The sequence below is a fragment of the Papaver somniferum genome, chromosome 1, assembly GCF_003573695.1.
Source record: "Papaver somniferum cultivar HN1 chromosome 1, ASM357369v1, whole genome shotgun sequence".
Lineage (NCBI taxonomy): Eukaryota > Viridiplantae > Streptophyta > Magnoliopsida > Ranunculales > Papaveraceae > Papaver > Papaver somniferum.
Window position 1 is genome coordinate 135,890,042 of NC_039358.1, and position 72,089 is coordinate 135,962,130.

The 72,089-nt window shown below is 37.8% G+C and overlaps 2 protein-coding genes across 2 annotated transcripts; both read left to right on the forward strand.

Moving 5' to 3' along the window:
* Positions 1 to 16,215: 16,215 nt before the first annotated feature.
* On the forward strand, positions 16,216 to 39,920 carry LOC113351117 (ABC transporter G family member 26-like). Its single transcript, XM_026595171.1, has 10 exons — positions 16,216 to 16,682; positions 37,095 to 37,344; positions 37,412 to 37,701; positions 37,784 to 37,939; positions 38,024 to 38,207; positions 38,299 to 38,577; positions 38,686 to 38,967; positions 39,066 to 39,350; positions 39,452 to 39,559; positions 39,651 to 39,920. The coding sequence occupies exons 1-10, from the start codon at positions 16,216 to 16,218 to the stop codon at positions 39,918 to 39,920; spliced, it is 2,571 nt and encodes an 856-aa protein (XP_026450956.1).
* Positions 39,921 to 40,959: 1,039 nt separating this feature from the next.
* On the forward strand, positions 40,960 to 43,835 carry LOC113301822 (transmembrane protein 245-like). The gene is made up of 2 exons (XM_026550654.1): positions 40,960 to 42,968; positions 43,306 to 43,835. The coding sequence occupies exons 1-2, from the start codon at positions 41,061 to 41,063 to the stop codon at positions 43,402 to 43,404; spliced, it is 2,007 nt and encodes a 668-aa protein (XP_026406439.1). The 5' UTR covers positions 40,960 to 41,060; the 3' UTR covers positions 43,405 to 43,835.
* The last annotated feature ends 28,254 nt before the right edge of the window (positions 43,836 to 72,089 follow it).

Sequence of the window (72,089 nt, forward strand, 5' to 3'; positions counted from 1 at the left end):
GCAAATAAGAATTTGCGAGTCTTTATCAAATACAAGGATAATATACTTGGATGGTACCAAAGACCAATATCCAAGGATCAATCAATTTCCAATCAACAACCAAAGATTGGATTTCACAATTGATCGATACAACGCACAACCTGTGATATTTCAATTATATAACAAAATATAATGCAGAATAGAAATAACACATACACCAGAAATTTTGTTAACGAGGAAACCGCAAATGCAGAAAAACCCCGGGACCTAGTCCAGATTGAACACCACACTGTATTAAGCCGCTACAGACACTAGCCTACTACAAACTAACTTCGGTCTGAACTGTAGTTGAACCCTAATCAATATCACACTGATTCAAGGTACAATTATGCTCCTTACGTCTCTGATCCCAGCAGGATACTACGCACTTGATTCCCTTAGTTGATCTCACCCAAGACCAAGAGTTGCTACGATCCAAATTCGAAGACTTCAATAAACAAATATGTATCACACAGAAAAGTCTACGATGATAGATAAATCTGTTACCCACAAATAAACCTACAAGTTTGGTTCCGTGTTTTGATAAATCAAGGTGAACAAGAACCAATTGATAAACTGGACTTATATTCTCGAAGAACAACCTAGTATTACCAATCACCTCACAATAATATGAATCGTATGGTAGAAAAAATAGATATTGTAGAATCACAAACGATGAGACGAAGATGTTTGTGATTTTTTTTATCTTGCCCTATCGGAGATATAATCTCAAGTCAATTATTTCAATTGAACTCATACGATAGAAAATGGAAAGATCAGATCGCTCAACTACAAGATAAGTAGTTTCGTCTGGCTTCACAATCCCAATGAAGTCTTTAAGTCGTTAACCGACAGGGTCTCGAGAAGAAACCTACGGTTAAAGGAGAATCAACTCTAGCAAAACCAACTAGTATCACACATGAGGTTTGGGGATTAGTTTTTCCAGTTGCTAGACGTCTCCCTTATATATTTTTCAAATCAGGGTTTGCAATCTAAGTTACCTTGGTAACAAAGAATTCAATATTCACCGTTAGATGAAAAACCTGACTTATCCAAGCTAATATCTTTCAACCGTTAGATTGAAACTTAGCTTGTCTCACACACAAATAAAATGTATTCAATTAGGTTTGAGTAACCGTACCTAAACGTGTACATTGGGTTGGTTCACAAATAGTTAACCAATGGTTAGCCATATGAGCACTTTCACATTAACCGTATTTATCTTTCTCATAACTAGTTCAAATGACTCATAAGAACTAGTTCAAGAGTTGTTCAATTGCTTAGATCTTTATACATAGACACAATTGAAACAAAATCGGTTTGATTCACTTGAATCAATTCATGAAAAATATAGCCACGGTTTGCAAAGATTGCATTCCTTATTGATTTATTGTTTAAGTTCATGAAACTACCGATTTGAGAAATAACCAGTTTGGGTACGCGTACGGGTATGCGTACCTTCGCTACCGGATTTGAGTTTACAAACTCATCAGAAATTTTTGGTTCGAAAACTTCCATGGGTACGCGTACGGGTATGGGTACCTAAGGTGACTGGTTTTCAGTTTGCAAACTTCACAAACTACATCAGAAATTTTTGGTATGAAAACTTCCGCCAGTACGCGTACGGGTAAGCGTACCTAACCTGTCTCCTTCACCAACATGCACACATATGCACATACTTGGTTTCCGGCACATGGATTTATACACTAATGTGCGAACACACTATATGCTTATATCCATAGTTGGTAATCTCAACTTTACATTTCAATCATTGAAACATTCTTCTATAATGTTATAATGGTCGTTATACAAAAAGAATCGACTATCGTCATCAAAGCTATTTTAAAGATTGAAACTTCATCATGACTTTAGTCACGGGTAAAGATGAAAATGGTTAACGCAAAAGCTTACCAACACATATTTCGAGAAAAAGATAGGCGAGTAAACTCGGCTAGAAATAGCAAATGTGTATGTGTGAAAACTATCATACTTATCCGACTTTTGTCTCAAGAGTAGGAGATAGAGTAGATAGACTTTTAAGTGATAGATGAGTTCAAGTCTCCACATACGTTTTGGTAGGATGAAGTTCCACTGGTCCCTTGAGTAGTTCTTCGTCTTCGTAAGATAATCACCATGGAGTCTGGAGCTCAACTATACCTAACTATCCTAGACCGAGACTTAGTCATAAGTAAACTAGAAATCAAGACATATAGTTTTGATCACTAACATTGACAAACATGCTTGAGATAGCAACGCATGCGAGTTCGACCGAGCAATGCTCTAACAATCTCTCCCTTTGTCAATTTTAGTGATAAAACTATCAATATATATGGATTACAAAATAGATAAAACCTTTGTAGCTTCTCGTCCACATGCTTGATCTTCTTGGTGCTTCAACATTACTCGAAAACTTCGTCTTTTCCAAGTACTCCATGATTCCATAGATGTTCAATTCAGCATCATAGTTTTTGAAGTTCCGTAGCCATAACAATGAGAAAACAAAAGCTCTCGATCATTTTTATACAATGTCATAGTATTATTACACAACATCAAAGTTCTTATATCACAACTTCGACAACAATACTATGGTGATATGAATCACTCCCCCTTAGTCAATACTTTCGTCTCAACATGAAAACCGCTCCCCCTTACATAATGACCCGTAAAACACGTAAATCATATGTATCTGTAGTGTGAACTACATATTAATTCTCCCCCTTTTTGTCAATAAAATTGGCAAAGGTACGAAAACGGAATCCTAATGAAAATTTTCATGGAGACACTTCAAGACCAAAGAAAAGTACATATCAACTTATTTAGATGCAATCATAAAGCCGAAGCTAAATGCATTCACCAAGGAGTTTATAAAGATACAAGATAACCCCTAAATAATTCCACAGCCGCACTCCCCACAAAGATATGGAAATTAAGCGCAAGTTCAAAACAACTCTCCCCCATTTGATGTCATTCCCGAAAGAACAACAAGAGCAACTTTACTTTTACAAGAAAAGAAGGATTTTATTAGACACCAAAAACCATAATGAAATGATTTTCTATATCCAAAATTCTCAATTAAACTAACCACAAGTAAACCCATGATTAATTTAATCGGAATACTCAATCAAATTAAACACAAATGTGATAAATTTAATTGAACATGCTCGACATAAGATAAATTACGGAGCTAAGACTATGTTAACCATAAAAGAATGATTAATTCAATCATTTTATGCTCAACACAAGAAAACCTTATAGAGCATTGCAATATACACATAAAATATGGATCAGGGAAAGATCAATACTGCGACATATACAGAGATTCATTCTATTTTCATCACTATTTGCATAACGACTTATAATAGACATAATCTTTGTTCACAAAATATTTTAACCTATCTTCCATCAAAATTTGACATAATAGGCTTAACTTTTGTTTGTCAAAAGTTCATCGATCTTGTATCAATACTTGCATATCGACATATAAAAGAAATAACTTTTGACATCGTATGGGACAATAATAGTTCACGGACGGAAACACACATATCCCATAACACATTGCAATATATAAAATCTTAAAGATTAATACTGCAAAAATCATCTTCCAAACCAAACTTTAGAATTTAAACAAATAAATCTATAAACATGAAGATGAAAAACGTTGGACACAACTATGTGTACTCACAATAATGGATATTCCAAACTCTAGTTATTCTTCTAAACAAAACACGAAAATAGAAGATTTACTAGACGTTAAGATCTTTGAAAAATTCCTTGTCGTCCCCTAACTCCTTGTCGTCAACAGCCATTGGAACATATGGTTCATGGAGGAAGGAGTCAATACCAATAAACCTTCTTGGATGACGATGTCGAACTAGGTCCTTCTGAATTTCCAATGATCTTAAAACACAAGCCTTTATTTGTTGAATCTCTTTTCTTGCCAGCTTCAACTCTTCAAGAACATCAGAAAACTTCTGAGAATTTGAAGGATCAACTCTTGGCTTCCTCACATTCCTTCTTTTTTCTTTTTAAAGTTGGAGGCAATTGAGATTTCTCTTTTTCCTTAGTGATTGATGGCTTAACAATCATATTGACATCTTTTCCATCAAAAGACATGATGCTTGGAGTTTCCATGAAAGCACGGTTTTGTGAGAGGAATTCACAATCAAAACTCAACAAGCAGTCTTAAGATATAAAGTATCAGAGAAGGAAAAAGGAATGTAGGGTTTCGAAACCTTTAAATAGGTTCGTACACGTTCAACTCACAACCATATAAAGAGTAGAATTGTCGATAATAACCCTCTTTTTTTGTCAAACAGGTCCTTTTCAATATAAACAGTGATATGAAGGAATTCCAAAAACCAAGCAACACAAAGCTAGAAAACAAAACAAAAACTATATAATAATTTTTTCTTATTTTATTTTAAAGCCTGAGGTGTGCAAGATCTTGTCTCTTTTGAACAGGCGCATGAGACAAGATGCACATTACAACACAATCAAGTTTTGCTGTGGTGAACAAAAATTTGTCCACCATGACCCTTTTGGTTGGAATTCATGGAACCCTGCCTTTCCGTATGTTTAGACTATGTTTTCTTCTCTAATGGCCTAGTTCTATCTTTGGAAACTAATCTCTTCGAGGAAGATAAGATCTTACATACCTCAGCTGTTTTCTCCGCGAGTTTAAGCTTGGTGGCTAGACGATCTGCTCTTCGTTGAAGCATGTTGACATATCTCATCTTGTGTTTGTACTTGAAACACTTTGAAAACTCATGTCCCTTGAGAGAACAATAGGAGCATGTCAACGCAAAAGATGATTCAGGCGCCTTTGAAACGCAAGCTGCTAGGCACAAGGTAGATCCTGAAACATTAAACGAAGGGTTTCCAACATAGGGTTCAATTGATTCTTCCATCTTGATTGGGCTCTATTCTAAAAGATTATCAAGATTGATGTATGTATTGCTACAATTATCAAAATCAATATTTTCACATAGAAGAGCAGCACTTGATTTTTTATCTTCATCAGAATCATAATTGTCAGACATCTCATCAAGTGTCGCAGCAAGACCTTTGTTCCCAGTGTATTTTCTACGATTTGGGCACTCGTTTGCAAAATGACCAAATCCTTTACACTTAAAGCACTGAGGCATATCCTCGTCATCAGTTTCGTCTGTGTCCCTGTTTTTAATAGGAATACGATTATGAGGTTTGACCGATGCTTTAGGCTTATCTCTGGAGAACCGTTTACTTCTCTTCAACAGAAGATCTCTAAACTGTTTTGTGATCATCGAGACTGATTTGTCAAGATCTTCATCTGATGAATCCGTATCAGAGTGATCATCTTCAGAGATATACACATTTTTACTTTTATCAAGTAATTTTATGTCTTTCAGTGCTTTGAACGCAACATCCTTTGATTTGAACGAATGTTCATGATCAAAGATCTTGAGCTTCCCAACCAGTGTATTTATGGAGAGGTTATCAAGGTTATTTCCCTCAATGATGGCACGCTTCTTAGAATCGTATCTAGATGGCAACGATCTGAGAATTTTCATTACAATGTCCTTTTCAGGAATAGTCTTACCCAATGCAAAAGATGCATTAACAATTTCAGACACTTTGTGATAAAACTCATCAAATGAATCTTCATCTGCCATACGAAGGTTTTCCCAATGAGAATTAATGTTTTGAAGCCTAGCTTCCTTTTCACTGGTATTTCCTTCGAATACGGTTTCTAAGATATCCCACGCATCTTTAGACCTAGTGCAATTTGACACATGGTGTTGAAGATTTGGGGTAATGGCATGTATTATGGCATTCAAACCGTCAGAATTTTGCTTTGCAGCAAGTATCTCAGCAGCATCGTATTCGCCAATATTTTTTGGGACATTAACGTTACCTACGCAACAACGGGAGCATCATAGCCATTAACAACATATACCCATGATTTAAAATCACGCGCTTGAAGAAAAGCTCGCATAGCAATTTTCCACCATAAGTAATTGGAGCCATCGAAGACTGGTGGTACGTTAATAGAGATAGCACCTCTGTCCATAGAGTCAGATCGCTACAAACACAGACTTTTGAGGTCTTAAACGTGTTTGCCTGCTCTGATACCAATTGAAGCGGGGGTCTAACAACCACACCCAATATTTAGATTAACAATCTGTATGGACTAACTCCAATATACTTTCTAGAGAATCAACTAGACAGTCAGACTCAACCTAGAGAAAAGTATATCAAGGAGTTAATATCTCTCTCACTTGATTTGATCTTTCCTCAAGCAAATAAGAATTTGCGAGTTTTTATCAAATACAAGGATAATATACTTGGATGGTACCAAAGACCAATATCCAAGGATCAATCAATTTCCAATCAACAACCAAAGATTGGATTTCACAATTGATCGATACAACGCACAACCTGTGATATTTCAATTATATAACAAAATATAATGCGGAATAGAAATAACACATACACCAGAAATTTTGTTAACGAGGAAACCGCAAATGCAGAAAAACCCCGGGACCTAGTCCAGATTGAACACCACACTGTATTAAGCCGCTACAGACACTAGCCTACTACAAACTAACTTCGGTCTGAACTGTAGTTGAACCCTAATCAATATCACACTGATTCAAGGTACAATTACGCTTCTTACGTCTCTGATCCCAACAAGATACTACGCACTTGATTCCCTTAGCTGATCTCACCCACAACCAAGAGTTGCTACGAGCCAAAGTCGAAGACTTCAATAAAAAAATATGTATCACACAGAAAAATCTACGATGATAGATAAATCTGTTACCCACAGATAAACCTACAAGTTTTGTTCCGTGTTTTGATAAATCAAGGTGAACAAGAACCAATTGATAAACTGGACTTATATTCTCGAAGAACAACCTAGTATTACCAATCACCTCACAATAATATGAATCGTATGGTTGCAAAAATAGATATTGTAGAATCACAAACGATGAGACGAAGATGTTTGTGATTTCTTTTTATCTTGCCCTATCGGAGATATAATCTCAAGTCAATTATTTCAATTGAACTCGTACGATAGAAAATGGCAAGATCAGATCACTCAACTACAAGATAAGTAGTTTCGTCTGGCTTCACAATCCCAATGAAGTCTTTAAGTCGTTAACCGACAGGGTCTCGAGAAGAAACCTACGGTTAAAGGAGAATCAACTCTAGCAAAACCAACTAGTATCACACAGGAGGTGTGGGGATTAGTTTTTCCAGTTGTTAGACGTCTCCCTTATATATTTTTCAAATCAGGGTTTGCAATCTAAGTTACCTTGGTAACAAAGAATTCAATATTCACCGTTAGATGAAAAACCTGACTTATCCAAGCTAATATCTTTCAACCGTTAGATTGAAACTTAGCTTGTCTCACACACAAATAAAATGTATTCATTTAGGTTTGAGTAACCGTACCTAAACGTGTACATTGGGTTGGTTCACAAATAGTTAACCAATGGTTAGCCATATGAGCACTTTCACATTAACCGTATTCATCTTTCTCATAACTAGTTCAAATGACTCATAAGAACTAGTTCAAGAGTTGTTCAATTGCTTATATCTTTATACATAGACACAATTGAAACAAAATCGGTTTGATTCACTTGAATCAATTCATAAAAAATATAGCCACGGTTTGCAAAGATTGCATTCCTTATTGATTTATTGTTTAAGTTCATGAAACTACCGATTTGAGAAATAACCAGCTTGGGTACGCGTACGAGTAGGCGTACCTTCGCTACCGGATTTGAGTTTACAAACTCATCAGAAATTTTCGGTTCGAAAAATTCCGTGGGTACGCGTACGGGTATGGGTACCTAAGGTGACGGTTTTCAGTTTGCAAACTTCACAAACTACATCAGAAATTTTTGGTATGAAAACTTCCGCCAGTACGCGTACGGGTAAGCGTACCTAACCTGTCTCCTTCACCAATACCGCATGCACACATATGCACGTACTTGGTTTCCGGCACATGGATTTATACACTAATGTGCGAACACACTATATGCTTATATCCATAGTTGGTAATCTCAACTTTACATTTCAATCATTGAAACATTCTTCTATAATGTTATAATGGTCGTTATACAAAAAGAATCGACTATCGTCATCAAAGCTATTTCCAAGATTGAAACGTCATCACGACTTTCGTCACGGGTAAAGATGAAAATGGTTAAAGCAAAAGCTTACCAACACATATTTCGAGAAAAAGATAGGCGAGTAAACTCGGCTCGAAATAGCAAATGTGTATGTGTGAAAACTATCATACTTATACGACTTTTGTCTCAAGAGTAGGAGATAGAGTAGATAGACTTTTAAGTGACAGATGAGTTCAAGTCTCCACATACATTTTGGTAGGATGAAGTTCCACTGGTTCCTTGAGTAGTTCTTCGTCTTCGTAAGATAATCGCCATGGAGTCTGGAGCTCAACTATACCTAACTATCCTAGACCGAGACTTAGTCATAAGTAAACTAGAAATCAAGACATATAGTTTTGATCACTAACATTGACAAACATGCTTGAGATATCAACGCATGCGAGTTCGACCAAGCAATGCTCTAACAAAGACATTATTCACTCCAACACAACTTGATTGTGTTGAAAGTGCATCCTCACCAAAAAATTCCCTATTATGAATACGGTGAGGTAAGCAACAAAATAGGGGCACACATATTATGCTAGGTAAGATATTGAATATTTGGTAAAGCCGTAGGATTTATGAGTGGATTCATCTAAAAGTTATGTCTATAAACTTGAGCAAGTTTTATGATTTAACTATTATATGCTCGATGCCATGATCTTAATTTTGATATCAAAAACATTTTTGTTTTTATACTCTTATTTTTTCATCATTAGTTAAGAGTTAATAGTTCGTAGGTGAAGTATTATACAAACTAATTTATATATTTATTATCGTTCATGTTTACCTAACTTGATTTTTGTTTAAGATTCTTTAATGTTCATGTTTGAAGAAACAAACAATACCGGTGACTTGATGTTTTTGTTGAATTGCAAAGAAGAAATTTCGAGTTCAATCTTTTCTTGTTTAAAATATCGAAATACAAGCAATTGTTATTCATATTCTTGACAAATATAGTGAAGAACAATTTATTCTTTATAAACTAAGTTTTTAAGTCAAGATTAATCATTTGAAAATAACCCGAGCGATGATATTCATCATGGATGTCATTTGGGAATGTTTCAAATCGATTAAAGAGAGTCTATAAAAATACTACTGAAATCCGGATACAAGGACAATACATGTACCCGGTATGCATACCATCCCTGCCGAAAATTTTCAGATGCATTCAAACTATTTTTTTTCAATATGTTTAGCATTAGAAAAACACTCTCAAACACTTTTAAGACAACTTTGATCATTAAATCACTTGTGAACATAGTTCAAGTCTTGAATACGTTCAAGTATTGAGTGTTATTGAATACGTTATTGCTTGAATGTTATTGAATACATTATCACTTGTGAACATAGTTCAAGTCTTGAGTGTTATTGAATACATTATTGCTTGAATGTTCACGACCTTCTTGGATTATATGTGAACATATGATGCAGGATTCTTAATGAGTTATATATATATATATATATATGTGCATCTTCTTCTTTGTCAAGGAAATATTTTTATACGCTTTTGGTAGCCACTATTGGTGTAAATCCCGGCAAAAAAGATTGATTCCTTCCTCTAGAAGGAAATCAACTTGTGTGTTCTTTACAAGTTTATATCTTATAGAAGATGAACTTGCAGTATGTAATCATTATTGGTGTAATTATTGCAAAAGTCTTATGAAATATATGTGCCTTTACGTTTTTCATGAATCGAGTTGATATTTCATATATGCTCAGAAGTTAAATCTATTATGTTTTTTATAAACTGAAAATAGAACAAACTCTTCGAGAAATTTTCTCACAGTATCGATCTACTTGTGATCACACTTTTGTATTATTACTTCATCGTTCACTCCGTAATATTTTCTTATGTTGAGTCACACCGATTAAAATTATCTCTTTGTTAGTAATTGGTGTTGAGATTAATTTAAGTCGATGATTCAGGATACAAATCCCTGTGATTTGTTAATTTCTGACAAAATCCTTATTTTTCATAAAGTAAGGTCACTCATATTGTTCTCTTGGGAATGTCATCAAATGGGAGAGAGTTCTTAAATGAACTGGTGCTTAATTGCTATATCTTTATGGGGTGTGTGGCTGTGGAATTTACAGGGGATGCTTGTATCTTAAATATCCTAGATGAGCGCTAAGTATTTTCTTGCTATGTGATATCATCTAAATAAAGTTGATAGTACCTACCTTTAAATCCTGAAGTATCTTTTGGTTGTATTCATTACGATCCATGATATTCGTACCTTTGACAAATTTTATGACAAAAAAGGGGAGAATTTAATTAGTAGTTTCACACTACATACATATGGTTTACAGATCGTTATGTAAATGAGAGTGAATCTATAGGTTTCACATATTATGCAAAAGATGTAAGTATTGACTAAGGGGGAGAAACATGTCACTATAGTATTACTTCAAAGTTTTGATACAATTGAGCTTTGGAGAAGATAAAAATACTATGTTTTTGTATAACGACGATTAAGAATATTCTTTTTCAAAGTGGTTATCTCTACGGATCTTCAACAACAACGATGCTGAGTTGAACACGTTCAAAATCATTTCAACTTGAAGTAACGAAGAATTCAAGGAGTTGAAGAAACCAAGCAAATCAAGGCATGATGGATTCAAGGAGTTTTTGAAAGATTTATTTTTTACTCATATGTATTGATAAGCTTTGTCACTAAAACTGACAAAGGGGGAGATTGTTAGAGTATTGCTTGGTCGAACTCACAAGTGTTGCTATCTCAAGCTTGTTTTCAAAACTATATATTGATTTCTAGTATAAAATTAGTTAAGTCTCGGATTAGGATAAAAGTGTAGTTGGGAAACAGACATCACGACAGTCATCATTGCGTCCTACCGTTTGAAGGCAAAGATCAACCGAAGCTTTTGGAGAACATCTTCAACAAAAGGTAAGTGGAGACTGAACCACCTATTTCTCAAGTTATATTCATTTTTCTATATATGAGACGATGTCGCATAACTAATTAGACCATCATAAGCATATCAAGAATTTCGAGTCAAGATTCATCTTGTAATTAGTTCTCGAAATATGACTAAGCTTAATGAACATTTGTTCATACTTGATGAATTTCGATTAAGGACAATTTATTGTTCGCAATCAAAATCATGATTCAAGAATTATCATTAGAAAATAGCCTGGAACAACGATAAGTGTCATTGAAGTTATTCGGGAATGTTTCGAATCGATTTAGAGAGAAATAAAGAACTAATTTAAATTCAGATATATGATAGTGTGCATACCAGTCTTACAAACTGGGAAAACTGTTATAAGTCTGAAGCCGTAATACATGTACTTAGTAATGTAATGGAGTAGCTATATGTCGACTAACAGATTTTTGGTACGCATATTAGTATGCACACCTTTAAAAGTATGTGAACCCGTGAATCCAGATCGGTACGCAAAACAATATGCGTACTAGAAAAGAACTGTTGGTTACGAAACCGGTTTGGTATCCATACCGGTATGTATACCATAAAAGTTCCGTGGACTCCAGAATTCAATTATGTTTAAATGGTATCCATACCAGTACGCATACCAAAATAGTTCTGTGAACTCCAGAACTCGGTTATGTCTTAAGGTTTACATACTAGTACATGTACCATGACATAACTGTTCACGAACATGTTAAGTATTTGTACCTTGTACGCTTACTTACCATGTCGGTTAAATTTATATGCACATAAAATTATTTCTTCGAGATAATTAACATTTGAATAATCTCTAAAAAACACCATAAACATATTTGATCACGTGATTGTGTTTCGAGTTAAGTTTTAAGTGTTATATGAAAATGCTCAAGATTATAGTTCAGTTGGCTAGCTTCAGCTAACCATTCATGAGTGTGGTCTATATACACGGTTCGGTTACGGTTCATCCTAACCAGAGTGTATATCTTGATTATGTTAATCAGATTCAAAGATTCATCTACCAGTGAGTATTGTTTGCTTGGTTCCAAAGATATATTAGTTTAAACCTAAAGAAACCTATGCTTTGAATGTCTATATAAGGGGAACCTCAAACAACTGGGATCTTTGAATTCCTACACTACTTTTCTTGGTATTTCCTAGTTGTAAACTAGAGTCGTCCTCTTCCTAAAACCCTTTTAGGGTTTAGCGACTACAAAGACTTCATAGGGATTCACGAATCCAGGTACAACAATTATTTATATGATATCTCGAGTATCCCGATCTTGTTCGATTGTTGAGCTGCTCACTTGAACAAGATAGATAAAAATAATCAAAGTTCTCTTCGTCTCAGACTTTGTTGATTCCACAAGTTTAATACTTGTGAGGTGAATAATAATCTAGGCCGCTCTTCGGGAAGCATAAGTCCGGATTTTGAGGTTAGCAAGACTTTGTCTATTGATATTGATTTCCAGTCTCACCTTGATCTACGATCAAAAAGGAAATCACACATATAGGCTTATTTGAAGGAGGCTGATTGGTTTAAAGTCTTCAATTGAGTTGAAGTAACTCTTAGGCTGTAAAGGACGTTAGCTAAGGGAATCAATTGCGCGGAGTGCTGCTAGGATTCAAGAGGCGTAAGGAGCGCGATTGTAGCTGAATTGCTGTGAGGGTTTAATTCGGTCTCAACTATATTCCAGTCCGTAGTTAATTGGTAGTAGGCTAGTATCTGTAGCGGATTAATACAGTTTGGTGTTCAATCCGGACTAGGTCCCGGGGTTTTTCTGCATTTGCGATTTCCTCGTTATCAAAATTTCTGGTATCTATGTTATTTCTTTTTCCGCATTAAATTATTTATCTTTATGATTGAAATATCACTGATTGTACGTTAATCAATCAAAGTACATACATCCATCCTTGTGTTTTGGATACGACTTGATTGATACTTGGAAATTGATATTTGGACTCACCAAGTACTCTAAACCGCAAATCAGGTTCACGGACCTGTCTCTGTAAACTTTCTGATTGTGAAAAAAGAGATATAACTGTGAATATTATTCATTGATTGAGATTCATTAAGTTAAATTCTCGGAATTATATTTAAGTTTGTCCATACAGGTTGCTAAGAAAAAATTGGTGGCGTTTTTTGACCCCCGCGTTTTCAACTTTGCGATCAATTACTATACAAAAACAATTGACAATATATTTTCACTTAACCATTTAGGTTCCTTTAAAAGTGCTTTTCCTTCTGCATGAACCACTGTCGAAGCTCGATCAGAACCTTCCGAGAGATGTAGAAATTCCTCTTGATATATCGAAAATGTAGCCCATAAATAAATCTTCTTCCTTGAAATAAGCATCTATGAAGATTATCCAATCAGAATTTAGCTTTGCCCAGTCGGGATTATTTATTTTTGCGATCTGATTACTTGTCCTATTTTGAATATTTTTAGGGGGAGTCGATTGCAGTTACTTTCTAATCTGCTGTATCAGGTTTGCTGGGTTTGGATTGGTATTTTAAAAACCCACTGAGCATCTATATTTCCATATGAACCGTAGGATAATTACTATTCTATCTGAAAAATGCGTGTAACCCGGGTCTGAAGTCCAACATTCAACCAAATAACTTATCGAATAATTGTTGAATGAAGTGTTTAAAGCGTCCAACGAAAAACTGAACCAAATTGCTCTAGCGAAAGGACAAAATCTAAAAAGTTGTTGTTCCGTCTCTTTAACTTGGGAATTACATAATTGACAATCTGGTACGATATTAGCGATGTGGGCTGCAAGTCTGCTAGAGGCCGGAAGAGCAGTCTGAGTTAACTTCCATATGAATAATCTAATTTTTGGGATTACTTTCATTTTCCAAATCTTTTTCCAAGAAAAACTTACCGTATTAATGGTTGCTTGGTCTTGGCTTATAAGATAGTTATATATGTTATTTGCTGAAAAAGCTCCTGAAGAGTGATGATTCCATCTCATTATATCTTTTCCTCTCCTTTGTGGTGATATTGCGAGAATTTTTTCTTTAACATCTGGAGAGAAGTAGTTCCCAGTTTTCTTCTGTATCTATCATCAACTCTTGCACCCTTTGCAGCGTCGATTCTTCAGAATCTGATGGTCTTAAAATTATGTCTTTATTAGGAATCCACATGTCCTCCCATATTTTTAAAGACGCCCCATTTTTAATTTTCCAAACAAAATTGTCTTTAATCATGCTCAATCCGTTTTGAATACTTGTCCAAATCCACGATAGATTCGAAGTTCTAGAGGATTCTAAATAGGTGAGTATTTGGTAAATATTTTGCTTTAAGCAGTTGAGCCCATAATTAATCTTGTTCAGTAGTAAGTCTACTTGCAAGTTTTGTGAGCAGCGTTTATTGAATTTGTAAAGGTTTTTGATACCTAGAAATCCTTGGGATATATGCATCCAAATACTATCCCAAGATTTAATAAGTCTTCTTTGTCTTTTGAGCACATCTTTGTTCCACCAAAAGTTTCTTTAAATACGGTCCAATTGATCCAGAGTTTCTTTTGAAATAGCAAGAGATTCCATTTGATAAGTTGGGTAGGCTTGAAGAATGGATTTTATTAATACTATCCTTCCAGCTTGAGAGATGAGTTTCGATTTCCATCCTTGAAGAGTGGAATGATATTTTTGGAGGAGCGGCTCAAAATTTTATTTTCCATTCTTATCAAAGAAGAGGGTTGGGCCAAAATATCTATCATCTTTAGTCATCAAATGGACTTTTAAAATTTTAGCTATTATTTTTCTATGTTTAAGGTGGATGCGGGAACTAAAATAGATACCTGATTTTTGAAGATTTACCATTTGGCCTGTGATATCTCCAAATAATGATAAGATATCTAGAAGATATTTTACTTCCCCCAAATCTGCTTTAGTGAATAACAAACATTCCTACAATCCTATTATGAAACTTGAATTGATACAGAGGAGGTTTTGGTGGGGGCTTAAGAAAAATATGGGCTACAATCCTATTTCATGGAACTCCCTTTGCATACCTAAAGAGGAAGGAGGGCTGGATTTCAGAAATTTGGAGTTGTATAATAAACCTCTTATAATTAAGCTTGCTTGGAGATTATGTACAGAGGAAGACAAACCTTGGACTAAGGTTATGAAATCCAAATACTCTCCACACTGTCATTTTCTGTATCTTCAAAGTCCACATAAAAATGGTTCCTGGGTTCGGAAAGGACTAGAATTAGGGATACAATATGTTAGAAAGTACCACAGATGGGATGTCAGGTGTGGTACCAAAATTTTAGTCTGGTATGACAAATGGGTTAGAGGGTTAAGTACACCACCAATTCCAAAAGAAAGTTTCTCTGAGCCGATTAGGTTAGTGTATGTTTCTGATCTGATGTTGCAAAATCCTAAGAGATGGAACACAAACTTAGTGCTAAAAGTTTTTCCTAAGGAAACTGCTGATCTCATTCTTAAAATGCCTTTAGTATAATATGGAACAGATAAATTAGTCTGGGAGTTGAATAGAACTGGAGAATTCACTGTCAAATCTACATACAATGAGTTAATTAGAGAAACAAGAAATTCTAATAGGCAAAGAAATAATGATGTACCACCAATAGTCTGGAAGAGGTTATGGAAAACAAAAGTTCCACACAAGGTCAAGTTATTTATTTGGAAGTGCATCAAAGACATTGTACCTACTAAGGAAAAACTTCACAGGATTAAGCAGGATGTTAATCCAATTTTTTCTAGGTGCTTGCAACAAGAGGAAACTTTAAAACATCTGTTAATAGATTGTGACCATTCTAGGTTGATTTGGCTGTCTATGAATATAAATGTCTCTTCACTGCAATCACAAGATACACAGATTAAAAGCTGGATGCTATCATGGTTCTCTGAAGTAAATGATAGTTATTCATATGGAATTTCCACATTCATGATAACTGCCTCGTTTATATGGAAAAATCGGTGCCTGAAGGAGTTTAATAATACGAATCAAAACATTCACCCAATAGTCTATTCTATCAAGAATATGCTCAAGCATTGTTCTGGCATGAATCCATGTAATAAATAATTAAAAGCTGTTCATTGGTTCCTCCTTCAACAAATATGCTTAAAATCAATATGGATGCTTCTTTTGATGAGCATAACTCATACACAGGCATTGGACTAATTATTCGTGATTCTGCAGGAAATTGTAAAGGTATCAGAGGCAGGTTCATCAATGAAGGAGTAGATCCAGAGTATGGGGAATGTCTAGCCTTCAAAGAAGCTATCATCTGGGCTAGAGAGAAGCAGATAACCAAAGTACTGTTTGAAACAGACTGTGTAAATATGGCCAACTCGGTGAAGAAAGCAAAATCTTCGGTTCATTCGATGAACGAAGGCATTGTAAATGAAATAAAGCATCTTCTGTCTTGGTTTTCTTGGTTTGATATCAGTTATGTTAAAAGACAAGCTAATAGCGCAGCACATGTAATAGCTAACAAAGCAAGAACTGGCATGACATCTTTTGATTATTCTTGTAACATCCCTGAAACTTTCATGGATGAAATTAGCAATGATAGGAACAAGGCCAGTCTAAATCATATGTAATCTTATTTTACTTATTAATATAAGTAGAAGTTTGCATCAAAATAAATAAATAAAATAACAAGCAGTCATCTGCGAAGAAAAGATGAGAGATAGAATTTCCATGCGGATGAGGAAAAGGTATGGAGATAGAGGATCGCCTTATCTTAGTCCTCTTGAGGTGTTGAACTTTGACCCGGGAGAACCATTGAGAAGGATAGAGAATGAGGCTGTCGAGATATATTGCATAATGAGGTTTATTCAAGTTTTATTGAAGCCGAAAGCTATTAGAGCCTTTTTAATGAAAATTCACTCCACTCTACCCAAAGCTTCTGAGGTATCTAATTTTATCACTAAATATCCTCTTTTTTCTCTAGATATTTTTGTTGAGTGAATAAGCTCATGGACAATTATAATATTGTTTTGTGATTTCTTTACTCGGAAGAAAAGCCAATTGATTGGGGGAGATTAATTTATTAAGAATTGACTTTAACCAGTTAGCTAGGATTTTTGATATTTTTTTTTATATGTGGTATTATTTAAGCTTATAGGTCGGAGATCACCCGAAGTTTGAGGAGTGGCTGTTTTCGAAATTAGAGTAATGAATGAATTGTTAAAATCTGTGTTAAGGACAACTGATTTTAAAAAATCTTGAAATGAAAAGATGATATCCGGACCGAGAATTTCCCAATTTCCTTTGAAGAATCCTAGTTCAAATCCATCTGGACATAGAGCACCCCGTTGGTTCATATTGGAAATGGTGTTCCAGATTTCTTCTTCCAATGGGATCTCGATGAGGGATGCATTTTCAGCATCGGATATGCAAGGTTTAGTGATGTTGGATAGATGATGAGTGCCAAATATTGTATATATTTATCCTTTTTTGTTGGCATTTTAACTCATCTTTTGCGCATTAATTCTACATTTTATCCCATATTCTGTATTTTCATTGTTTTCAAGAATAAATATTTTTCTTACTTAATTTTGCATTTTTAGGTAATAAATAAAGTTCGGATGAGTCGCGGAGCGAAAAGAGCAGAAAAGTAGTGAAAAGCCGGGAGAAATTACGCAAGGAAGCCGCGAAGAATGGTGCGCACAACCTCATTTTCTACACACAAAAGCGCCTCCGTTCTCAGCCATCAGATCAGTTCTCGGGAGCATCCGACGGTCGCTTCTTCATAGAGCATCAAAATCGGAAGTCTCTGCCAAGCACCACAGCGCTGAAATTCCAAGCCTTCAGATTAGATGGTAGTTGAATCCAACGGTCGCTCCCTTGCTGTGCATCAAAGTTTGATATCTCCGACTTACACTACAACACCTAACTCCATCTGGTGCCGTTAACTTCGTTGCACCTCAGAATCCGACGGTCGCTTCACACATCCTTCCATCTATCCGTTCGATTCCACTCAGATCCAATGATCCAACATCTAAGCTTCGCAAATATCGAACTTGAAGTCTCTGCCTCACACCATAGCAACACATACCCTATTCCCAACCAAACAACCCCTAATCCTAATCCCATCGAGCTCTTCCTTCTCATCTTCCCAAAACCAGTTCACCACAAACACCCGACAGTTGCAGAGCCTGCAACTCCACCACCTCCACTCTCTGCCGCTGTCGCTTACACCACCACCACACCACACCGTACATCACCACTCCATCCCAAGTCTCTCCCTTGTCTCGTTTCTAGCATCTAACTAGGTGCTACAAGCTAGAACAGTGAGAAGCTAGGGTTTCACCAACAGCGAGGAGAAGACACAATTGAGGGCTGGAAAAGCTTCAGAAGAGCAGAGGGGACATACCCAAAGCATGGGTCGAAGCCAATTTACACATGGGTATGTCGAATTCGATTTTCCCCAAAAGTTAGGGTCTGCAAATTTAGGGTTTTGTGAAATTAGGATTTTTTGTGTAAGCTATAAAAGGGAATCTGTAGAGAATGAAAAACTTGTTCTTGGACTAGCCAAGTTTCCACCCAATTTGGGTTAGGTTAATTTCAATTGTTCATGCACTGTTAATTGTTCCTGTTAATTTTCAGTTTCAACTGTTAATCTCTTGCCATTGTTAATATTGCTTTGTTACTCTCTTGTTACTGTTAAATGTGCTCTTGTTAATGCACTGTTAATGTTAATGTGTGATGCTCCTGTTGTTAGTTAGACTCATTGTTTTGTCACTGTGAATGCCATGTTTAGTGTAATGTTTGTCATGTTCTAAACTATCATGCTAGGGACTTGATGAATCACTAATTCCTTATTGTGTAGTACATTGATTATATTGCTTTAGAAGGCTAAGCAGGTTTAGGAAAAACTTGAACTTAGTTCATCATCACCTCACTTTCACAATGAATGCCATGTATACTTTGTAGTTAGGTTCATGAGCTGTTGATAAGCTGCAACTCAAGCTGAATTCATAAGCCTTTGACTAGTTGTGCTGTAGAAAGACAATTAGTGCTTTGGAAATAATACCATAGTTGTGTTTAACTTTCTATAGGAGAATACATAATAAAAGTTAGAGTGAATTCAACCCCTAGTTCCCATCCATAATCAACCTTCCCTGTCATCCATAAATCCATCTTCAACTGTTAGTCTTGTTTTCTTTCACTTGTTTGTTTTACCTGCATTTTCTGTTTTGCATTTTCTTTTCTACTTGCTTCCCCTCCTGCCACTTCTGTTGCATTTCTTCTACTGTTGCAATTGCTGCTGCAGCACTTGTGCTGCTATGCTTTCCCTTGCTGCTGCCACTTCTTCTGTTGCTGCTGTAGCTTCCTCTGCTGCTGCTGCCTTTCTGCAGCTACTGCTGCCACTCCTTGCCCTGTAGCTGCTGTTGCCTCCTGCATCTGAGCCTCTGCAGCTGCTGCTGCCAATCCACTTCTGTGACTGTTGCATTGCTGCTGCTTGCTTTGCTCTCCAAGGCTCACTTCACTCCTGAGCCCAAGTCCACTTCAGTGAAACCAAAGGCTAAAGGCCCAACCAACTGAGCCCAACTCACAGTTCACTTCCAAAAGCCTCTGAAGCCCAGTTAAGACCAAAGCCCAGTGAACTGTTAAGCCCAATTCACAGTTGAACTGTTGAGCCCAAAGCTCAAATCAGTTCACTGAAACCCAAGCCCATAGTTCACATTACAGAGCCCAATTCATTCAAAGGGCATTCAAACCCATTAGTACTTAAAGCCCAATTTAAGCCAAAAGGCTTCATAGCCCAAAAGCAAATTTAGGAATCCAATTAGCTAGAAAACTCAAAACACACCCGATCTCTGTGGATCGACCCGTACTTGCACGAGCTACAACCGACGACCGTGCACTTGCGGTATTACTGTAGGCCCCCGTTTTTATCACGCTTAATTTCTATACCCTTTTCGAGGCCTGCCAAGTTTTTGGCGCCGTTGCCGGGGAATGTTTTGCATTTAAATATAATACCTTTTAGAAGCCTACCAAGTTTTTGGCGCCGCTGCCGGGGATTGGTGCTGTGTTTTATCTGTGTTTTTCTTAGCTATTTTGCATTTCATTTCATAGCATTTGCATCTGCATCTGCTTCATTTCATTTGCTATTGGACCTGCTGTTCTGAACCTGTTTTTCCTCTGCTGGGACGCCACCAAGGAAAAGAACCAAAACCCAACTGGGTTTTTGCAACAATATCAGAGCAGCTGGGCTGTGCTAAAAAGGTAAGCCTAAACCCATTCATTGAGAGAACCCAACCTGTGGGCTTCCAAATTTCTTTAATTGTGGGCTTGTAATAATTAACCCAATTTTTTGGGCTTTTTATTTTTCTATTGTGGGTTTGTAATAATTTATTTGTGGGCTTGTTTGTTTAATTTGTGGGCTTGTATTTATTTTGTGTGGGCTTGTTTAAATTCTTTCATTGGACTTGTATTTTAGACTCTGGGTTTAAACCCAGCTGAGCTTATAACTGATTGTGGACTTGTAAGTGAACCTCGAAACCAAAGTTTTAAAACAAATGTCGGGCCTTAACCAACTGGGCCAAATCAAACTTTCAAAATTAAAACTTGGATTTTCGTAGGCCGCAGCCTTCATTTCATTAGAGGCTTGCACAGTGGGCTTGCTCCCATTTCAAAAAACCAAATTTTTATTTTCTTCTTTTTATTATTTAAAAAAAAAAAAAAAAAAAAAAAAAAAAAAATTTACTTGCTCCCAGATTTTAAAAACCAAATTTTATTCTGCTCCCACATTAAAAACCAAAATTTTTCTTTTTCCCATTAAAACCAAATTTCTTTTATATCCCACCAAAACCAAATTTTTCCCAAAAATCCAAACCCATCAAAAACCAAATTTTTTTAAAACCCATTAAAACCAAATAGTGGGCTTTGTGTCATTTCAAAATGGGCCAACCTCGTGCTCTCCATGAATACATGTATCCATCAATACAAATTCCATTATCATGTATTGTCTTACCTCAAACTAATAACCCTTTTAAAATAAATGCAAGCATGATACAAATACTTCCTATATTTCGAGGGTTCGATTCTGAGAACCCCTATACTCATGTAAGAGAGTTTGAACAAATTTGTCGGACTATGCAACCTGATCATATGTCCGAAGACTCTCTGAAATTGCGTTTGTTTACATTTTCTTTAAAGGAAAGGGCCAAAACATGGTTTTACGGTTTGAGACCACAATCAATCACCACTTGGGAACAACTCACTAATCAATTTTTCCAAAAATTCTTTCCACACCATAGGACCATCGCTATTCGTCAAAGTATCAATTGTTTTGTCCAAATGGATGAGGAAACTGTTTTTCACTATTTTGAACGTTTTAACGATTTGTTGAGTGAATGTCCGCACCATGGAATTGAGAAGTGGAGACTTGTCGTCATCCTCTATGAGGGACTAGACTTTAAATCTCGAACCATGGTTGAGTCTATGTGTAATGGTGAGTTTATTGATAAATCTGTGGATGATGCATGGAATTTTTTAGCCGAGATTGCAGAGAAAACCCATCAATGGGAATCCGTTAGGGAAACAGGAACAACACCACATGATATGAGTCACCCTCATGAATTAGAGTTTTATTCTTGTAATAACTCCGACCTTAGGATTGAAAATTATCCTAGATTGCAAAATGCCTATCATGATGATGATGATGATTATGATGTTATGCTAGAAGAACATGTCTATACTAAAAATGTTATGGAACCTTTGGGTTCAAATACATTAGGCTTCTCTGCCCCGACCTTAATGCATGATATTTCTTCTAGTATTCCATGTGATGTTTCCCCTGATGTGCCGATACACGAGAATAAATCTGTTGATGATGTTGATAATTCTGATTGTAATCTTGCCAATTTGATTGATGATTGTGAGCATGATGTGACATGTGTAGATGAGTTAGGAGATTTTGATTTGATTGATAATGATGTGCCTATTCTTCTACCTAAGTCACAATCTGATGGCCTTCCACCCAACCTAGATTTGGTTTGTGCCAATATTGTAAAACCAATTTTTCTGAAAATTCCTAACCTAGGATTGGAACTGTGTGCTTCCCAAGTCCTCTTGGACTATTTTGCTTCAAAATATAACACTTTTAAAGAGCCACAGTTGGAATGCATTTCTTTGCCCATCCCGAAAACAGTCCATTATGAGTTAGACCTTTTGAATCCTGCATCCCTAAAATTAAAAGATTTTGTGCTTAAAAGTAAACCTGTTGAAAAATTTTGGTTTAGGGGTGATTCATTCGGTTTTTCACTCTCACTCCCATTTAAGTCCAATTTTAGTGTTTTGAAGCTTTCTTTGTCTCTACACTTTGTCTTTTGGGTTGATCCTCAACTCTTTAGATTGTTAGTGTATGGTGAATTTTTTGTATATAATCCAGTAGATAAAATTTCTTAAAAACCCCTTTTTTTCCTTTTGTATATATTTTGCTAATCCAATATGATCTCGGCTGAAATATGTTGGATTTTTGCCTTGAATAACGGAGTTTTAATTCTGCTTTCGCCGAAATCGGGTATTCTCTCTCCTTTTACTCTACTCAGCATGTCCCTTTCCATATGTTGCATCTTAATTCTTTCCATATTTTGAAACATTGAGGACAATGTTTAGTTTAGGTTTGGGGGTATAGAGTAGATACCACGATAATTTGCTATAATTGAAAACAAAACTTCTTCTTTTGAAAAAATCGAAAAAATTCAAAAAAATTAAAAAATGAAAAATCATAAAAAATGGAGCTCATTTACCTTGAAATGTTGACTCTTGTGCAAATATGTATTTTTATTAGGAGTCTTAGTCTAGATATTTAGGCACCCTGATTCTAGCACAATTCACATAGTGATAAGAATTTGCACGCGCACGATCTACCAATACATGTATGGCCTCGATCTTCAAGGTGTTGGATAGGAAGTTACGATTGCCAATCACTTTAGAATACTGAACGAAACTGGACTAGCTTGTTCTTTGGTTGGTTGGGATAGAAGGTGGAGGTTACATTAAGAAAGACAACCATCGAATTTAACTGGGTGCATCAAAAAGGGCTACCTCTTGCAAAGTGTCATGTAATTTTTTGTTTCTTTTTGTCATGTATCAAAAGTGTTTCCTTATCAAAAAAAAAAAAAAAAAAAAAAAAAAAAAAAAAAAACGATGTATATATTCAGAAAAAAAATATATCAGAAAATACCAAAAAATCAAGTATTTATCAATTTCATCATCTCTTGTTCAAAAAATAAAAAGAGAATAGTCAATGTAAATAAGAGTCATGTAAATAGTCATCTTTTGTTGTTTCGTTGTAATAAGCAAGGAGGGTGTATGCCATTGATGTACAACGCGAGAAATTGTGAAATACCTCCAACTCATTCACAATTCTCGTAAAGTCCGGACAGCTAGCTAGATTTCGACCTCAGTTCTTAGCCTGAGAAACTATCTCTTGGTGATTAGTAGTCATGACTTCAGATCTTTCTTTACACATGTGTAGATACACTTTACACTCTTATCACATGTCCTTATTTGTTATCAGTGCTAGGATTGTGCCTTCGATAGCTAGATTGACATCTCCATTTTGCTGTGAGCTTAAACTGTTTTGCACATGTCACATTTGACGGAATATGAGCTTATATTTTGTCCTTAGGTTTTGTAGGCACACCTCTGGTAAACCTTCACGAGACTTCAACTCGTCCACTAGGGACACTTAGTGGTTTAAAAGGCTTAGTGCATACGCTAAATGCATTCGAGAGACCAGCGACAGTGGTATAGGTAGGATTTCCTTAGTTTTGTTTTACTTGAGGACAAGTAAAATTCAGGTTTGGGGGTATTTGATGAGTGCCAAATATTGTATATATTTATCCTTTTTTGTTGGCATTTTAACTCATCTTTTGCGCATTAATTCTACATTTTATCCCATATTCTGTATTTTCATTGTTTTCAAGAATAAATATTTTTCTTACTTAATTTTGCATTTTTAGGTAATAAATAAAGTTCGGATGAGTCGCGGAGCGAAAAGAGCAGAAAAGTAGTGAAAAGCCGGGAGAAATTACGCAAGGAAGCCGCGAAGAATGGTGCGCACAACCTCATTTTCTACACACAAAAGCGCCTCCGTTCTCAGCCATCAGATCAGTTCTCGGGAGCATCCGACGGTCGCTTCTTCATAGAGCATCAAAATCGGAAGTCTCTGCCAAGCACCACAGCGCTGAAATTCCAAGCCTTCAGATTAGATGGTAGTTGAATCCAACGGTCGCTCCCTTGCTTTGCATCAAAGTTTGATATCTCCGACTTACACTACAGCACCTAACTCCATCTGGTGCCGTTAACTTCGTTGCACCTCAGAATCCGACGGTCGCTTCACACATCCTTCCATCTATCCGTTCGATTCCACTCAGATCCAATGATCCAACATCTAAGCTTCGCAAATATCGAACTTGAAGTCTCTGCCTCACACCATAGCAACACATACCCTATTCCCAACCAAACAACCCCTAATCCTAATCCCATCGAGCTCTTCCTTCTCATCTTCCCAAAACCAGTTCACCACAAACACCCGACAGTTGCAGAGCCTGCAACTCCACCACCTCCACTCTCTGCCGCTGTCGCTTACACCACCACCAACCACACCGTACATCACCACTCCATCCCAAGTCTCTCCCTTGTCTCGTTTCTAGCATCTAACTAGGTGCTACAAGCTAGAACAGTGAGAAGCTAGGGTTTCACCAACAGCGAGGAGAAGACACAATTGAGGGCTGGAAAAGCTTCAGAAGAGCAGAGGGGACATACCCAAAGCATGGGTCGAAGCCAATTTACACATGGGTATGTCGAATTCGATTTTCCCCAAAAGTTAGGGTCTGCAAATTTAGGGTTTTGTGAAATTAGGATTTTTTGTGTAAGCTATAAAAGGGAATCTGTAGAGAATGAAAAACTTGTTCTTGGACTAGCCAAGTTTCCACCCAATTTGGGTTAGGTTAATTTCAATTGTTCATGCACTGTTAATTGTTCCTGTTAATTTTCAGTTTCAACTGTTAATCTCTTGCCATTGTTAATATTGCTTTGTTACTCTCTTGTTACTGTTAAATGTGCTCTTGTTAATGCACTGTTAATGTTAATGTGTGATGCTCCTGTTGTTAGTTAGACTCATTGTTTTGTCACTGTGAATGCCATGTTTAGTGTAATGTTTGTCATGTTCTAAACTATCATGCTAGGGACTTGATGAATCACTAATTCCTTATTGTGTAGTACATTGATTATATTGCTTTAGAAGGCTAAGCAGGTTTAGGAAAAACTTGAACTTAGTTCATCATCACCTCACTTTCACATGTATGCCATGTATACTTTTAGTTAGGTTCATGAGCTGTTGATAAGCTGCAACTCAAGCTGAATTCATAAGCCTTTGACTAGTTGTGCTGTAGAAAGACAATTAGTGCTTTGGAAATAATACCATAGTTGTGTTTAACTTTCTATAGGAGAATACATAATAAAAGTTAGAGTGAATTCAACCCCTAGTTCCCATCCATAATCAACCTTCCCTGTCATCCATAAATCCATCTTCAACTGTTAGTCTTGTTTTCTTTCACTTGTTTGTTTTACCTGCATTTTCTGTTTTGCATTTTCTTTTCTACTTGCTTCCCCTCCTGCCACTTCTGTTGCATTTCTTCTACTGTTGCAATTGCTGCTGCAGCACTTGTGCTGCTATGCTTTCCCTTGCTGCTGCCACTTCTTCTGTTGCTGCTGTAGCTTCCTCTGCTGCTGCTGCCTTTCTGCAGCTACTGCTGCCACTCCTTGCCCTGTAGCTGCTGTTGCCTCCTGCATCTGAGCCTCTGCAGCTGCTGCTGCCAATCCACTTCTGTGACTGTTGCATTGCTGCTGCTTGCTTTGCTCTCCAAGGCTCACTTCACTCCTGAGCCCAAGTCCACTTCAGTGAAACCAAAGGCTAAAGGCCCAACCAACTGAGCCCAACTCACAGTTCACTTCCAAAAGCCTCTGAAGCCCAGTTAAGACCAAAGCCCAGTGAACTGTTAAGCCCAATTCACAGTTGAACTGTTGAGCCCAAAGCTCAAATCAGTTCACTGAAACCCAAGCCCATAGTTCACATTACAGAGCCCAATTCATTCAAAGGGCATTCAAACCCATTAGTACTTAAAGCCCAATTTAAGCCAAAAGGCTTCATAGCCCAAAAGCAAATTTAGGAATCCAATTAGCTAGAAAACTCAAAACACACCCGATCTCTGTGGATCGACCCGTACTTGCACGAGCTACAACCGACGACCGTGCACTTGCGGTATTACTGTAGGCCCCCGTTTTTATCACGCTTAATTTCTATACCCTTTTCGAGGCCTGCCAAGTTTTTGGCGCCGTTGCCGGGGAATGTTTTGCATTTAAATATAATACCTTTTAGAAGCCTACCAATAGATCAATGTCATAGGTGTTGATTTGTGATGTGCCAATTTGGGTAAAATGATTTACCAGGAAAGAGTTAATTTGATCCCTATCAGAAAGCCAGAGTCCATATGGTTCCCTAAAGAGTTTATAGCATTGACTCTTTTTCTATTGGATGCTGAGGAATGAAAATATTTTGTATTCTGATCATATTATTTTAAAAAATTATCTCCAGAGAGTTAATGGTAGAAATCATTTTTAATTTTGTACCTTTTTCCTAGTTCCGCTTGGAGATTTTTTAGTGTCTCTATGTCCTTGGAAATATTTTCGGATCTATGGATGCTCTCTATTTTATTACTTAAGGACTTAATATTTTTCTGTATGTTTCCGAAATCGTCTGAATTCCAATGAGCTATTGATAAACACATTTTTGTGTCTAAATTGTACTCAATGTCTCTATTGTTAGTGCTCGATTTTTTTTACTAATTTTGATGCTTTGTGTGTTTGTAGGTGTTTTTGGAGAAATACACTTGTGTGGAAAAAGTTGCTCAAAAAGTGCTATTTGGACTCCCAGATAAAAGTACTAAAGGCACCCTCAATTTGGATAAGGGGCACCTCAGTTGGGCACCTGCTGTTCGCACCCCCAGTTTGGTTAGGGGGACACCATCTTCAACATTTCAAAAATTCGTTTTGGCGGGAAAATTTTATTCTCAACTGTGTAACTTTCGATCGACTCTTGAAGGAGTTATGGGTAGACTAAAGGGCTGAAACTTAATGGGTAGACGTGATATGTCATAACAAAGCTGGTATGGGTGTTTGTTTCGATCAAATTTGGCTGAAAAATCCGTGAGAAGAAAACAGGGCAGCACGTACACGGAAGAAGATATCCACGGGATTACAGCGAGTTAGACGTGTGATGCTCGTGTTTGGAAGAACCTAACCACTATTTGGAGTGTGAAGAAGTTAAATATGGCAATATGGAAGCTTCAGAACGCGTGAAAATCAATATCAGTGATAAAAATGAAAAGAAAATAACCCGAGTAAATGAAGATTATTTGGAGTTAATGGAGGAGATTCAATGTCGCAATCACGTATAAATATGTTCACAAGGTATCATGGAAGGGGGGTCGAGAGTCTGGGGGGCTGAGGAGAGCCAGAGAAGAAGAAATTCGAGTTTTCCCAAACTCGTTTTCTGCTGCTGCTGCTGATGATGAACATGAAAAACACGAAGAACGGACCTGCAGAGACAGTTGTTTTTTAACAGTGTCAGCGACACAGAGGCGAGGGTCGCAGCACAGTGTTTACATCACTTTCTGTCTGTCATTTTCTGTAACAGCTGGTTTGTAACACTTATAACTGTTACAAACCCGGTTTTATTGTATTTCTCATATTCTCATCATTTGTAAACCATTTTTGAGCATCAATGAAATTCTTTGAGAGGTTTTCCAACATGATGAGCGGCTAATTCTCTCACAACCAAGGCAATGAGGAAGCTATTTACGCATGCATAATTGGTAATTATTTATTCTCTCTAATTTATAATTCACTCAATCACTTCTTTTGCAGAGTTTTTAATTGTTTGCAAAAATTTTCTTCATTAGTTGTGATTCAATTAGATAGGTTATGCTTTGTTTAGATAATCTATGCTTAGGGGATACAATTAATTTTTGATAATTTTCCAGATTATTTGTGAATTAAGAAATAAGAGTCTTAAAAGATAATTAGAGTTTTGAAATATGTATCATTCAATCTTGCGTCATAGTGGAATCTAGTGTCTTGGTTACCTCTCGCCCACTTTGTTAATATTTTTGTATATAATTTTATTAAATCTTTAAATTTAATCTTCATAAGTCCGACAGTTTGAACCTCATTACTACAACATCATTCAAAAATATTATCATTTTGGCGCCGCCGACGCGGATTTGTGCTTAGGTAGAATTTTTAGGTTTTTTTTTAATTTCATTTGTTCTTTTTATGTTTCTTTGGGTGTGTCTTTGTATTACAGGGTTGAAGTTGAATACTAAAGACTTGGAATCAAAGCTTAAAGCCAAAAGAGAAGGAAAAAGACAAAGACAAAGCAAAAAAAAAAAAAAAAAAAAAAAAAAGAGCGAAAGAAAAATTAAAAAAAAAGAGAGAATTTGTTTTTTGAGACCTTCCATTTTTTGTAATTATTTTTTTTTTATTTCTTTTCTTTTGCACTTTATTTGGACTTTGGACTTGGACAATTTTTTTTTTAAACCCTAAGGAAGGGTACATTAAATATAAAACTGTTTGTAGGGAAGGACGACGATTACAATATCGTCTCGGCCCCTCGGGTTCGCACATGACATAGGAGTCGTGGCCCGAGTCGACTTCAGCGGTTCTGCGCCCGTCTGGTACGGGAGGTAAGCTTTCGAAACACCCGCGAATCCCCTGTCAGCGGGTTTATTGTATGCCTTAAGGTGAATATATGCTGAGGATTTGAATACGGTTGTTTTAATTTCCTGGTAAAGGGCAATGCCTGGCCAAATTAAGATAAGGACTCGGATTCCATCACCGTTTCCTTCTTGCCCGCTTTAAGAAAACGGAACCAAACGCGAACCTAAGCTTAAAATTTTGACTAGAACGAGACCTATAGGGTAACGAGCTTAATAGGAAAGTCGTTCGAAAAATATTGGTTACTCTTTTCTGCGAGTTGAATGCGTGACTGCGCCGTCTTATAATACCGGTGAGACCTTGGGTATCAAAGCTCCTCGCAGCTTCCCTCGTCTCAATTCAACTTACTTAAACTCGGATTGTTTCCAGAGAGGTTTGCTCAGATTGTAACGAATTCCTTTTCGAAAGATTAGAAGCTGGTCTAGAAACAATCTAAGTGGAGCCATCATGCTTGTTGTTTGCTAGATTTTATAGGTTTGATTTGGTCGAGTCAGCCTTGTTTGTGATTGTGTAGAATTCCCTTGTAATTAAGAATGTCGAACTGGTATGATAGAAGTCAATACAATGATTATCGACCTGAATTTAAATATGGACATCATCCTTTTTATGACCATGTTGGGAATAGTGGTTGGGAACTCCATCCTTTGGAAGGATATGGGTCATACCCTGGTGAGCCCAATTACTATCCACACATGCATCAGTCTTACGAGAAGAAGATTATAGTACTAGTTCTTCGTCTCTAGAGGATACAATCAAACTATTGAAAAGTAGTCCTTTTTATGATCCCTCTGTTCCTATTCCTCCTTTAGAAGAGTCCCTCAGGAAGTTAGCTGAGTCGACGCGTAAGTTAGCTGAGATGAATAGTATAATTATAGATGAAAGAACTACAATAATGAGTGAACCTTCTTTAGAAGACCACCTCAAGCGGATAGCTGAGACGAACGAAAGAATTGCTCGAAATTACTTGAATTGCCAATATAGTGTATCCAATAATACCCTTGAGAATGAAGATAGTTATTCACATAATCAAGATAACAAGGTTAGAATTGGTAGCACTACTTGTTTTGATGAGGTTCGATCTTTTTCATGTTATTATGATGAGGATAGTGTTGATGGAGAATCATACTTATGTAGGAATAGTGATCAGGAAATGGATATTCCAATTGAGCTTTACAATGATAATATTATCTCTATTTCAAATCCAAATAATTTTAATAATTATTCACCTATTCAAAAGGACGAGGATTTGACTAGAGATACCCTCGTTTTAGACGATGTAGTATTTCCTGTTTACAAAACCGATAATGATTTAGAGGAACGAGTTTATTCTGAGAATAATGTTTTAGAGTCTAGAGATTTAGAAACAATAGTCTTAGATGAAGAAGATGAACTCGTAGAGCTTTTAAATATGAGTGAGGATGCATCACCTAAGTATAACCTAACAGAAGCAATTGACCATTTTCAGGATTCCGATGATCTAGAAATTAGGGAAATTGTAGTTAGTCTACCTAGAGACACCCAAAACTCTAAGTTTGGGGGTGATTATCATTCTCCCTGTGCTTTACCTTTAACTCTTAGAAAGTTCCCTCGTGTAGGGCTTGACATTTGTGCCTCAACCATCGTACAAGATTATCTCCATACACGTTTTCCCGAACCTAATAATGTCCAGAAAGAAGTTCAGTCATTAGAAACCCACCCTCTGGTTGATGTGGTTTGCCCAGGCTATGATACCCTTATTGACTTTGTTTTCCCACCAAATAGTTTTCTTCCAAATGTGGGAACGTTTATATTTCAAATGTGTCGAATATTTAGTTGTGAGACTAAACCTAAATGCTTTAGGAAATTAGAATCAACACATTTTCTTAAGAATGACTAATACCCTCACTGTGGTCAATTTTGTAAGTCAAACCTGATTGACTTAGAGGATCCTCAACTATTTAGGTTATTATTATGTGCTTCTAAATTTTTATTTGAGTTTTTACAGACTCTAGGACCTAATAATTCGGATCTCACTTTTGAGGAGTTGCAGCCTAAAGAAATATATTTAGACCCTTTTATAGAACCTGAACCTGAACCACAATTAGATGTAGTTGTCTTAATCAGGAAACTAGGTAAGGGCATGCTAGTCTTGTTCATTTTCTTGGTTTACTGCAGTTTCCTTTGGTCATCTCTATTTGGTTTTGAAGACCCACAGTTATTCCGGCTACTGTTATACGGTTCGAGTTGACTAATCCTTTCCTAAGTCTGGCTGAAGACTTTAAACTTAACACTTCTTGGGAGGTAACCCATGCTCATGCAACATGGTAATATCTTTTCTTAACTCTTTTTCTTCAAGTGGTAACAGTTTCTCCTTGTTCATGCTTTTAATTTTATCTTTAGAACATCGAGGACAATGTTAGATTTAAGTTTGAGGTGGGGAAGAACTTTTTAGTTGCACTTTTGAAACTTCTAGCGTCACATGGTATCCGGTTAGCTAAGTTTACATATTGTTTCTCACCGAAACGATATAAATTGGAATGCTAGGGATAACAACCTTTTGAGACATTAGAGAAAAAGACATTGAGATCCTTGAAATTCAGGAGAGAACTTGTTCCTTTTAGAGGGTAACCGTGATGGACCTAACCATACATGATGGAAAGGCAAGTAGGTCAGGAAATTCCAGAAAGACAAAGCAACCTCACAATGTAGTCTTAGTTACTGGATTACGACTCTCTCTCAGTAGAAACTTATCATCATCAACAAGCGGAGCGACATCAAAATCTATGAAGAAAGTTGAAGACATTTTAGGTTTAGAAGCAACAATAGAAAAGAATAATTCAAAAATCAAAGTTGAAGTTATAAGAGCAAATGATATAAGTTGTTAGAATCCATGATACCAAGACATCACAAGTTGCGAAGATCCAAGTTTTGAAAGTCCTTCTCTCATGGCCATGTAAACTGTTGTCTTGTAATTTTTGTTTCCAAAAAAATGAAAAAAAAATGAAAAAAAAAAAAATGAAAAAAATGAAAAATGAAAAAAAATCATCGTTACGTTTTGTTCAATAAGGCCAAAGGGAAGTAGAAATTTATAAGTCAAGGAAGAAATCGAAGGAAAGGGTTAATTTTCAAGGTTCTATGATGTTCGATAGTGTATCATCAACAGTTGAAGACCGAAGAAGACGTTGTTTCTACTGAGCACTATGAGAGAGTCGAAGAAAGATACATTTGGTTGCTTTGTTAGTCCGCTTTCAATCTGGCACAAGATATTTCTAGCACTGGTTTAACTCATCACACGTAATTAGTCCAGCTATGTAGCAGATGTCCCTCTCATATTTATCTCTCTCCTAATCTTATCCAGCTGTAAATCAGCGGACGCATCTTACAATGTTTATCTAGCTGTGTAGCAGATATCTCTTTATCTAGCAGTGTTGCGGATGTGTCTTCCCTTTTCTTTAGTCAGCTTTAGAGCTGGCACCTTTAATTTCTATAGCATTCTAGTTACTTGGAGATAGGTTGAGAATATGTATGTCCTCATAGCTCTTTGGATACTTGTGACCAAGTAGGAGTAATGGTTTTGTGGGTACACCTCTGGTAAACCCTCCCGAGATTAACTCGGTTTCATTTTCTCATTGTTAATTTTGCTCGAGGACTATCAAATAATAAGTTTGGGGGTATTTGATAGACACATTTTTGTGTCTAAATTGTACTCAATGTCTCTATTGTTAGTGCTCGATTTTTTGAACTAATTTTGATGCTTTGTGTGTTTGTAGGTGTTTTTGGAGAAATACACTTGTGTGGAAAAAGTTGCTCAAAAAGTGCTATTTGGACTCCCAGATAAAAGTACTAAAGGCACCCTCAATTTGGATAAGGGGCACCTCAGTTGGGCACCTGCTGTTCGCACCCCCAGTTTGGTTAGGGGGACACCATCTTCAACATTTCAAAAATTCGTTTTGGCGGGAAAATTTTATTCTCAACTGCGTAACTTTCGATCGATTCTTGAAGGAGTTCTGGGTGGACTAAAGGGCTGAAACTTAATGGGTAGACGTGATATGTCATAACAAAGCTGGTATGGGTGTTTGTTTCGATCAAATTTGGCTGAAAAATCCGTGAGAAGAAAAACAGGGCAGCACGTACACGGAAGAAGATATCCACGGGATTACAGTGAGTTAGACGTGTGATGCTCGTGTTTGGAAGAACCTAACCACTATTTGGAGTGTGAAGAAGTTAAATATGGCAATATGGAAGCTTCAAAACGCGTGAAAATCAATATCAATGATAAAAATGAAAAGAAAAGAAAATAACCCGAGTAAATGAAGATTATTTGGAGTTAATGGAGGAGATTCAATGTCGCAATCACGTATAAATATGTTCATAAGGTATCATGGAAGGGGGGTCGAGAGTCTGGGAGGCTGAGGATAGCCAGAGAAGAAGAAATTCGAGTTTTCCCAAATTCGGTTTCTGCTGCTGCTGCTGATGAACATGAAGAACACGAAGAACGGACCTGCAGAGACAGTCGTTTTCTAACAGTGTCAGCGACACAGAGGCGAGGGTCGCAGCACAGTGATTACAGCACTTTCTGTCTGTCGTTTTCTGTAACAGCTGGTTTGTAACACTTATAACTGTTACAAACCCGGTTTTATTGTATTTCTCATATTCTCATCATTTGTAAACCATTTTTGAGCATCAATGAAATTCTTTGAGAGGTTTTCCAACATGATGAGCGGCTAATTCTCTCACAACCAAGGCAATGAGGAAGCTATTTACGCATGAATAATTGGTAATTATTTATTCTCTCTAATTTATAATTTATAATTCACTCAATCACTGCTTTTGCAGAGTTTTTAATTGTTTGCAAAAATTTTCTTCATTAGTTGTGATTCAATTAGATAGGCTATGCTTTGTTTAGATAATCTATGCTTAGGGGATACAATTAATTTTTGATAATTTTCCAAATTATTTGTGAATTAAGAAATAAGAGTCTTAAAAGATAATTAGAGTTTTGAAATATGTATCATTCAATCTTGCGTCATAGTGGAATCTAGTGTCTTGGTTACCTCTCGCCCACTTTGTTAATATTTTTGTATATAATTTTATTAAATCTTTACATTTAATCTTCACAAGTCCGAGAGTTTGAACCTCATTACTACAACATCATTCAAAAATATTATCAGCTAGGTCTGAGGATAGGAGTTGTAGGTTCGAAGAATTTTTTTTTATTTGAATAATTATTGGAGTGTAATTTCCAAGAAGCCGCTACAACAATGGATAAAGTATGATGAGATAACCAAGATCTAATGCACCTGAAGGGTTTTTGTATCCTTTGTTTTTCAGGGTTGGAATCAAGTAAGATAGGTGTTTTGATCTGATCCTCCTCTGGATAAATGAGATATCTTTGTGTCCGGAAAGTTATGAGTCCATATGAAGGAGATTAAGGATTTGTCGGTTCTTTCATATATATTCACATCTCCTTTTCTGTTGTTGGACCAAGTGAATGGAGCGCCATCATATTACGTATATTGTAGTCTCGGAGAGTCAATAGTCTGTACGATGAACGATTTACTACTCGAACTTGCTTTATTTCCGCCTTGTTTTTCGTACGGATCTAAAATGACATTTATGCCCCCAATTAGAAGTCATGTTTATTGACTTGTTGCACTATATCTGAAATGTGGGACCATCGGTCAATTTTTTCGTCAGCTTCGACTGTACCATGAACACATGTAATCAATATCTCTTTGTCTCCTACTTTTGTATCAAAATGACAAACACTAAACCTTGATGAGATTAGCTTCATATCTATATTATTGCGCCAAGCTCTGGCTAACCCTTAGCTATATTATTATTACTATGTTCTTGGTTTACTGGGAAGCTTGGTTTGGGTGTGATTGATTTGGCGGAATCGGTAAATTTTTTTGAATGAAAATTTTTTGTGGTGAGAAAGAAACCTTATAATGATCCCGTTTTCACAACATTGTTAATGGCGGGTGCGAGATTACTGGGGAGAGTGCCAAAATTCATATATGACAGAGTTTTTAGTTACCCTCCTAGTGAATTGGTACCCTTCAATGCCCTCATCAGCAGCCATGCGTTTTTAGATCGAAGCTTTGAATGTAATCCGAAAAAGTCAATGGCCCGTCATTGCACGGATAGGATTAAGGCTTGAACCAAAGGTTGAGTGTTTGTATTGAATGAACGATTTTTTGGGGACCATGGTTTTTTTGGGGGACCATGGTTTTATTTTGGGTAAAGGTATTAGAAGTAATTCTAGGTCACCCCATATCTAGTTATTTATTTAATACCTAATCTACCCTCTTAATTAATTTTAGGTTATGATTAATGAATGATTTAGTTAAAAACAATTAGTGAGATTAAATTAAAAGATGGGTTTATTATTAGTTGAGTAGAATTATTGAGAGAGTAGAGTTACAGAAGATGAATGAGAAAAACATGGAAAATAAAATCTTTTTTTCCAATTCACTAAGTTTGAGTATTCAAATGATGAAAACTCATCTGATTCTTCATCTCCATCCTCTCCTAGAATATTTGTTAATCTTCAAAATGATCCGGATTTGAACTGGATTTTGAACAGTTCGGTTACTTTATATGAGGAACAAGTAACCGAACTCATCTGAAGCTGTAGTTCGGTTGCCCCGTGAGATGAACAAGTAACCGAACTCATCTGAAAGTGTAGTTCGGTTACTTGTTCCAAACATGCAGGTTACCGAACTCTCTAATAATTTCTAGGAGTTACAGCGTTATGTTCAGTTGGTTCTCAACTAACCGAACTTTGGTGTACAAAGTTCGGTTGGTTCGCAAACTGCATGCACTTTTGATCTAACCGAACTTTACGTAATATAAGAGTATATAAGTTTACAAAGTTCGGTTCTTTCGCAAACTTGAACCTAACAACTAACCAACCGAACTCTGAGTTCGGTTTCTGCGATAAAATTGTGAAGTTACCAAACTTAACAAACAAAAAAAATGTGAAGTTCCAGCATCTATTGGCTAAGTTCGGTTACTTTGTAGTTTTAAATCTTTTTTCGAACAAACCGAACTCTATTTGCTAAGTTCGGTTATTTTGGAACTCAACATAGTGGCCACAACAACACAGTTCGGTTAAACTGGATTTGTTTTTTTTCGGTTCTAAGGGTGGAGTTCGGTTACTTTGTAATTTTAAATTTTTTTGCGAAACAGCCGAACACAGAGTTCGGTGACTTAGTTTTAAATCCAATAGAACCAAACTGTTCTTCGTGTTCTTCATTTTCAAGAAGTTCGGTTAGTAAACTAGGGTTTTTTGGAAAATCGACCTAACCGAACATGGCTCTGTAACTCCTATTAAAACCATATTTTGATGATTTCTATTCGATTGAAGCAATCAAAATCAAATTAAAGCGAAGGGTTTGTTGGAAAATACCTCTGGAGTGGTCCCACGGCAGAATCAGGTTGCGGCTGGCGTCTTTTATACTCGATAAAATTATTATGTAACCGAACTTAATTGTGATTGCATTGATGTTGTTACATTTCTTAAATAGGCGGTGGTGGTGGTGGTGGGAGGAGGTGGTGGTGGTAATCGGTGTTGGTGGTGGTGATAATCGGAGGTGGTGGTGGTAATCGGCGGTGGTGGGCGGTGGTGGTGGGAGGAGGTGGTGGTTATATATATATAAGTGGTTATTAGGTTGGTTTTAAATTAAATTAGGTTAAGGGTAGGTTAGTCATTTCAACGTTTTAGGACACCTCTTATCACTATAGGGAAGGTGACCTGATAAAATCAGGTTCTCCTCAAAAAAATCATGGTCCCTAAAAAATCATTCTATTGAATTTGGGTGCTCGGTTCATCTTTAGGCGGCCCATAGAATGGATGTAAAAATGTTAAGAGTCTTGCAAGAAATATGCGGGGATCGTCGCGGGGGCGTAAAATTCTTGGCCAGCTGTTTTACCGTCAAAGCGCCGCTAAAACGGTCCATGTCACAAAGAGCGAGTGAAGCTGCATTAGCCCCGATTAAAATATTGTCTCCTTGCAATAAAAAGTTTGTGATTCAACAAGAAAAATCTTATATTCATAAACAATTGGAACTTATTTAGAAAGAATGTGTAGATATCAAAGGTTTTTTGGTCAGTTATGGTTGAATCATTTGTCGAAAGCATGCATATTGAAAGATAAACCAGGAGCCTAACATTATATCTATGTTAAAGCACTTAGTATTTATCATCATTCTTAAAACACGGATTCTAGGGGAGGAGGATCAGTAGTAGACAAGATTAGGATGATGAGAGAGGAAGTGGTAGAAGAAATGTCGGTCGTATCGTCTCCTCCAACTATGGGTAGTATGCAAATTGCTGGAAGTAATGGTTTTGGCCATAACATTGAGTTCATTCCTGATCACCATCAAGCTTATATGAGAAATAACAGGAATTCAGAGATTGATATCGTAGAAGACCCTTCACACTGCATTGCCGACCGCCCTCTACCAATATATCTCAAGGTACATATTGATCCTACTTCGTCATATTCAATCATTTTGACCATGTACTCATTTTTCTTGTGTGAAGTTTGTGGATGTTGAGTATAAGGTGAAAACCAAACAAGGTTATACGAATAATCCCGTAAAGTCTATGGTGTCAAAGATGGCGTCGCAGTTGCATATGGAAAGAGAGCATCACAAACACATATTGAAAGATATAACGGGAAGTATAGGTCCTGGTGAAATCCTTGCTTTAATGGGGCCTTCTGGTAGCGGGAAGACGACTTTGCTCAAGATAATAGGTGGTAGATTGCAAGATAATGTCAAAGGATCCATTACGTACAACGACATTTCATATAATCCAGCTCTTAAGAGGAGGTTAGCTTGCTAGCTTAAATTGACAGGAGTATATCTTTGAAATGAATCTCTTGTGCATTGTTAATTTTTACGATTTTTTCAGGATTGGATTCGTTACGCAAGACGATTTACTTCTCCCTCAATTAACAGTGGAAGAGACTCTTGTTTTTGCTGCTTCCCTGCGGCTTCCAAGGAACATGAGCCCACAACAAAAGTATTTAAGAGTTGAGACAATTGTCAAGGAATTAGGCCTTGAAAGGTATGTGCATATTGACAGTGTGTTCAGAATTTTACAGTAGAATGATTTGAAACTGCATTATGATAGAATGATATGTCATTGCAGATGCCGTCACACAAGAGTTGGAGGTGCATTTGTGAAAGGCATATCTGGAGGTGAAAGGAAAAGAACTAGTATCGGTTATGAAATTCTTGTAGATCCTTCGCTTTTGTTACTCGACGAACCCACTTCAGGTCTTGATTCTACCTCTGCAAACAGACTCCTTCGAATACTTCAGAGCATTGCCATGGTAAAATATCTTTGTAATCTATCAGAACCATTAGTAGTGTTCTGAAAAAAAATCATTTAAGCAAACCATTTCTTCATTATCACTTCCACAGACAGGAAGGACGGTAATTACAACTATTCACCAACCCTCAAGCAGGATGTACCAAATGTTCGACAAGCTTCTGTTGATAGCCGAAGGTTACCCAGTCTACTATGGAAAGGCTAGAGAATCCATGGAGTATTTTTCATCTTTAAGATTTGTCCCACAGATCGCTATGAACCCTGCAGAGTTTTTACTTGATCTATCAACTGGACATGTGAATGACATTAGTGTCCCACAAGATTTACAGACACCGCGCGGATCTCCTGAATTCGAAAGAGATGTAATCAGAGTAAGCATAAGTTCTTGACTTCAAGCTTACATTATGATTTCTAGTTTAGTCACAGTTTGATCTAAAATGTTCATTGACATTTGGTTTTTCTATGAGGTACATCATTAGTATTTACAGCATAAATACAAGGCTATAGTGGAACCAAAAGAAAAAGAGAATCAACGAACAATGCCAACTCCGACAAATCTTCAGATGGCTATTCAAGTTAAGAAAGATTGGACAATGTCTTGGGGAGAACAATTTATGATACTACTGAAGAGAACATATAGAGAGAGGTGTGTAGATTACTTTGACAAGCTAAGACTAGTGCAGTCCTTAGGAGTTGCAGTTCTACTAGGACTTTTGTGGTGGAAATCCAAGACTGGAACCGAAGCGCAACTACGAGATCAAGTAAAATGCTGCAAATTAAACTTCTTTATCTGTGTGACTTTCGGTGGTTCTTTAGAATGACTAACCAAGAAAATGGGTCAATGTCCTACTAAATGCAGGTTGGCTTGTTGTTCTACATTTGCATTTTTTGGACATCAGCATCGATATTTGGAGCAGTATACGTATTCCCATTCGAAAAAGTTTACTTGGTGAAAGAACGTAAAGCCGATATGTACAGACTTAGTGCATACTACATATCAAGTACATTGTGTGATATGGTGGTTCATATATTCTATCCAACTGGATTCATGCTCATTTTATACTTCATGGCTGATTTCAAGAAAACAGTTCCTTACTTCTTCTTGACATTATTTGCAATATTACTGATTGTCATTACAAGCCAAGTAAGTGCTAATGCGATTGCTTCAACTATGAACACAAGTTTCTATCATTTATCTGGAGATGTTTAACTGATATATGCTGATATTTCATTGTATTCGATTAGGGAGCCGGGGAACTATTTGGTGCCGCGGTTCTAAGTATAAAACGAGCTGGAATGATGGCTTCTTTGGTACTAATGCTGTTTCTCTTGACCGGAGGATATTATGTGCAGGTATAAAATGCAGCTTCTTCTACGAGATCAGAGAGCATTCAAGGTTAAAGGGTACCTAACTAATATTGTTTTCGGTCTTTTGTTGATGCAGCATATACCATTTTTCATGCAATGGTTGAAGTATTTGTCATTCATGTACTATGGGTTCCGACTTCTGCTGAAAGTACAATATTCAGGAGACGATTTATTCGATTGTCAAAGCCATTATGGATGCCGAAGTTTACAAAGTTCACCAACTTTTGATACAGTAAACTTGAAAGGTGGACTACAAGAAGTCTGGATTTTACTTGCCATGGCTCTAGCTTATCGATTGTTCGCTTATTTGTGTCTCCGTTGGAGACTAAAAGTTTGTGATCTTTAATAATAGAGTAGCCCCATTAATCCACCTTAATTTTCAGGATTAACAGCAAGTCTGACATAGCTTTCATGTGATTCATCATTTTTACTATAAATTCATGTCTTGGATATTGAACTATTTTTGCAAGTTCAATTGGTTGTATTTGTTGTCCTGGATAACTTATGTTTGTTCGAATCTCCTTGTCTTGGATATTCATCATTCAACAATATCCCGTTGTAGAGCAATTGATCTAGGCAAGATGCAGTCAAAAACCATACTGCGCAAGGCGATTAAGGACTCGATATATTCTTTTAGTGGTCCCGTAGATTAGGCTTGTCACGGCATAACTCAATCTACAGGTGAGGGCTTAAATAGATAAACAACAACGGAAGAGGAAACCACCACCAAACGGTCTAAACCTACCAAATGTTACCTACTCCATAGACAAATCTTCCCAAAAATACCATTTGGCTATCTGGTGGCGAAATTCAATAGCCATGGAGCAAAAAGACAAAGAAGCATACTTTGTAGAGTCATATCCTTTTCACAAATAGAAAATCAGGTCCCCTTGGTCCATACAGAACCCCATTCTGATAGACATGATAGATATTTTAGATGTTTCCAACCCCACTGAGTAAACTATTGATACAGTAGTTTGGCGAAAAGCATTTCCTTTTCTTTTTCTCAGGCAATGAGCTCAGAGACTTCAGCTGTTTCTGCAGTTACAAATTTCAGTATTATATGTTAAGATTGTTTATTCTGAACGGAATTTCAATCTTAGTAATAAATATGAGAATTAGAATATCACATGATTCACATCCCAAACTGTCTTTCAGAAGTCCAAAACTCGTTTTCAGTCAGTCGGTAACTACCAACTGTTCTTCAATCTTCTGGGTTGACAGGCAAACGTGTCGGCAAATTACCAGTTCATTCATAGACACGTATCAACGATAAGTGGACCTTTAAGGGTATTTTAGTCATTAAATAGTTGCACGTTGTCATTACTTTGTATCAATCATTTCGGAGCATAGCTGTCAAATAATTTAATCTTGTTTCTGCAAAATAAAATCATTTCATTCTCTGACTACTACCTCTGTGTTCAGAGATAGGGATAGAAAAAATCTAAATATAAAGAGGGAGGGAGAGTCCTGGGTTTCGACCAATATGGCACTTGTACCATATGATTCAAAAGAGAAATCTGATACTACTACTAATTCATCATCAAACCTCCCTTGGCAAGATATGTTTAGATCTGCTTCAGTTAGAAAACCTGATGATTTAGTCCAACAAAGTAATCCAACTTCACCACAGAACAATAAACCACCCAGAAGCAAAAAATCAATGAAGAAAAGAGAAGAAGATAATGAGGAGGAAGAAGAAGAAGAATCCGCCTTGAATGGTTTAGATCCTCAGGTACGTTTAGCACTATACATAGCTATGGCTCATGCTGGTTTGGCTTTTGCAATTTTCTTACTGTTTGGTGTTTATAAATTGTTAGAGGAATATTTAAGACCAATACAATGGGCAGTTTTATGTTCAATTCCGTTAAGAGGTATTCAGGAAGCACTTGTTGGATTCTGGTCTGAACCTTTGAAATTAGGTCTTACTGAGACAATTTTAGCAGTTCCTGTTGCTGTTTTTAGGGTTTGTTTTGGTACTCTAATTGATATCAGGAATGCATTTATCCGGACGATACTGCGTCAAAAGAAATCAGAAGTATCAGGGAAGAAAAGAAATGGTTTTTCTAAAGTGGTTAGATGGTTGGTTGCCTTTGGGGCTTTTGTGATTGTGTATGAACAATTAGGGGGTTTTGGGGCTTTGTTGCTTCTTGGGTTTGGATTTATATTTGCTTATGGTAATGTTGATTCTACTATGTCTGCTGTTTCTTCATTTAGGAGTAGTAGTTTCCGCAGGAGTGCGATGACTGCTAGTTTAACTCGTGGAATTTTGAAAAGGTTGAATACCATTGTGGCTATTGGTTTGATTGTTGCGATGATTTTTGGGTTTTTGGCTGGTGGAGTTTTCTTTTCTTATAAAATGGGGGTCGAAGGGAAAGACGCGGTCATTTCGTTGAAGTCACACTTACAGACCAGTAATTACACGGAGAGGATGGGTGTTACAAAATGGATGGAAGAAAATGATGTTCCTGGGTTAATGGATAAATACACTGCACAGTTCTATGAAACTGTGTCACAGCAGATTGATAGTTATGCAATGCAGTATAATCTGACCGAATTTGTAACCGGGATAAAGCATTTTGTGATAGCTCCAACTGTGGTCAATTCATCAGGTTCTTCAACAGCTCTGATGAATCCATCTCCGTATACCATAAAGCTTGTGAGTCTGAGAGAACGGATCAAAAAGCGAGAATGGGGGGAGATTTATACCGAGGTTGATGCCATTTTCAGGGAATTACTTATTACTAGGGAGGATTTGATTGACAAGGCAAAAGGGTTTGCTGTTCAAGGGGTGGACGTGTCTAAACGTGTCTTTGCTAGTAGTAAGTCTGTTCTAGGTGGTAGTGCAAGTCTAATGTTCTCAGTTGGAAACTCAATCGTCTCAGGAGCTGCAGGTCTCTTCAACTTTGTATCTCAATCAATGGTGTTTTTCTGGGTTTTATATTATCTCATCACTTCAGAGTCTGGTGGAGTAACGGAACAAGTGTTGGGTATGCTTCCTATTTCGAAAACAACAAGAATCCGATGTGTTGATGTTCTTGATCATGCTATTGGAAGTGTGCTTTTGTCTACAGCGGAGATTGCTATTTATCAAGGGTGTATAACATGGCTTTTATTTAGACTCTACAAAGTACATTTCTTATATATGTCGACTCTTCTTGCTTTCCTCAGCCCTTTACTGCCGATTTTTCCATCTTGGGTTGCAACAATCCCTGCGGTATTGCAATTGGTAATGGAAGGTAGATACATAGTGGCTCTTTTACTGGCAGGGGTTCACTTAGCACTCTTAGAATATGGGGCATTCGAAATTCAGGAGGATGCAACTCTTCAGAGTTCTTATCTTACTGGTCTTAGCATTATTGGTGGGATGGCCTTGTTCCCATCTGCATTGGAGGTAGTTCTCTATATCCTTGTCCTTTTTGTTTTACTTTTATTAATACACTAGCGATTACTACTTTTAAATATTTTCTTGTTTACGCTTGAAGTCGCTACTTTTACATATTTTCTAGGTTCCATTAACACACGACCACTCACCTATAAACAGCATTGTTTATCCCATTCCCTTTCTTTTTATGGTGATTTATCATGGTTAGTTAAATCCTTTTGAACATGATGGGAGGCCTGTTTTACTGTTTTAGTGTAACTTGACCAAATCCTGGAATCTCCGCCATATCTTAGTTTTCTTCTGATCCCGAAGATGTTTCTAATGGTGGTTGCCTGTTATTTTACAGGGAGCGATAATGGGTCCACTCATAACAACTGTTATGATTGCTATAAAGAATTTATATGCAGAGTTTGTTCTGGCAGAACCCAAAAAAAGTGACGAGTAAATCGGACATTCAGTTAGTTCTGGTGCGGGTTTTCCAGTTTGTGTGTGTTGTACTTTTCTTTACACTCTTGTAAAGAGTTCATTCTCCTTCATTTGAGGCAAAGATGATGGCAGAGTGAAGCAACAGTGGCACCAGAGGGGTGAATAGGTTAATGTTTTGTTTTACCATTGTTGGTCACACCTCTACCAGACTCTGTAAATGTGCTGTGTATTTATGATTCATTTCCTCAATCGGTTGATCATACATACTGTATCATCATCATTCCCTATTGTAGAGTAAGTCAACTAGGGCGTGAGGTTTTTGTATTGAAAATGCTACTCATTTTCAGCTGATGATGAAGCTCATGGGGATTTTTATAAGAAAAAGCTTGTACATTTGTCTTGTTTAATTTATATAGAAGCAGTTGTAATGTCAATGTCTTGAACGATCAACACTGAGCTTGACAATGTTGTGTAAGAATAAGAACTACACGTCTACACCTAGCAATGGTTTCCTAATCCTGGATCTACTGGTGTTACCATTACGTGCACTGAGTTTCCAAACCTAACCCGTTTCACCAAGCCAATTCTCCAGCAATGTGCAAGTGGTCGAGCGTAGTAGCCAAGTTTTAGAAAGTCTTGTTTCTCAAGGTTATATGCTACAACTTATTTCCAATTTAACTCGGATTATTAGGTTTAAGAGATAATTTAGGGAAAAGAGTTGAAATGCCCCGATTTGGGGGTATCATTAGTGAAAATGCCCCAGGTTTTCAAAACAAGTTAAAATGTCCCAATCTGTTAGTTTTTCCATCCAAACTGTTAGGAAACTACCTTGTACTTGTGTGAAATAAGTGTGTGTGCATGTGCTTTGTGTATAAGAGCAATTTCTATGGGAATGAACAAACCCATTCGTTTGTTGAGCCAGGTGGATGGCCAAACTAGGTTTACCACTATGATAAAGCATTGGGCGTTAGATCAATAGGCGTGCGATCCAGGTAAAAACACTAGCGTCGGTAGATCCAACGCTGGCGTTGGAAGGGGTTAACGCTGGCGTCGGAAGAACCAACTCGGCGTCCTAAGATAAAATGCTGGCGTTTTTGCTACAGACGCCAACATGTAGTTTTTTTAAATTTCGAAATTCACTTTTTACCTCTATAAATTACCACCATCTTCAAACAATTCACTCACACCAAAATTCACTTGAATTTTCTCTTCTAAAATGGCTGAAAAGGCGATCACACTTTTTTGCGATGCAAAACTTGAAGCTGCTGTTTCTAAGATATGTGGGAGTTTTAAAAAGATTGAAAATTGTAAAAGGGAAGTGCAAGTTTTAGAAGTTGGTCCAAGAAAATGTTCCGCTAAAAGGCAAAGAAGAGCTCCAGTTTTGAAAGTTAACAACAAAAAATTCAAAAACAAAGGTGAAACTGTCAAAGAGCGCGTTGAATGGAAAATACGTCAAATGAAGATAAACAGGAGGCCAAAACTTGTACTTGATTTTTATTGAAGTTTTTATTATTGTCTAAGTTTATATCTTATAGAAGAATTGGCAGTAATATCAATGAATGAAAATGTTTATATTTTAAAATAGATTTCCACTTCAGATTAAGTGAAAGTTATTACAATTTAAACTTGCAAATAACATCAAACTACATTTTAATAAACCGCAACAAAAACATCAAACTACATCAAATCCAATGACATTCTCTCTGTAAAGTTCATAGCATTCAAAATGCCTAAAGTCTCTTCCGCTTTCTTCGGTAAACTTGGTCTGAGCGATGGTTTTCTGTAAAACAGATAAATAACAAGTTCAGATATTTTTAAGATGCAGTTGAGCCCATGAGGACAAAGGTAAGATACTCACCAGTTCTTCGTTGGATAATCCAGAATTGCTACGATGAACCATCCACAAAACTTCTGTATAATGTTTGACTTCCTTAGTGATGAATGCAATTCTTAGTTCTAGGCTCTTACTGTTTCTTATGGCTTCGTTCCGCGATGCTACAAAATGTCCCAATACTCTTTCCCAGAAATTGTCATTGTTCATTGGTCTCATCATACGATGTAACCAACATCAAACAAGAGAAACATCTTCTTCCATTGTAAAGACCAGCAGCGACATTCGAGTACAGTAACGATGTGCTTGAGATGGACCATCTTTTAGAATTCTGAAACACGCTTCGTAATGAAAAGGTTTACCGTGAGCTTCCTCCCAATTATCAAGAGCTGTTTGGATCACTTCATCTTCAGTAACACCGACGAACTTTTCTCGATCAATTTCCATTACCAGAGCAAGAAATGGCCGAACTTCAAGCCCAATAGAATGAAAACGAGCACGCAATCGACGAGCATCTCAGTTTCCCGGGTTTCTAGTCAGTGAGATGAACATTGAAAAAACGTTCTCCCAAAAAGAACCGTCATGAGAAATAACAACACCAGTGATTACCCTATGAAAGAAATATGCTTTTCATAGAGTTATATCCTCTTCTTGAGTAAACTTGGGACCAAGATTTCTAACAGACATTTCTGTCAAAGAGGGAGAGAGATTTAATAAAAAAGAAGAAGAAGAAGAAGATGTGATTTTGGAGATGCGAGGAATGAAATTTATAGGTCGAGAAAGAAAAGGGAGCCGTTGGAAAATTTTCCGTTGGCAAAGCGAAGCAAAATTATGTGTCGAAGAAAAAGAGGTTTGTCCATTATGTTTCATGGATAACCACAGTCTTATGCAATGTCCTTGGATGTATTCAAAGTGTCCGCGGGAAGGTTGTTCACGCATCAGAATGGTGATTGAATCACAACCGGAAAAGCTCAGGTATTTGCAATGTCAAGATCCCAATTATCCAGAGGAACCACATATGCTAGATGATGCTATGAAGATTAAAAAAGAAGAAGAAAAAAAGATTGCAACACTCTGCAAAAACTTCAAACTTAAAGCAAAATTGAAGACGGAGCTATTACACTGCAAGCATTGTGGATATGGAGATCACGAATACAAACATTGTCCACAGATAATCAGTGCATGCTCAAAGCCTGGTTGCAAGACTTTTATGCATTTGCGGACTTCTTTTGAAGAAGACACATACGAAAGTCATTTCTGGGAATGTCCCAGGAGTTTTTTGGTGGAGTGGGCTGATTGAAGTTGTATGACAAATCGATTCACTATGCTATTATGTTATTACGATTAATCTTCACATTTTCACGTCAGTAATTTAATTTTTTCCTGGATTAAAAATTGCACCATCATAAATAAAAACGTAGTGCATTGAAAAACCACCACATCATACATGAAAATAAAAGAAATACATTAGATTAAAACAACTACTACATAGGCGTAAATTCTCGGCAGGTGGTGGAATTCCTAGAGTAGGGGATTGTATCTGTTGAGCACCCTAAGAATGTTGGAACAAGCATGGAAGCCGAAAGGACGACGGCGGTGAGTTACTGGCCACATCGCTAGAGTTCTGGGCTCCACTTCATGTTCGGCTTCATCGTTGAGCTTATTTTTGTGATTCTCCATTAGTAAGCCATGAACTCCAATACATTCATACTAATTACACTAAAACGATGCTGCAATCCATGAGAATCACGCGCATGGATGTTCCCAATTTCAGCAGTGAACATTCTATAAATTTTCTCCCAGAAAGTCAACGTCGAATCGGCTACATTACGCATGATAGCATCTTGTCTGTGAAAAACAAAGGCTCTACAAATAGCTAAATCCTCTTGTTTAGTGAATCTAACAACACGAACTCCGGGAGGCATTTTTTTAGATGATTTGAGAGTGAAGAATGTGTAGAATGTGTGAATTTGGAGTTGAAATGAGGAGTATTTATAGAATTCAGAAAATGTAGCCGTTAGATCACAAGTTTTTTCAGCTGTTCAAATTGAACCGTTGGCGCCATTGGTCCAGACGCTGACGTTTCTATTAGGGACGCTGGCGCTTTAAGTCAAGCCGCGCGTTGGACGTACAAACGCTGGCGTTTTTTCTTCGGATGCCAGCGTTGGTAGCAAGCCCGACCGTCCTTACCACAGGCGCGCGCTGGTTTGTCCGAACTCGATGTTCAAATCAACAAATATATTGATTTGAACATCCATTTTTCATGTTTGTTCATTCCATAATGGGAGCAAAATGAACAAACTCCAAGTTTGTTCATTCCATAGGAACTGCTCTAATGGTGCCAGATTTGGCAACCAATGGATTTCCAATAATTTTTATCCACCAAGATGTAACTACTAGTTGAGTGTCGACTTTGTAAGAAACTAGGATATTTAGCTCCAGAGTGCTGATACAGATATGCTCCAAATGATATGCAAGCTTATTATTCATCCACTTATTCTTACTGTGATGATTATGATGATTACTGGTGCCATGAACCTGAAGCATTTGTTGTTTATCATGGAGAGTCTTCTAATGCATCTTCTTCTTCTGGATGGATACCTGACTCAGGAGCTACTCATCATATCACTTCTGACTTGTCAAACCTCAATTTGCACTCTGAATATCAAGGAACTGATCAAGTGAGAGTTGGAAATGGATCAGGTTTGCATATTACTCATACTGGTTCATCTACTTTACACAATGATTCTGTTAAGTTTACTATTTCAAATGTTCTTCATGTTCCATCTATTACCAAGAATTTGATCTCAGTACTTCAATTTACAAAGGAGAATAACTGCTATTTTGAATTTCATGATGATAAATTTCTTATAAAGGACCTGGTTACACACAAGGTTTTGCTTCATGGTCTTGTTAGAGATGGTTTGTACCACATGGAGTTCACCACCAATCAGCTAAAACAAGCATTAACATCAGGAATTTCTACATCATCACAATGGCATAACAAGCTTGGTCATCCAGCCTATCAAACCTCAAGCATATTCCCTCTTCTGTTGATGAGGTTATTGATTCTCATTTATCTTCTACAATTTGTTCTTCTTGTCAATCAGCTAAAAGTCGTGCTCTTCCATATCCAACTGTATCAAGCACTAATAATGTATGTGGTCCTTTAGATTTGATATATTCAGATGTATGGGTATCCCCACTGTGTTCCATTAATGGCCACAAATACTATGTCTCTTTCATTGATTCATTTAGTAGGTTCACATGGTTGTATCCATTAGCTTATAAGTCTGAAGTGCTTGACACATTTATTAAATTCAAACAATTTGTTGAGAATCAGCTTAATAGAAGAATTAAATTTGTTCAATCTGATTGGGGTGGTGAATATATGAATGCATCTACTTATCTAGATTCTTGTGGTATTGCTCATAGAGTCTCCCGTCCTCATGCCAATGCAAAAAATAACACAACTGAAAGAAAACACAGACACATAGTAGAAACTGGTTTGGCCCTATTGCATCATGCCTCTTTACCAATATCTTTTTGGTCATATGCTTTTGAAACTGCCAATTTCTTGATCAATAGATTACCTACACCAAATCTAGACAAACTGTCACCTCTTGAATGTTTATTCAATCTCAAACCTGATTACCTATTTTTACACACTTTTGGATGTGCTTGCTATCCATGTTTGAGAAATTTCAACCATCATAAATTAGAACCAAGATCTGTTCAGTGCATTTTTCTTGGATACAACCATACGCACAGGGGATATAGATACTTCAACCCTCAAACCAATAAAATCATCATTTCCAGAGATGTCAAATTTGATGACAGTCTATTTCCATATGTTAATTTGTTTCCTTCTTCAAGTACTTATGCAACTATATCTCTCACACCCTCCATAGTACCTGCAAGTGATTCTTCATCACCACCAACTCTTATTTCTAATGAAGTTGATCTTTCTTCTTCAAGTACTACACCAGAGTCCTCTGCAATAGCTTCACCAGATACTTATGCAACTCTTAATACTGTCTCTCCACCAGTTGTTAATGCTCATCGAATGAATACCAGAGGCAAAATGGGTATTTTCATACCTAAACCAAGAATATTTGCTTCTGAAGTTCAATCTGTGTGTGAAGACATCACAGTACCTACCTGCTACACAGAAGCTTGCAAAGATACAAAATAGAGAGCTGCTATGGAAGAAGAAATCACTGCTTTGTTACAAAATGGAACCCGGAGGTTAGTTCTTGCTTCTGATGGTCAAAATGTTATTGGTTGCAAATGGATTTTTAGAATAAAAAGGAGAGCTGATGGTTCTATTGAGACATATAAAGCTAGATTAGTAGCTAAAGGTTACAATCAAGTGGAAGGCATTGATTATCAAGATACTTTCAGCCATGTAGTGAAGCCAACCACAGTGAGACTCATTCTTTCAATCTCTCTTTACAAGAATTGGCAGATCAGACAACTGGATGTGAAAAATGCTTTCTTACATGGTCATTTGAATGAGGAGGTATTTATGGTGCAGCCACCTGGTTACTCAGATAAAATTTTTCCTAATCATGTTTGCCAGCTTCATAAATCTTTATATGGCTTAAAACAAGCTCCCAGAGCTTGGTTTGAAAGGATGAGTGAATTTCTCAGCTCAAATGGATTTCTACCATCTAAAACTGATACTTCTCTCTTCTACAGGATAACTATCCAATCTGCTCTTTATATACTCATTTATGTGGATGATATATTAGTTACTGGTAGTTCATCCTCTGAAATTGATGGTCTCATTGATGCATTGGGGAGAGAGTTTGTTATTAAAGACTTGGGTTCTTTACATTTTTTCTTGGGTATCCAGGCAACCAACAATTCAAAGGGAATTTTATTATCTCAAGAGAAATATATCACCAATTTACTCATCAAGACTAAGATGCATGCTGCTAAATCTACATCCACTCCTATATTATCTTCTGTTTCAAATGTTGATACAACTCCTTTTGAGGATCCAGTTCTTTATATAAGTACAGTTGGTGCACTCCAATATGCCACAGTCACAAGACCTGACATAGAATTTGATGTTGATAAAGCCTTTCAACATATGCAGCTTCCCACCAATGCTGATTGGTCAGCAGTCAAAAGAATCTTGAGATATTTACAGGGCACTATCTCTTTTGGATTGCAGTTTAAGAGGACTTCAGTTTTACAATTACAAGCGTACTCAGATGCTGATTGGGAAGGTGATATATCTGACAGAAGATCCACCAGTGTAATGGTTATATTTCTTGGTCCCAACTTGATCTCCTGGTGTTCCAGAAAACAGAAAACCGTCGATCAAGCACTGAGGCAGAGTATCGTGCCTTAGCTGATGCCACTTCAGAACTAGTTTGGATTCAATCTTTGCTTGTTGAATTGCACTTCTCCATTCCAAGACCTCCTGTTTTGTGGAGTGATAACATGGGTGCAACCTACTTAACAGCCAATCCTATTTTTCACAACGGAATGAAGCATATAGAGATTTCCTTTCATTATGTGCGAGAACTTGTTGCTTCCAAAGCTTTGGATGTCAGGTTTCTCTCTACACAGGATCAACTTGCTGATATTTTCACGAAAGTACTATCCTCTGTTCGTTTTTCTGCTCTGAGATTCAAGCTCAGTGTCCGTGGACCCTGAACTTGCGGGGGGGGGGGGGGGGTGTACTACCTTGTACTTGTGTGAAATAAGTGTGTGTGTGTGTGCATGTGTTTGTGTGTGTGTGATAACTGCTACCTGACAGTTAAGTTGTATGTTGGTCACCGACTCTCCAGGTTGTCAGTTTCAGGTGTTTAAATAGTTTGTGCTTCTCTGTCTGAGTCCGTAAGAGAAAACAATTCAAAATTGAAATGAAATCAAAACCGAGAAGAATGTCTAACGACATTTAATCTTCTCGATACAAACTAGTCAAATGGTTAGTTTTACACATGTAACCCAAATTTTTATTAAATTGACATTTCTTCTTATAAAATAACAAACCCTTAATATTGCGACACGTGTTATATTTTCACCACCACCACCACATTAACAATCACGTCGCCACCTCTGCCACCGCCGCCACGTCCACCACTACCGCCTCCATCACCGCTACCTCCACCACCACCGGCTCCGCCACCACTTGAACTACCATCGCCACCACCTTCACCTTCACCACCACAACCGCACCCAGCCACCACCACCATCGGTGCCACACCACTACTAAAACTACCATGTCGCTGCCACCACCATCTCACTACCTAAACCACCGCCACTTTCACCATCGCCGCCGCCACCTTCCCCACCCTAAACCTTAAGTCCTAAACCCCGAACCCTGAAATCTTGAACCCTTAACCCTGAAGGATTATTATTGTCATTTTCTCACATGTGGTGAAGTCACATGTGTGCCAAATTCAGTACTTAACTAGCTTATATGGAAAAACCAATTGATAGGGCTATTTTAACTTTTTTTGAAAACTAGGGACATTTTTCCAACCGTACCACTAAAATTGGGGAATTTTGACTATTTTTCCGAAAATTGAAGATGGAAATAGATCATTATGCTGCTATAGGGTTACCATCAGATAATTAAGGGGCAAAATTAACTGATGCAGACATTAAGAAAACTTATAAAACCAAAGCCCGAGAATTACATCCAGGCAAACATCCTAATGATCCTAATGCAAATGTTAAGTTTTAGTAGCTTCAAACATCGTACGATATTCTTAAAGATGAAATAAAGCGGATGAGTAATTATAAAAACAGATCTAGAAATTATTATCTTTTTTTGGAAACAATTTCGACTGTTATTGCTGCTTGGGAAGAATTCGAAGTTGCTGATGAGTAGTTCTTTTTTGCCGTGAAAGGTGCTTAGGAGTGTTCTTTTGTCGGCCTTTTATATGGTCACTTAGAGCGTCCACAGTAATACGAGCAAACTAAAAACCAAAACCAAGCTAGAAACTAAAAAAAAAAGGTTTGGGGTACTCAAACGCAACGGATGCCGAGCAAATTACAGTCAAGCGCAGGTTTAATGTACGCCTGACGTGGGCGAACATATAATATCCGCATTGTTGGCAGGTGAAAGTATTATATAGGCCTGAGTGAGGCGTAGATAATACTCACGTCTGGCACCAGATGGACGTTATAACTACGCCCCAATTCAAGTAAGTGTTGTAATGACCGCCCTTCTTATGAGCGTAGATTATATGTTCGCCCAATCAGGCGAACACTATACATTCGCTTGTTTCAGGCTTAGATTATGTTTACTTCCCATCCATATGCTAATCAAATTAATCATATCTGAATTCCAAATTATTACATGACTATATTTCAAACACAAGAAACTCTACCTTGTAACCTTCTGTTTAAGGAAATATCTCTTTCAGTGGTGCAGCACCACCTGTTAATGGTGGTGCCACTATTACCTACTATAAGGCTTATTTAATCGTTCATTAACTCACAGATGGAACACTTGATCCTCATAAAATATGACATGTCTATATCAGGTACATAATAATGTACAAACAAGTTGACAGACAATTCAATCCAATTTTTTAGACTTTTATTAGATGGAGAGCAAATATGGATCGAGGAAGAGCGAACTCGTGATTGGAACCTATTCGATTTACTTTTTTAATTTGGAAAAAAAATACCTTTACTAACACACATTTCCTTCACACGCCTACGACCGGAGCACATTTGTTAACCTAACTTAAAGCAAAATTTTCGCAATTCAACTCCACCACTCTGTCATCTTCACCACCCCAATGAAGTAATATGTCTGGTCTCCATCAATTAGTTTTCTCATGTCTATTTATCTCCGCTAAAAACGGATTTGAGATTAGAAAAATAAATTAAAAAGGCCACCAGGATACTCATCTGATCTATTATAAAAGATTTTAACCATTACCAGATCTATCTCCACCAAATACAAAGTCCGTAGACAGTTCTGTAATCAACCACTCCTTCCTCTCTCAAGAATTTTGTTTTTTCTCTTTGGCTTCGCCAGTTATATATGTTAAGAACTCTATAGACTTTAAGTCCCCTCTTTCTTCATTCTACATATCTTCCAATTTCGACTTTAAGTCCCCTCTTTCTTCATTCTACATGTCTTCCAATTTCGACTTTAAGTCCCCTCTTTATATATCTTCCAATTTCTTTAGATAATCTTTAAGGTTGCGGATGAAGTTGACAGTGGTGGTGGAGGTTTCTGGAAAATGGGTGTGAGTTTTAAAAGTGGCTAATGGGCGTATTTAGTAGGGTTAATTCAGTCCGAGTTAGAAAAATATAATAAACAAGTATGACTCAGTGAGTCTATTATGATTTTCGCTTTTCTCGGATTCGTTTTTGCTCTCCCTCTAATAAAAATTATCTTTTATTGGACTAAGAATTTTTACTAGATTTTTAAAGTACCGTAAGCAGAAAGCCGTAAACTGCTAGTTGATCACTAGATTGGGCAACCACAACCTGAACTCTATTGATGCATTCCATCTTATATAATCATACTGGGTATCCTTTCAGGCTTGACCTCTTCATCACCTCCCTATGCAAACAATACAACCTTAAGCTAAAAAGCTAATTTATACAACTAATTTGTTGAACGTGGTTAATCAAAATTACCTGAATGGCTGCTGCGATTCTCCCGAGACCCTCTTGATATTTAAGATTAACAAAGAATTAGTTCAGTTTAATGCTACTCAAACCTTCTCATGCTTTCATGATTAACAAAAGAGACGCGCCACATAAATTAAAACGTTTCATATATATATATATATATGAAAGAGCCGTTGAAATAAAATGTTCGAAAAAAATCTCATAACGGTCGGAAATCCATCAGGCGTGAGTATAATCTTCGTCCCATGTTAGGCGAATGTATTATGAACGCTTGTGTGGGGCGTTGATATAATGTCTGGCCCAAACGATGTTCATAATGTATTCGCCTGACGTGGGGCGAAGATTATACTCACGCCTGATGGGGCGGAGATTAAAAGTTCGCATGTATTTGACGAATTTCAAATGTACGCCTGAGTTTCAAACTATTATTATACTTTGGCCCCACCTCAAAAGGTTATTATACCTACTCCTAGACCAGACGCATTTTTAATCTTCACTCGACCAAATATAGTTGTACTCCGGATTTCAGAAAAATTTACTCTGGAACCCTAAAAAACCACACTATGGTTTTGCTTCATGCGATTTTGATTGGTTTTTCAACCAAGTTCAGTTTTTGTCCATCGTTTACTCGTCCATTGTGGACGCTCTTAGTCGTATAAATATAATTGTTGTAATTGTAAGTCGCATACTAAATTCAACTTAGATTTAGATTTCTTCTAATTCTTTGAATGTTAGTCAATTTTCTTCAAATATTTTTCAATATCTTCTAATGAAGCAACTTCACTCCAATTTCTACTGATTTCAGTGGTATCTACTTCAATTACACTTTTAGAAATTGAACAACAGTACAAATCTGAATGTTTCCACAATTTCATCAAATCTACCTACCCAACAACTTTTTTTCTTCTAATACCCGAAAGGACTCAGACCCTGACCTGAATCCAGCCAGTCGGACTAGCCACACTATTAGGCCCAACTATATAATTGTATCAATACAATCCTTTATGGTGGGGATTGAATACCTGACTTGCTCCTTACTGGAGTGGATGTGAAACTATTGATCTATAAGCTTGGACCCAAAATATACAACAGTTAAAAGTGATAAATTGAAGGAAAAATACAGAGAATCAGGCGAAAAAGACGCAGTTTCGGATATGGGTTTTACTACTCCGGCCAATTGACCCTCAATTACACCTTCATTTTTGAGGAAAAAAAATGAACAAATGAAGTAACCCAAATTACAATATCGTGGGTAATTTGGAAATATAAGCTTATTTTTTTGGCGTTTTCTAATATGAGCCTGTTTATTTTAACTTTTCGAATATAGGTCTGTTTTGACTTAATCTCACTGTTTTTTTAAAGGAATCCATCCAGTTAAGTGCAAGGTGGCAGTTATCTCACCTTTTAAGAAGTCTTATTTACCCCTGGACCACGTCTCCTTTGTGCAAGGTCGATTTTCGACCAACTAAAAACCCTGAACCTTAAAACTTGGGAACCCTGAACCCTCAAACTTGGGAACCCTGAACTTGGAAATGATGAATCCTGAATTGAAAAACCTGAACCCTAGACCCGAAGCCCTCAACTTGCGAATGATGAACCTTTTTGGGGAATGCTGTAACGAACCTGAAAATAGTGAAACGATCCTGAACCGAGATCAACGAACCTTAAAAATAATGAAGAAGGTAAATATGGAAATGAGTAAAGGGAAAATAAGTTAAAATATAATGGGACTTAACCTAGATGGATGGAAAAGTAGAGACGGGCTTATATTTGAAAAGTTGGAAAAAAAAACAGGCCGATATTTGTAAATCGGGTTTCGAATAGGCCTATATTTCTCAATTTCTCTAATATCAAATTAAAAAAGTGAAAAACAATCTCTCTCATAAAATAAGAGAGACCCAAAAATCCTAAAAGCGTCGGTGCTCCGATCTGCTCTTTCGACAGCTTATCAGAGCAGCTTTTCTCTAAAATCTTCTCTTAAAGATTCTCCGTTCTTCCATGTCTTTATCTGTTCCCATTTAAGATTTTTTTCTTACCTGTTTTATCTTTTAGTGTTCTCCAGATACTAGATCTACTACTCTGTGGATTAGTTCTAGTTTCTAGATTTGATTATTCTTTCTTAGTTATTTGCTTGGCTAATATTGGTTGTTTTCAAGAGTTAATCTCGATTGTTTATATTTTCTTTTGGGTTATTCCCCTGGATTGTGGGTGTTGATGGTGGATTTTCAACAAGGGCTAAAATCGTAAAATCATGATACTGCATGTTTCTGACCCGGATTCAGGAACACATGTGACGATTCGTGTTTTACGATCCGTGAACCGTTTCACGATCTCTGATCGAGTACCTCTCAGAGCCACGTTGAATATGTTTCTCGAAAGGCCTCCCACTAGCTGAGCTTTCGATGCTATACATTTCATCGTGCCCTCTATATAGAAGAACGATTGGCCGGTCCTCCTACGTAATTGTTTGTTGAGAAGGCTTAACGCCTTCAGGACGTCGACGATACTCGATGTTCCCTGACTACATAGAGAGATCCCCCTCTACATAGAAGAACGATTGGGCGGTCCTCCTACATAATTGTTTGTTGAGAGGGCTTAACGCCTTCAAGACGTCGGTGACACTCGTTGTTCCCTGACTATATAGAGAGACTGTGTATAGATTCAGGCGGCTCTCCTACATAATTTTTTGTTGAGATGGCTAAACGCCTTCAGGACGCCAACAACGCTGCACGTTGTTCCCTAACTATGCACCTTTCAGAGCGAGTATGATGCTTCAACTATCTCATATCTCGATTCTACAATATATTAATTCTACCGTGACATTCATCCACTGAATTCCTAGAAAATAATCTATTTTACCCCATTACTCCGTTCCACGGCTGATTCCATGGATTAATAATAGATATATAACCAATTTATCTCATTACTCCGTTCCCTGAATTCCCCGACTGGATTTCATGGATTAGTAACAATTTATAATTATTACTCCATTTCATGAATCATTCTCCGCTGAATTTCATGAATTAGTAATAATTACTCAACAATCGGGCATCTGGACTATCACCGAGTAAGCCCCAATAAAATGGTGCAAGTGTACTCAATAATGATGCACGAACGAGCACCCAAATGCGCAAACGAGCATTCAGAAATATGGAAAAACGAGGAATCCTACACAAAATAGGAGAGAGAAAATAATATTAAAAAATAATAAAAGAGGCGGCTAGGGGACCGGTCCCACCGGCCGACCAGTCCCCCACGTCTCTTCCCTTTATTTTTCTTATTTTATTATTTTCATGAACTCATAAAAACTCATTCCTTCGAGCAACTTTCCTTGTTTGGGCAAAACTCACTGTTTCTCCATATTTTCATGGTTTCATGAAAAATAATAAAATAGGGAAAGGTGTCACGGAACCGGGCTACTAGCCGGCCGGCCATGCCCTAGCCGTGGCCGGTCCTACACTTTGCAATCCTTGTTTTCATAATTACGATTTCCCTCATCTCATGAAACTCCTCCATTTGAGCACTATTCTAATAAATGATTAAACCAGCATTTAATCATCCTTTCACCAACTAATCAACAAAGGACTTTGGTGCATGCTCACACGAGCGCTTAGGCACCACATGGTCGTCCATCATCCCATGTGGTCGGTCCCTTCTTCACTCAGTGACCTATTTTCAGTAATTCATCAACTGACGAACAATTGATCAAAAATTATGGTTTCAAACTGAAATGCTCTGCAAATCATGATTTTGAGCAAGTTTAAACACTAATAATTTTATTTTGATCCATTAATCAACATCTTAATTAATTATATAATATTCGATCCAGTTACCAATATTTTAATTAATATTTTATTTGGTCACCCTTCCAATAATTCAACAAATGAGCAATATTCGCTCAGACGAGCAATATTTGCTCAATTCGTCAATATTGGTTCAACTATCAATATTCAACAATCCATCAGACGAGCAACATTTGCTCAGACGAGCAATATTTTCTCAGTTCATCAATATTCATCATGTTGATCAAATTATCAACATTTATTCAAGAACTATACGTCTCAACGGACATGTTCAATCCATGAATCATTGAGCATTCGTCAATCATGCTCAATTCAATAAAACTTAGACTCACCGTCTAAAAATAAACAATTGACCTAATACACGTACGTCTGCCTTGCAAACTCCACGTTCTTGAGACATCAGTCACGTAACATGGGGGGATATCAATTAGGGTTTTGGTATGGCGGCCCACGACACGTGTGTTCATCCACGATAAGAAATATGAGTAAGTCGTGCAAAAAATTGAAGGAGTTAACAAAGTAATGGGTGGACGATCAACCAAGTCTCCACACGATATGGAATTAATTTTACCACGATTTTCCACTTTCCCACTCTTTCACTCAGGAAACCGTCACACTTACATGGATCAATATGTTCACTATTCTGACAATATAAATAAGTCTCTGAATCCATGATTGAACAAGACACATAAAATCCACGAGATATTGAACAGAAAATCCATCGTCTAACCAAGAATCATCGTGTAAGCAACACTCTATCAATCATTCGAACTTATTCATCATTTGCAGAAACCTACAACACGTCCACAATCCTTGATCATCATTGATCCTACACAATTCTCAGCTTCCCTCCTACAGATCAACCCATCTCCCTCCTTGTGACCGAATTGACTCTGGAACGGCCATTGAATTGGTTTAGGCCGGAGTCCTACATATTGATCTCTCGAACTCAAAGCACTCCCGTGCAGTGCATCTGTGTGAGGTTAAGAAGTTTGCTCGGTTGAGGAGTCTCGTCCGAACCGTCGTCTCTTCACTTTCCTAAAAAACCAGCAAATCGTTTTTCCCCGTCCACAGATTGGCGACCACAGTGGGAGGTTAATCTCTCGGTTTCAATCTCAAACTTTCACAAAATGGTTGGTCTTAGGTCCGGTTCAGTTACAAATACCAACACAAACAACGCTAGCACTAGCAACAACGGTGGTACTCCAGAAACTACTCCTTCTTCCAACATCGGTGCTGGTGATACCACTCATCCTCAAACCAACATTGGAGACCATCCCCTGTTCGGCCGCTCTCCCGAAGAAATCAGAGAAAATCTGCCTACCATAGCTAATCTCATGAATGTGCAAGAGACTCTCGCCAAAAATCATATTGACATGGCCACCACTCAGAAAGAGCTGTGCAATTATCTCAAAAATCTCACTGACAAGATGTCAGAGAAAGCTCAGGAGAAAGGAAAATCCAAAGAAACATCTCCGACTGCTGATCCTGAAGTCACTCTGATCCATGTAGTAGATGATGATGAGGTGCACAAGGCTGCAAATAACCTACCAAAAAAGGAACCTTCAAGCTTCATCACTCGTGAGGACCTGGAACACTTCATCGAGGGTATAGGGAAAGACAAAACGTCATATGTTCACCATCATCAACCTCCATATCCTGCTGCTACGCAAAGAATTCCTCTCCTGAAGGGTTACACTTCCCCAACGTTCACACTGTACAACGGAACATGGAACGCTCGAGAACACGTCTCTCGATTCCTGGAGGCATTAGGAGAGCACGAACACAACAGTGTCGTCCGTCTGAAGGAATTCTCGAAATACCATGTACAACAACATTGCACCTGGGAGCATCGCTAGTTGGGGAGAAATGGTTAATGCCTTCTACAGGAAATACTTCTTCGTCTCTGAGCAGATTACTCTCTCTGACTTAGGAAGAATGTCTCAGAAGAACAAGGAACATCCGAACGACTATGTTAAGAGGTTCAGAATTCAAGTTTTGGATTGTCATGACCATAATGTCACTGAACAACAATTGGTGGACTTGTGCATCAGCGGGATGATCCCAGTCTACAGAGCCTTGTTTGAAAATCTCTGATTCCATACTTTCTCAGAGCTTCATGAAGCAGCTAAGCGATCAACAACTACTGCTCCAGCCTTACTGGAAAGAACAAGAACTACAAAAGTCGAGGCAGTTCCAGGTGCTTGATCAACAAGCAGTACAATCTCTAACCTTCCATGAGTGTTGCTGAAGGGAGCAAGAGAAAAACCGAAGCGCAGCCACATAAGAACGCTTTTCCAACATCCCAAGCTCATCCAAAAGCGCAAAGAAAGGATAACCAATCTTGCACAAACCTCGACCCGACATCAACGAACGGGGAAATGATCAGACAGACTCAAACTTCTCTCTTCTCATGAAGGAGTGATCGAGTTACTGGAAGTATGGGATCAATATGGTGCAATCAAATTGTCGTTCATCAGGAGAGAGCCAACTTAAGAATAAATGGAGAATCTCTGAACTGTCGCCTCCATAGGTTCATCGATCATCCAACAAGTAACTGCAATATTTTGAAGCACATCTTCAAAGAGAAGGTTGATCCATAATAACTTCAACTGGGGACTGAAGGAGTACACAAGAATCCTCTCCCAGTCAGAACCTTTATACTCTCTAAACAACCAGTCAAAGAATTAGTTCAATCGTTGATTGAGAATATCTGTGAAATTGCTCTATCTGTCTAAGGCACAAAGAAAAGACATGTTCACATCACTGAATTACATTATGATAGACGTTTGTCCATCCCAGAAATACTCATTGAACCTTCATCCACAGACAAGGAGATGCACGACAGGGGACTGCTTGCCACAGTCCATCTCAGAGGAAATGAATTAGGAAGAATGTTGGTCGATGCAGATACCTCCATCAACAACATTCCACTGAAAACCCTCAGATCCACAAGCATCACTCGACAAGAAGCTACTCATGCTCCATCTCAATCAGAGACCACGAAGGAACGCTCAGAGATGCTTATGGCCATATCACTATCAAAGTGAAAAGAGGTTCAACCTGGACAGAAACCAAGTTTCACATAATCAGGGAAGATCCAAGATATGACACGATACTCGAACGAGCGTGGATCCACACTGAAAAGATGGATACTGACAAAACGTCTTTGGTTGCACATCTCTTCAATGAAGAAAGTTCCGATCCAGACGATTTGGCGGACGTTCCATCATAAGAGCACTTGGAAGAATTTCGAACTTCGATGAGGTTGAAACAAGAACCTGCAAAAGATGCATAGACATTCATCAAGAGGTTCCGCACTCAGGCAAGTCATATTCCTCCCATGTCTATGACGTTTATTTCCTCACATGTTATCTTAGCATGAAGACTCAATTTTTCTAGCAAATCTGCAATTGCAAGACATTATGAATGATAACTTCACCGCATTAGTATTTTACCAAGTGGTTAAATATGACACCTCTCTGAATCAAGCATCGCACCGAGACATTCATTATTAAGATGATGTCCAAGAATGACAAAGAACACTTTGGGCGTTTCTCCATAGCCTTGCAGAAGTGCCCATGTGTGCCACAAAATCAGAAGGCTCTGGTGTCTGCACAAGTGTTGAATCCCACTACCGCAACAAATCAACAGAAGATACTCGGGGCCGAGACGATCAAACCTAAGATATTTGATGCTTAAGGGATATGACGCTTCAACGCTCAAGCATCTAAGAAGCCTTCAAATTGTACTACCAATCAAAGAGTACACCTTCGATAATGACGCATCTGGTTTCAACACAAATATCTCGACGATGACACACTGATTCAACACCAGCACGATCAAAGTGTAAGTGAACTACAATCGATAAGTCTTCATTATCCCATGGTAATACTTTTGAAGCAGATGCAACATCATTCATCCATGGATGGAACAAACTCCTTCACATACACCGGGGACTTGATCTTATTGGAGAAATCGATTCTATTTCAATAAATTTTATCACATAACAAGTTATTGCAACCTGATGTGACTTCACGAAACTTCATCAATGGGATTTCTCTACATCACAATCCCCTGCACGACTGAGGAACTTCTTCTCTTCACCAATCACATCCAGAATGAAGGTCGCTGCTGCTATCTGTCGCAACAATGTCGATTCACTGACGAAGCCAGTTCACAGTAAAGTCATACTGATCAGAAGAATTCGGGTTGTACTACTAGTACACCTTCATCTTAGGGATGCTCAAACCACCAACTAGTTCGTGAATGTAAAGGCTCACTGGATGGAGAAGAAAAGGCTATGTCGATAAATCATGGTTCTAACCTTTTCAGTCTCTGAAGCAACTCCGATCATAGTATCGGCATCAACAAGGATATCTGGAGGAACTCCGTCCATGGTCTCAACATCAACAAGAATGTCTGAAGAAAATTCAATCGTTATCGCAGCATCAACAACGGTCTCAGGAGCAACATATGATAGGGCCTTATCAACTAACCATTCTCTGAAGTATTTCTCGATGAAGCGGACTTCTTCAATCACTAATGATTCATATCAAGATGTGTAGATGTAACACCCCATGTTTTTAGCATGGCGCATGCTAAAAGATGCGTCATTTGCTTGTGATGAAGCTTCATCCAAAGCTTCTGTTGCGTTGGAAAAGGAAGATTGGCCCTTGGCCAATGCGTTGACAATGTTCAGCCAACATGGCTGCACATCGGGTTGGCAGCGGACAGCCAACATGGCTTCACATCGGGTTGGCAACGGACATCCAACATGGCCGAGTACTTGGCAACAACCATGAATAGTAAAAGTGGGGAGTTGATGAATGATTTTTCCTCCCCTAATCAAAGTTGTAAAAATGTTAAGTTAACACATATAGGGAGGGTTAGTTGGTTGAAGGTGCATATACAAACCATGCACCAAGTGAGATAGCCTTAGAGATGTACAGCCATCACGGCTGGACATTGGAGTGGCCTATGAGCCAAACACGGAAGTACATCCATCACGGCCCTTCACGGGACATGGCTCAGTAAATGTTCATCCGTCATGGCCGGACATTGAAACTGGACTGTGAGCCAAAACCGAATGTACAACCATTACGGTCGTACATCGCAGTTGGCCAGAATGGTAAGGTGCATCCATCATGGCCTGGGGAGTTGATGAATGATTTTTCTCCCCCAATTTGAGTTCCAAAACTGTCAAATTAACATATATAGGGAGGAGTAGTTGGTTGATGGTGCATATGCGGACTATGTACCAAGTAAGCTTCATAGCTTAGCCGGAAGAGTATAAATGATGCCTAAGGCTCATTTATAGTCGTGTAGCCTCGCGAAGAGGGCATTTGACGCTTAGGCATCCTTATGCCATATTACGGACCAAACATGCATCACTTGGATGCATTTTGATGGAACAACCTATACGGACTAGGCCATTAACTTTATTGCTTGGCCACGGCCTCGCAAACGAGTTGGGTTAAGTTTCCGTCCCTTCGATGATGAACTACGGTCTGTGCTTGATCCCTTTAGAGTAGGGAAGGGTACGTAGGCAGCCGCAATGAGTTGCAGCATTGCCGGTCCAGCACTCTGTCGCTCATATCATCTAATTGTGAGATGATTGCGACATTCTGGCCCCTCATATCATCTAAGCTCGGTAACTCGACACAAGAGATGATTGTGACCATACTTGATGAGGCTTAGTTGCATGCCAACAAGTGGATGCTCATACTTCCTATCAAGCTACAAAGAGCAAGCTATAGCCTATCTAGAGGCTAAAAACCCGAGTGTCTTAATTTAGCTCAAGAAGAGTCCATTTTGATGGAAAACGGCCCAAAGATCAAGACATGTCAATCTATAGATCCACATGGTCACCAGAATTTAGCCAAATTCCATCGTTTAGGGCCTCAAATGGCCGTTTTTGCCGTTTTAGGAAAGTTTTGCTTACTTAATAAACCCTTCGCGGATCAAGGGTAAGTTGGAACGGTGTGGAAGCTAAGTTAGATGCATCATTCTCCAAAAGCATGCTTGCAAGGGAAAATGGACGTGCGTTTGCCCAGCCTTAAGGCCCGGATCGTAGATTCATCATGACGCATCGGGGAAGTTATGGCCTGCGGGGCGACGCGCCAAAGTCGTAATTTTCCGGTACGTCATAGTAGACGTGAAAACATGTTAACATGAGCATCTTACAAAAGCTTGCACGATGGACGGACACAATCCAAAGTCTTCTACAAGATGTTCTCATCATCTCTACAAATGAAGTACAACATACTTCAGGTTAAGGGTTTACAAAAACGTACCAATGGGTGAGGAATGAGACGATGCTTCCTCAACAAAAAATGTTCCTCTATGTCTCTGATACAACATACCAAAAGGGAGCATCAATCGGACGTTCAAGATGAAAGATATGGCATTTACCGTCAGGTCTATGGAATCTGAAAATTTGCACGGGAATACAAGTTATGAATGTGCATGCATCATTGACTGACCTACACAACTCCAAATGGAGCGAATATTTTCTTATATGATAACTCAGTCTCTTATATTCAAAAATTGGAGTCAAGCACCGAATTCCAACGTCGTATGAGGTTCCTACAACTTCCATAGCATACAACATGCAAGCAACAACTCATAGACGGGATTCATAACCTCCACAGTCGATCGATGTCCACCAGGCCCTTCCACTAAGTCCTTCATCAAGGTACCTCCAACTTCGACCACCTAGGTATTTACATCAAGCTTTTGTACTTGGGTCCTCTATCTAGGTCCTGCCAGAAGAAGGGAAAACGAAAGGGAGAGACTTAACAAAATACTGGGGACTGACGGTCCACTGATCATGACGATCAGTTTCACAGTCTATGACCCGTGGCACAGGAATATCCTATGCTAATCATTCATCATAAAATAAATTCTACCACCGGAACATGCAACCATGGTCATTACACCATCCCCTCTTGAGAGCAACCTCAGTTATGGTCATGTGACCAGGGTTTCAGAAGTGATGTTTCTACGACCGACAGAAACAAGATGACACTGCAAGCACCATGCTCATGTATCAATCAAGGGGTTCAGATTAAATTAATAAACGACATTAAAATCCTTCATCAAGCGTTCAATACACAAGAAAATGGACTAAAGACACAAAAGAGACGTTTTACAACAAGACTGTCTGAAGTGATTTTATACTTCCCTGTATAACACGACGAACTGGGAACAATTGGTAAGAAATATAAGGTTTAGTTATATACCATTATCTTCGTATGGATGTTCTATATAACATATCAAAATTTCATAGAAATTGGATTAACGAGCGAAGAGATGTGGCCAAAATATTGGACTACATGCCAGCTGAAAATTTTCTGAAGGTCTCCTGGATGTTTATTGTTTCGCCGATAACGGCCCCTAAACATGCTCAAAACTCAAATATCTTCATTTCTAAAGCTTGGAAATTTCCTGGGCATGAGAAATCATGGGTAGATCGCGAAATTCTGACATCGGACGAAGATTCTACAATATTTTTGCTTAAATACTGAAGTCTGGATTTTTCTGTTGACGTATTTCGGCAAAATTTCTCATATATTCGTATGGATTCTCATTCATTCATTCACAAGTCAGCAATTTCATACTTCTATGAAGAAATTACAAGAGGAATACTTACTTGAGGATTCTCTAAGCCATTCGAATGACTAATGTTGTTGAAGTCACCGTTAGTGGCATTATTACCTCCATTCAGTTTCGGGTTTTGAAGATTCTCCGTATCCTCATTTTCCAAGGAAGAATGTGCTTCATCAATATGTTGTTTATCCGCAATAATCTCCTCCTGGATACATCAACAACAATTAGTATTACTTCATTCAAGGAGATGCCATGATTGCTTGCACGAAAAGAGAGACTTACATCAACTCCCTCATCGGTGCTGGATTCCTGAATTGTTTTCCCAGGAGAAAGATGAAGACTGTAAATAATCAATGGAGAAAAATTCTGAGATTAACAAACATTTGTTTGTGATCCTAATTGTACGGATAAGAAAAGTCATGACGGAGGAAACATCGACAACTCACCAAAGAAACGGATGGGGACTGCATGTGAAGTCTACATTGATCCCGGATCTCACTACACGATCATCCTGTGATAAAGTTAATGAAATAACCAGGAGTACAACTCCAGTATGAAGGATCTCTCACCATCACTCAGAGGTCCCAGAAGTATCATTTCTTAAAGTTGCATCCGTAGAGATGTCATCTCTGAAAACACCATCTTTGGAAGTGTCATCATGGGAGTCAGCCATTCTTGCAAAGTGGCCGTGACAGATGCATAACATTTCTACTTCAGCACATCGTTCATACAAAGCGCAGGATTCAACAAAACTAAGGGTGCACAGGAACCGAGCCGGACCGTCCCGGAATCGGTGGACCTGTTTTTGTACCGAACCGAGGAAGGGGGTACATGTACCAGTCCAAAAATTGGAACCGGCCTCTGGGGGTACAGGTACACTGTCCAATCCAAGTCTCGTACTGTCCCGGACTGAATGTACCGAGCTTGAATCATCAGATCTTATCTGTTAAGAGAAAAGTTTGGTGAAGATGTCAGGCTTAGTATCAGTAAAAACACCACCAGGATCAACACCATTGCGAATTCACGTATCAGATGAAAATCAAGAAGAACTGTCCAACAACAACAATCGTCGGTCTACATCACGAACACCAATCCCAAAAAGAACATCAGCACCATCGCCATCGACGACATCAAAAAGTAGACCATCACCTGGAACATCTTCAAGAGGAAAGAAAAAAATAGAAAAGAAACCTGAAATTGATGAAACTGCACTAGACAATCCAGATCTCGGACCATTCTTATTAAAACAAGCCAGAGATACATTAGCATCAGGAGATAGTCCAATTAAGGCATTGGATTTTGCAATTAGGGCTTCTAAATTATTTGAAAGATGTTGTTCAGACGAACCAAGAAATTTGGACTTAGCAATGAGTTTACATGTTGTCGTTGCAATTTATTGCAATTTGGGAAGATTTGAAGAGGCCATACCTGTTTTAGAACAAGCAATTAAGGTTCCTGATGTTACAAAAGGATCTGATCATTCTCTAGATGCTTTTTCTGGGTATATGCAATTAGGTGATAAACTGACAGGAAGTAACGAATGGAACCAGTACCGTGCCTAGTACCGTACATGTATCGAATGGTACCGGAACCGAGGTACAAGGTATAGGTACCGGTCCAAAATTTTGGAACCGAGGCTAGGAAGGTACAGGTACTCGGCCTTGGCAAGAACCGAGACGAACCGTACCGTGTGCACCCTTAGACAAAACAATGAATTATGAAATAAAGGTACTCACAACAGCGTTTACAAAAATGGTAACTTTCAACTCTTACCTGTTTACGATTCCACTAACAGTAGCTATTGTGATACAAGAGTTAATACTTCAAAATTTGCTCGTCTCCTCGAACCTGCAAACACGAGCAACATTTTTATTCAAAATCATAAATTGATTTTCATGTGAGCAATCTACAAAATTTTCACCGTGTGAGCGACTCCCACCGAGTGAACACTCATTGGTTTCTGTGCATACACTATTAGATCACAAAATCCATACAAACAATATTTTATCAAAATTGTTTACTTCTAGCAATTGCTGAAAATCAAAATTTGAATTAACATAAATTTTCATTGTGTGAACATTCACTGGTTTTTCAAAAATTGGACAGACGTCCATTCTACAATTGTGAAAACTCACATACAAACATTATTTCACCGTGAATAATTGTCTACTTCCAACAGTTGTTCAAAATCAAAAATTGATTTTATAAAAAATATATATTTTAACGTGAAACTCACGTAACTTTGAAAATATATGTATATATATTTTTGCTCCCTCTCGCAAGCATGCGTCATTGAAACGAGAGCATATTTTCAAAAAATTTATGAAAGCTCACATATCGAAAATAAAAAATTTCATGAAAGTTCATAGATAAGATTTTTGTTACTAACAGATGCACGCCTATTTATAAAAAAAAAAAAACTTTTTTCTCTCGTCCGAGCATCCAACTTTGAAACGAGAGTTTGTTCCATTTTGTGAAATCTCACAAATTTAAGAAAAAAAAAGCCTCTAATGCTAGGGATCATTATTTGTTTCTTAAACTAGCGAACGAACCTCCGTTCCTAAAATAAGGATTTTCCTTTTGGGCCTAGCCCACAAACGCTAAACCGACCAAAACTGGACCTCCGGTCGTCCAAATCAGCAGTGCTCCATCTTCCCGTGCTCGTGAAGATGACACTTTGTCATACTATCAGGGTTCTTACCTGGGCATTTGCTCGTACATGACATCGTTGGAGCAAATCGGGGATTCTGAAAATGCCTTTGTACGACTAAGACCGACTGCTTATCTCGTCCACTGGAAAATCACCATCCAGTGCTTATTTCGGAACATGATTGTCCCCCACTAAGCAGGGGACTTAATGTTGATGGTGGATTTTCAACAAGGGATAAAATCGTAAAATCATGATACTGCATGTTTCTGACCCGACATCAGGAACGCATGTGACGGTTCGTGTTTTACGATCCGTGAACCGTTTCATGATCTCTGATCGAGTACCTCTCAGAGACACAATTAATATGTTTCTTGAAAGGCCTCCCACTATCTGAACTTTCGATGCTACGCATTTCATCGTGCCCTCTATGTAGAAGAACGTTCGGGCAGTCCTCCTAAATAATTGTTTGTTGAGAGGGCTTAACGCCTTCAGGACGTCGGCGATACTCACTGTTCCCTGACTACATAGAGAGACCCACCTCTATATAGAAGAACGATTGGGCGGTCAGTCTACATAATTGTTTGTTGAGAGGGCTTAACGCCTTCAGGACGTCGGCGACACTCGTTGTTCCCTGACTATGTAGAGAGATTGTGTATAGATTCAGGCGGCTCTCCTACATAATTTTTTGTTGAGGGGGCTAAATGCCTTCAGGACGCCAACAACGCTGCACGTTGTTCCCTAACTATGCACCTTTCAGAACGAGTATGATGCTTCAACTATCTCGTATCTCGATTCTACAATAGATTAATACTACCGTGACATTCATCCACTGAATTCCTAGAAAATAATCTATTTTATCCCATTACTCCGCTCCATGGCTGATCCCCGGCTGATTCCATGGATTAGTAATAGATAACCAATTTATCTCATTACTCCCTGAATTCCCCGACTAGATTTCATGGGTTAGTAATAGATGCACAATTTATAATTATTACTCCATTTCATGAATCATTCTCCGCTGAATTTCATAAATTAGTAATAATTACTCAACAATCGGGCATCTGGACTATCACCGAGTAAGCCCCAATAAAATGGTGCAAGTGTACTAAATAATGATGCACGAACGAGCACCCAAATGCGCAAACGAGCATTCAGAAATATGGACAAACGAGGAATCCTACACAAAATAGGAGAGAGAAAATAATATTAAAAAATAATAAAATAGGCGCTTAGGGGACCGGGCCCACCGGCCGGCCGGTCCCCCACGCCTCTTCCCTTTATTTTTCTTATTTTCTTATTTTCATGAACTCATGAAAACTCCTTTATTCGAGCAACTTTCCTTGTTTGAGCAAAACTCACGGTTTCTCCATATTTTCACGGTTTCATGAAAAATAATAAAATAGGGAAGGTGTCGCGGGACCAGGATACTAGCCGGCCAGCCATGCCCTAGCCGTGGACGGTCCCATACCTTGCAATCCTTGTTTTCATAATTACTATTTCCCTCATCTCATGAAACTCCTCTGTTTGAGTAAAAAATCATGGTTTCTTCATATTTTCTCAAATATTGCTCAAACCATGAAAAAGCCAAAAAGTCAAATGTCGCACGACCGACTAGTCTATTGACGAAAATATATTAAAATATTATTATTTTAATATTCTCAAAATATTGATCAAGTGAGCAAAGTTCTACTTGCTCATTCGAGCAAAATCAAGAATTTCTGTCAAAGATCAAACTCTTCTGAAAATCCAAAATATTGCTTAAACCCAAATCAGAAAATACCGAAACTCTCAGGACTGATACACGGACATCATGGTGACACCGGCATGCTTCCTTGACCGACCAAGGCTTGCAAGGAGCCAGTCCCACACATTCTTATGATTTTGACCTAATTTGCTCAATTGCTCATATTGGGTTCAAACTTTTTCCAATCAACTTGGAACTTGCTCAAACGGCCATCAGATGGTCCCATGACCACGAAGGTCCGGTTTCATGCTCCCTTGGCCGGTCCCTCACTTCTCCATAATTAGGTTTCATCACCTAATGCTCAGACGAGCACTATTCTAATAAATGATTAAACCAGCATTTAATCATCCTTTCACCAACTGGTCAACAAAGGACTTTGGTGCATGCTCACACGAGCGCTTGGGAACCACATGGTCGTCCATCATCCCATGTGGTCGGTCCCTCCTTCACTCAGTGACCTATTTTCAGTTTTTCATCAATTGACGATCAATTGATCAAAAATTAGGGTTTCAAATTGAAATGCTCTGCAAATCATGATTTTAAGCAAGTTTAAACACTAATAATTTTATGTTGATCCAGTAATCAACATCTTAATTAATTTTATAATATTCGTTCCAGTTACCAATATTTTAATTAATATTTTATTTGGTCACGCTACCAATAATTCAACAAACGAGCAATATTCGCTCAGACGAGCAATATTTGCTCAATTCGCCAATATTGGTTCAACTATCAATATTCAACAATTCATCAGACGAGCAATATTTTCTCAGTTCATCAATATTCATCATGTTGATCCAATTATCAACATTTATTCAAGAACTATACGTCTTAACAGACATGTTCAATCCATGAATCACTGAGCATTCGTCAATCATGCTCAATTCAACAAAACTTAGATTCACCGTCTAAAAATCAACAACTGACCTAATATACGTCTTCCTTGCAGACTCCACGTTCGTGAGACATTAATCACGTCACATGGGGGGATATCAATTAGGGTTTTGGTATGGCGGCCTACGACACGTGTGTTCATCCACGAAGAGAAATATGAGTAAGTCGTGCAAATGGTTGAAGGAGTTAGCAAAGTAGTGGGTGGACGATCAACCAAGTCTCCACACGACATGGAACTGATTTTACCACGATTTCCCACTTTCCCACTCTTTCAATCCTTTGTCAAAGTAGTGGGATCAGTGTGTTCACTATTTTGACAATATAAATAAGTCTCTGAATCCATGATTGAACAAGACACATAAAATCCACGAGATATTGAACAGACAATCCATCGTCTAACCAAGAATCATCGTGTAAGTAACACTCTCTCAATCATTCGAACTTATTCATCATTTGCAGAAACCTACAACACGTCCACAATCCTTGATCATCATTGATCCTACACAATTCTCAGCTTCCCTCCTACAGATCAACCCATCTCCCTCCTTGTGACCAAATTGACTCTGGAACGACCATTGACTTGGTTTAGGCCGGAGTCCTATAGATTGATCTATCGAACTCAAAGCACTCCCGTGCAGTGCATCTGTGTGAGGTTAAGCAGTTTGCTCGGTTGAGGAGTCTCGTCCGAACCGTCGTCTCTTCACTTTCCTAAAAAACCAGCAAATCGTTTTTCCCCATCTACAGTGGGTTTTGAAAAAAAAAATTGAATTTCAAGAGTTGGAATTAGTTCTAACTAAAAGATCTATATCTTTAATGGTAATTATCAACAACATAAGTAACAAAAGCAAGATTTCTTGCAACAATAGAAGCAGTAGCAGACACAAGACCATAGCAGCAACTGACACCAAGACAGCAACAACAAAATCACACACCAAGACTCCAACTTAGATGCATATTCAAACCGGTCCAGGATTTTCCTCACCGAGTCCAACTGATCCAGTAACTCCATGTCATTCTAGCTTAGTTATTTTAGTTAATTATATTTAAAAAAAAACATGAGAAATGGTTGGATTATTTGATGATCCCTACACCTCCGCAATATGCAGCTATGTGTAGTTTGTTTTTTGTTTCAAACAAAACAGATACGACTATTTAACCTAGTCATGTTACCTTGTTCTTGGAGCTATGGAATGGTAGAATTGGCAGTTAAGGTAGAATCCTATGATCCTAATTTGTGGAGTAAATATAACATTGGTGTATCGATTTATGGTGATTTTTTTTTTAAATGATGTGATCTGTAATGGCTCTTGTAACAGTCCCGATTTTATATTGGATATCAATGAAATGTCGAGGATTGTCCCTTTTGCAATTTTTTTTTTTTTACAATATCAATTCAAATATGATCTTCATGTTACAATATCTTAAATAAAAAACAAGGTTTGGACAAGTTAGGCAAAATAAATAGAGGTCCGTATTTGTCTAGGGAGGGGATAAATCAATCGATGTGGTTTGTTCAACTTACGAACATTATAAGTGTTTTATTAAGTAGTGT

Bases quoted from the DNA above. Each gene is read 5' to 3' on its own strand.
- LOC113351117 (XM_026595171.1), top strand. From the start codon at position 16,216: ATGGATGCTTCTTTTGATGAGCATAACTCATACACAGGCATTGGACTA. The intron at 37,702-37,783 runs GTTAGCTTGCTA...CGATTTTTTCAG, and splicing joins AATCCAGCTCTTAAGAGGAG to GATTGGATTCGTTACGCAAG. The intron at 37,940-38,023 runs GTATGTGCATAT...ATGTCATTGCAG, and splicing joins AAGGAATTAGGCCTTGAAAG to ATGCCGTCACACAAGAGTTG.
- LOC113301822 (XM_026550654.1), top strand. From the start codon at position 41,061: ATGGCACTTGTACCATATGATTCAAAAGAGAAATCTGATACTACTACT. The intron at 42,969-43,305 runs GTAGTTCTCTAT...GTTATTTTACAG, and splicing joins TGTTCCCATCTGCATTGGAG to GGAGCGATAATGGGTCCACT.